We start from the raw sequence: 72,089 nt of genomic DNA, 5'->3' as shown, positions 1-72,089 counted from the left end.
CGTGTGGTTTGAGATGAAATGCTTTCCTTCCTAGTGACCCTTTTCTCACCCATCTCGGTAGGTAAACAGTCTGCTGGTGCTCTACCACGACCCCGATCAAAGTCAGGCGTCATCCTTCATGGACAGGCACGTTAAGGTCACAAAAGTGACCACATCTTTAACGTTAACTTTGTATCTAACATATGTCACACAAAAAAAAAAGTAAAAAAAAGAATTCTTGTTCACCTTCTTCAGCTACGTGAACACACAGTACCATACTTCCTCACTGGAGATCAGTATGTGATTCTGATGTGTGCATCACAGTCAAAGGTTCTTCCAGCACATTCCTTGGATTTGCAGTAATCTGATGATGATGATGATGCCCTTTTGTAGAGAAACCAACAAACAAACAAACATATAACTGCTTTTGTCGCACTGTCTCAGAAAGTGGTGTAAGAAGACTGCGATACAGTTGATATGATTGACCAAGGAAAATATTTGCTGTCTTTCTCATCATCATTTTCAATGAAAAAGAGATCAATTTCAACCTTTGGTGACCCGGTGGGCCACTGGTTAGCATGTCAACCTCACAGTGCAGAGGTACCGGGTTCAATTCCAGCTCCGGCCTCCCTGTGTGGAGTTTGCATGTTCTCCCCCGGTTTCTTCCCACATTCCCAAAACATGCATGGCAGGCTGATTGAACACTCAAAATTGTCCCTTGGTGTGAGTGTGAGTGCAGATAGATGTTTATCTCTGTGTGCCATGTGATTGGCTGGCAACCGGTTCAGGATGTCTTCCGCCTACTGCCCAAAAACGGCTGGGATAGGCTCCAGCACCCCCCGAGACCCTTGTGAGGATAAGCGAATTGGAAAATGGATGGATGGATTTCAACCTTTGCTCTCCTAGGTAGGCTTCATGCTTCATACACAAGTGAACAAAACAGTTGTCGGTACGTTTCTATTCAAAGAAAACAAAACCTCCACAATAGTTACTAAATAAAAACTAAGAAAAGTGTATTTAAAATTAACAAATAAAAAATGAAGTATAGCCTGTTTTAATGGATTCATTGTCCAACAAGTTCATGAAGTCAAAAATGACTTCATATTTTGTTGGTCAACCTTTTAGGGCAATCGCTGCAATCAAGCAATTTCTATAACTTTCACTGTGATTTGTATGCAACTGTTGAAGGGTATTTTGGGTCATTCCTCATGTAAAAACTGCTCCAGTTGTTCAGGTTTGAAGGATTTTTTTTTTCCAGACTGAATGTTTCAACTTCTTTCATTAATGTTCAATAGGATTTAGATCAGGTGTTTTGCTCTTTGCCATTCTTAAGATAAGGGGAATTCGGGTGTTAATTGTAATAGCCAAACACAATAATCACAGGAAGTAATTGTGCAGGCATGTGTGCAAATTTGCATTGCAATAGTTAAGGACACAAACGTATACATGGTTAGAACAGGAACTGTGTGTGAGTGTGTGTGCCACCTCAGCCAGCTAGTGTGTGCTGACACTAAGGCGAGGATCTCATCTACAAAGGATGAGTGTCTCCTGACAAACAGTAAAAACAACAAAAAAAGTAACACATTTTCGTTTGACCAGTGGTGTTCAGTCAGTGCCTTCAAAACTTGATCTGTTGGCTTAAATGCTATCAGAAGTATGGACTTATATTTCAAACTTCCATGAAATGGTCATCATTTATTTTGTATAGCCTTTTGTCTTCATTTCATAGCGTATGTATTGGATGTGCAGTTTCCAGTCTTCGTGGCTTTATTTTTTTAATTGAAGGCATTGGGCGGATTGCTCTGCAGGTTTAGGGTTAAGTGTGAAATTAGGTACATAACCATTAGAATCTGTGACCTCTGGATTCAAAGTAGGGTTAGGGTTTAAAAGGAGGGTTTGAAAGTAGGTTTTAAAAATAAGGTTAGGATTTTAACATAGTTATTTCAGAGTAGGTTTGGTCCGCAGGTGTCAAACTCAAGGCCTGCCGCATCGTTTTCGGTGGCCCGCGAGAGCAAACATGTCAACTACCATGATGCTTGCTAAAATCTGTACCAACATTTCGAATCTTTATTGTAATCAATAATAACCTTGAAATATTGCAAACATTTTCTTGTTACCAAACCCCTTATTACAGTCACTTAAACAATCGTTGAACAATTTAGCCAGGGGAGGTTCGGTCGTTGTTTAATCAATTGTTTTACATGGCAGTTTTGCATGGAACAACAACTCGGAGTGACAAATTGAAAAAGGTTGTCAAAGTGCACGAAACACTTCTAGTTGTCGAAACTAATGTAGGGATTTAAACTTCACAATGTAACAGCTATTGCAATGAAAAGGCGAAGCAGCCCGCCATGAAGTTCGACAGCATGAGATTGTGGGTGACTATTTTTAGCACAAAAGTGGAGCGCCTCGATACTCTTTGGGAGAGAAAATTTAAACTGTGACATCTCTGTCGTGAAGTAAGTAAAACAGTTCAACGTTACTCAAGAAGTATTCTTTGATTATAATAATAATGTGCTATGCTAATCTGAAAATACAGGAAGACAATAGATAAGGTTGACAACAAAAATGAGAGTGACAATTAGCAATACGGGCCTCTGGTTGTGTTCTCTCCCTAACAAACACACTGCTCTGCAGTGGTTATCTGCAAATGGAGAGGGAGGTGGGAGGTCCAACAAATGGAGGCGAGGGTGATAAAGGATTGAGGCCTTGTTGACAGGTTGTTGCCCAGTGGGGCAGACGTTGTCTCGGAGCCCAGTTCAAGAAATAGTGTTGACGTGTCTTGATCTTTGAAGAGACAGCTTGGTTCCTGTGTCGTTATTTCTCGCTACTTCCAAAGATGCCAAATGAACTCAGACTCTTTACCCTCTTAAAATTACGTTTTAAGAAAAAAACAACAACAACACCAAAATTCGAAATTGTATTTGCCATATTTTTCGAACCAAAAGTCACACTTTTTTTTCAGTTTATCTGTTGCTACGACTTATACTCATTTGCAACTTTCATATATTAAAATTAGAGCTCTGTCCGGCACCCAAAATCCCTGCTCGCTTAGGTGCGTCCGGAAATTCACTCTGGCGCCCGAACACCACTCTGAGATTGCATGTGCTTGGAGGACGCTCTCCTCCAATTAATTGTGGAGTGCAGCGCATGTTATAATTCAATTAGCAGTTTGTGCATGATCTGTTTCCATCTGTACTGCCTGACACACTGCATCTAGAGCGGCCTAAGGACTCTTTTTTTTTGGCACTTTGAATGACCGTGTGGCACATGTGCACAACGCTCTGACTATCAGAATGGTCCAAGTGAACCAGCGCGTGTTTAGAGCGTATTTACAAATGCATGCGGTTCTTTTGCTGAGTGACAAGTTTGGCATGCACATGACAAGACGTTGGAATTAATGCACCAAAAAGTACTGTCGAACCTCTTTACAAAGTACCTCGAGGAACATACCGAATCTGTACGTAAAATAAAATGCCCGTCAACTACAATGTATGATACAAGTTTATAGATGTACATTTATAGATGTAAAATAATCACCATGTAATAACACTATAAACATCCATCCATCCATTTTCCGATTCGCTTTATCCTCCAAGGGTCGCTGGAGCTTATCCCAGCCGTCCTCGGGCAGTAGGTGGGGGACACCCTGAACCGGTTGCCAGCCAATTGCAGGGTACACAAAGACAAACAAGCATCCACGGTTAGGTAATATTTAGAGTGTTCAATCAGCCATGCATAGTTTTGGAATGTGGGAGGAAACCGGAGTACCTGGAGAAAACCCACGCAGGCCCAGGGAAAACATGCAAACTCCTCAAAGGAAGGCCGTAGCCGGGATCGAACCCACGACCTCTGCACTGTGAGGTCGACGCACTAGCCACTGGACCACCGGGCCGCTCCACTATAATAAGCATGTCAATTATAGATATGTGTATCCAGTATGAAGACAACATTAAGTCAACAAATGAAAAGTGACTTCTCCAGTTCAGGATGTGTCGCGCCCCAAAACCGTTTACGATAATCGTTCAAACTGTCGAAGTCTGCCATGATTTTGTTGCTATTATGCATGATTGTAAAAATCGTTGACTTTGCCAATTCGTACTTTCGGCTGAGCTTTGGATCAGAGACTCCCTTTCAAAAGTGAGAGACAATTTCAGCCTTCACAGATGGCAATATTTGCTTCTGTTTACCAGACAGATCCCACAAACCTAGACAAATTGATTAAAGTAAAACGCAAAATCGACAAAGTACAAACAAGGTCACTGTCAATAATGAAGCAGGAAAAACGCAATAAACCATAACTGTTTGACAGCAAGCACGGTAATAAACAAGTTAAGTCCATTCACTGTTGATTCAAATATCAACTCACAACTGCCAGTAGAATAATATAAGACACTGAAAGAACAGCACATTACTGATGCTCCATCATAACACCTCTCGTATAATTTCACAGATACATACTGTACATACATCCTTTTAAATGGAAATGCAGAGCCCCCCGTCCCCCCCCCCCCCCCCTTTGATAGTCGTTACGCTATGGCATAAAAACCGAGGTTCCGTTTTTCAGTTCCGTGAACACCATCCATGGTGGGTATATGAAATTTTGATAAAATGGGGTCCAAGAACATTCAAAAGCACATACTTTGTTGCACAGCCACAAAAGTTGCACATTCACGAGTACCGTTCCGCTACGGTATCAGTTGACACAAAGGATATGTTCTTATTTCAGAACCCTTCGAGAACATTAATTGTAACATATTTTAACACGATGAGTGCTGTACCCTTTTGATAATTATAGATGGGAGGGTCAAACAGAGTACCCACACGCTTCTTCTGAAAAATTCTGAGAAACAATGAGTGACGTGTACAGTTGGCATATACTGTCGTCTTGAGTGAGTTTTGTCAGTGTTGGAGCACTCATGGATGAGTTCAATACCCCCTTGAGAATCCCTGTCTGGCAAACACACATATGTGCCATCTTTTATCAAGATGTCTTGACCTGTCATACCTGCCTGTCATCTCCAGCCACTGTCAAAGCAAGTTCACTGATAACACTGCTGGTTTATTAGGCTATGCCAGCCGCTCTGATGGAAGCAGTTGGAATGGACCTCACACTTTTCTCCGCGTCGCACTGTCTGGGAAACTATTCGAAACCTCACTTATGACTATTCAGCATCACGTTATTCAAAATATGTCAGTCACACTTGTAAGACAAAGGCGTTAAGTGTGAATCCAATGTCCATATTCATGTTGATAAAATTATTTCACTGAGGATCTCTCTCTCATAATTCCTTTCCAGTGGTGGCACTGTAATCCGAGTTTGTACATAAATCACGACGCTAACTTTCGCTAACACAGTCAAGTCATAAAGACGATAAATATTTGAATGTGAAATGTTTCTCGGCTAAAAATATAAGCATTTAAACGATAAGCATTAAGTTCTTTGAGCAGGAGTGTTACGTGATGACATTCTTTCACCGCTGCAAAACCCACCTCACTGCGTGTGTTCGGACCGTTTATGATGTGACTTCCATAAACCGAGGACCCGTGGGTATCAACAGATTGTTAAATAGAAGGTTGTTCACACAGTCATATTTATGATAGCAGTTTCCTGTTTGTAATTTGGTATGGGTTATATCCAAGGTTATGTTTATTTGCGAACAGTGACACTGATCATTTATGAACCTAAGAAAGATTCTATTCCCCTTACCTTAACTTTATGGTCATATGGACAGAAAGGAACACAAACAGGAGAGGAAGTGGAAGACACAGCTTGAAGGTGGGTGGCACTCCTCTGTGGCTCTACGTAATAAAAGTCGAGCCCGATTTGAAAAGGCCCTATTGTGGCTTCATTCTATTTTTTCACAAGGGTAACATTCCTCCCAAATTGGACAAAAGAATTTTAATGGGCCGACTAATGGACTGTGATTAGATAGTATGAGAGAGAGAGAGAGAGAGAGAGGGGGAGAGGGAGAAGGCAAGGGAGGGGGTGGAGAGAAAGAGAGAGAGACAGAGAGAGATCAGTGCATTTTGGGGAGCTGTGAGGAGTGTGGCGGTCTAAATGCTGCAATGGGGTGCTTGAGTTCTATTCATGCCGAATGGGGGGAGGGAGGACAGGCCAGGAGATTACCCCATTTACCTGCAACCTTTGAGAGGGAACTCACTCGAGAGAGAGAGTGCAAGGGGCGGTATGAAGCGGAGGTTCGATTGCAAGTGGGACACATGGGATTTTGCAATGGCATATCTGTATAAATGGGGACGGGGTAGAGAGAAAATTGCTTGCTTTTAGCTGTAAATTGATTCAGTATGCTTGAAGTGGTTTGGTCTGTCATTGGTGTTTGAAGGGGGGCAAGATAATTCAACACATGCTTAAAAGTAGACACATTTGTGCATTGATAACTTTTACGATAATTTCAGATATAAAAAAGGGAAAGTGTCTGATGTCACTTTGCTTTTGGTCCATATTTTAATATTGAATGGATATACTGCTGTGATAGTCTGAAAGAATACTGTATTTTCAGCACTATATGGCACACCTACTGTAAGAGCATTCCATTTTCTCAATACCCGACAGTATAATTTATAATCTGATGCACCTTATATATGGATCAATATTCTGATTTCTTGGACGTACTATTTTAGATATTCTGTGAAGCGCTTTAATACAGCTGCAGCAGTTGTGAAAATTCCATATAAATAAAATTGTATTGTATTGTATTCCCTTTAGCGTAGCTCCATCTAGTGAATGCAGCATAACGCAACCGCACCCACTATTGTAGCTTCTATTCGGTGCGCCTTATAATGTGGTAGGCCTGCCTTATATATGAAAACAGCTTTAAAATTGAATCACTGAATCACTTATACTCCCAAGCGCCTTATAGTGCGGAAAATACGGTAGGTTATTTTAGTCAGGACCTTTGGAATGGAATGGAAAAAATGAATTATTCAACAAAACCTTGAACTGGCTGGAAAAAAAGACCTTTAACTTCAGGGGTGGTCATTCCATCAGGACTGCTGGAAGGTCAGTCTGTCCATCACTGATGGATGCCCGTTTTGCTGATGAATGATGGGAAACATCAAACCAAAAAAAAAAAAAGACAAACTGTAAGCACTGACGCAAGTTGGTCAGTGTAATCGTCACTAACTGGGTCAAGCCTTAACAGACCTCTCAGTCTGTCACCAATGAATGTTGGTGACAGGACAAAGGTCCTGTTTTGCCGACGACTGACCGAAACATGCCCCGTTTGTCTCATGTGTTTGTTTGCGGGGCTGAAGACAGCAGGGTTGCTTTCATTGACCATAGACCCATTTCCAGTTTGAAAAAAAAGATGATGTAATCAGAATGCACATGTATTGTTGGCACAGAAAGAGCAGTGGCGTTCGTTATCTATACAAGTGGATTTAGTGTAAAGTCTGGTGAAAATGAGGAAAGCAACTTTCGAATGCATATGGGATGACAGAGTAGGAGGAAAATGTTACAAAGTGGGCAAATGTCCGACGGCCAGGTATTAATCTATATATTGTGGAGAAACCCAGTGTTTACACTAGGGAGACAACTCTGAGCCCTGCTTGGGACCATTGTCAACGTAGGCAATACCTACAATCGAACAGTTTGCAACTTTCACTGAGACTCGTGTACTTGATCACAAGTATTTTTGCCCACTCTACATGAGGTAACTCCACCATTTGTCTCAGGTACTTATTTCGGATGCTTTCCACATACGTCTAATATGATTTCGATGAGGGTTATTCAGAATACTTTTGTCCAAATTTTTGTTCTCATTGACTCTTGGAAATCCTAAACCTACAATACACACAATTATCTCCCTAATATGGTCTTTTTACTCGTATTTATTATGATCTTTTGCTTCACGTATGTATTCATATTCCTGTATCAGTGCAATGGATGTCAACACGGACCTGAGAAGAATGTATTTCTCTTTCGACTAAGACAGAACCCATTTCTATTCAAAACGGCTTGATGACATGGTATTTTCAATCCCATCTTATCTATTTTACCTGTCTGCCAATTTTGCAAGACAAAAAAAAAAAACTTAAAAATTATTTAGTACACAAAACACATCCTGGCACAAGAGAACACACACTCTACTCGTATCTTCATCTCCAGCGCAGATAAATTTCCCAGCCCACAAATACATGATGCCATTCTTTTCCAAATTGGATCGAGACACCGCAATGCGATTACACCTTACTACAGTAATAGCAAGAGACTGCTCCAGGGGGCAGCTGCTTCTATCGCACAGTGTGGCATGGTAATTGCTATTTTGGCACACTGTTGCTACTTGAGTGTGTGTAAAATGTGTATAAATACGATATGTGTACATGAGTGAAGTGGAGCCGTGAGAATGGGAATAGCAGTAAAATTTGTGAAAGTTTTACTTCTGCTCTCTCCCTCACCGGCTGCACATGTAGATGAAGGTTGAGATGAATTCGGGTCCCTTGGGAGTAGCACACAGCATCTGTGGCCCACGGCTTGATGTTTGGTGTGAGTCTGCCACAGTTTGGGATCAACACATGCAAGTTTTTTGCTGTGTGTTTTTGATGGTTGGTGCAAGTGGATTTTTGTCATTGTTCTCTTCTTATCCACCATCTGTGTATTTGTTTATTGCATGTCAATATGTGAACAGATGTCAGATGGATTGTGTGCTTCAATGAGTGTGCTTGGTTTTGCCAAAAATTAACCCTTATAATGCCCAGTTACTCTCTCCCAGTTCTCACTCTAAAAAGGATAAGTGGTATTGAAATGTATGGATCCATAGTTTTCTTATATATCTATACACACACACACACACACACACACTTCTTCTGCGGGTCTGCCCGACCTTGGCTTAACGATTCTGGCTGTTGCTGGTTTGTTTATGCTGCCCGGCGTTCAAAGAGAGCATTTTGCTTATTTGGCCAATAGCCATGAATCATCTCAGATCACTGAGGGTGGGCATTGTTAACCTAATTTAGCATTTAATTTTTTCATTTTTTTTAATGTCGCATTCGTTTTATATGTCTAGATATCTCTCATGCTAATACAGCTCCACTTAAAGCCCTTTTTAAAAAGTTATTGATGATTTACAGTGTAGTAGAATTTCTCCACTGCGAGACTAATAAAGGTTTTCTTATCTTTAAAAGAGTGCAAGTATTAGACTGCACTGTCAGTAGTCCAGTCTCCTTTTGAAAATCCATCCATCCATCCATAAATCCATTTTCTACCACTTATCCAGGGTCGGGTCACGGGGGCAGCAGCTTTAGCAGGGAAGCCCAGACTTCCTTCTCCCCAGCCACTTCTTCCAGCTCTTACCGGGGGATCCCGAGGCGTTCTCGGGCCAGCTGGGTGATATAGTCTCTCCAGTGCATCCTGGGTCATCCCTGGGACCTCCTGCCATTGCGACATGCCCGAAGCACCTCACCAGGGAGGCATCCAGGAGTCATCCTAATCACATGCCCGAGCCACCTCATCTGGCTCCTCTTGACGTGGAGGAGAAGCGGCTCGGCTCTGAGCCCCTCCTGGATGACCTAGCTTCTCACCTTATCTCTAAGGGAGAGCCCGGACACCCTGCGGAGAAAACTCATTTCGGCCGATTGTACCCGGGATCTCGTTCTTTCGGTCATGACCCATAGCTTGTGACCATAGATGAGCGTTGGAACGTAGATTGACCGGTAAATTGAGGGCTTCGCCTTTTGGCTCAGCTTCTTCTTCATCACGACAGACCGATACAAAGTGTCCACCATTATCCTTTTGAAAAAGTGTGGTGCATTATAAAGTGCAAAATACAACAATCGGGACTGTTGAGTACCTGAAGTGTGAAGTGTATCCAATTGAATTTAGGAAGAAAATAATTTGCAAATCATTATACATTGTATTCACTTGGTATTCACATTTTATACAAAGTCTCAACTTCATTAGAATTGGGATTTGAATATACAGACGTTAAGTTTCATGTTGCACAAGAAAAATCTGGGTTTATGGATGTGGTCGATTTAAGGAGCTGAGGTTTGGATAAAATGTCATGCGAGGACTAATAAAACTGAAAGAATCCTTTGCCAGGAAGTCATAGTGTGTTATGCTTCCCGTGTGTAATTGCCAGTGCCCTCGACAGCTTGACAGCTCTCTCCCTGGATGTGCAACTCAATAAGGTCACGCTGGTGTCACCGTGCAGCAATGGGAGGCCATAGCAACCATCCCACCTGTAGATGATTACCATACTCAGCCCTACCTTAGTCAGTCCATCTATCAAAAAAAAAAAAAAAAACTGGTGGTGAACTGTAATTTAGCGATGATGGAAGAGTGGTTAAAATGACAATGACGGTCTGACCATGACGGACTGGCTGATGGTCTTAAAATAGTGGTGCCAAACTGTCATTTAAAAGATTTCTTTTCTTTCTACTTGCACTGACCAAACTGGTCCTGACAAGACTTGTTTTCAGCTGCTTACTTGTGTTTTGGGCACATGCATATTTTGATTGATCGGATACGGACTGACTTCCACTGAAATATCAACGTGAATGACTGAACAAAATTGGATACACAGTAGAAATTAAATCAGAACTGGCGATTAAGTCCTGTTGAATGACCACAATTATCACAACCACTGCTCTTCTTTTGTTTGGACAATTCCGTGTGCGTAACAACTGAAAGACTAAATGTTCATGTTCACTGCCTTCTGTGCTTCTTGGTACTCATGAAGCCAGAATATGACATCACGTTTTTTTAATACACACAATAGCACCTTGATCTTACCAATTGCGTGTGCAGTATGTACTGTTTGTGAAACTATAATTTATGTCGAGTGACAGCTCCAACTTGAATTGATGAACAAATACAATGAAGACATTTATACTTCGCTGATATCTTCTCCATACTAGCGTCTGTGCACTTCCTTGTGTCTCCTTGTATAAACGTGACAATTAGGAAGTGTGCCAAAGTGCCTCGTGCCATGCCATAAAAATATATAGCTTCACATTTTTTCCCCTCCTGATGAAGCTGCCAAATGACCTCAGTGCACAATCTTTTACGGGGAAATGCTAGTTGCACAGAGATAGCTGGTGTGTACTTTGAATTGATCCTTTAGCGATAACGGACAATTCATCTTACAAAACCCAACTTTAAATGGAGTAATTGGGTACATATGACTTCTATAATGAGAATCCCCTTCAGACATCACAGAACCAACACAAAACAAACCAAAATATGAACTGTATATCTGACATTTTATGTTGATGTTTTATTGTTGTATATGTTAATTGCTCCATGTACAGCACTTTGTATGCAGCGATGGCTGTTTGAAAGTGCTCTAGGAATACAGTTGATTTGAGAGTTGAGTTGATCCCAGCTCATGCAGTCGAGTGCCCAGCCTAACGAAATACACTTTTTGTGTATAAGTAGCAAAAAATAAATAAATAAATGAATAAAATAAAAAAACACAAACTTAAAGGGACACTTCAGTGGGCCGGACCACATTGGCAATTATAGCACATAATAGGTCTGTATGTAAAAATGATATCAGCACTAAAATTCACCCCCTCTAAAAGAATCTGCAGTGATTTAATTACCGTACATATTTTTTTCCTGATTTGATTTGTGACATTTTGTTGTCACCTCGTGTTTGAAATGGTGACCACTCGCCGCCAAAATTCAAATGCACATTCGTACTGTTATCCACGTCAACCCGTGAATATATCAAAGCGATTGGCACAACATTTTGGAATTCTTGACATCAAATGTGAGCTCCTATGAGGAAAAGCCCTTACATCACCTGTACACAATCCAGCGATGAGGCAGACCCTTCAGTGGAGTGTGGCTGGTTAAAGTTGTAAGAACAAAAAGTCAGACGATGGTGAAAGTGTAATAAGTGAAACCTGGGAGCAATAGTCGATATTGAGGTAAAAGGGTCCCGGAAGACAAATAGAATGTAAAAGGTGAATGGCATACCCATATTTTCTGACCAGTCCCCCTGCCTTTGTCTTTGTTTTATTTATGACCGTATGGACTTATTTACTAAAGCTCAACGGATTATGGTTGCATGCGCATGCTTTACTGGTACTGGATATGATTTGGAAGGTTCTAAGAATAAAAATGTGAAAGGGATCATGACACAGACATTTTTTTTCAGTTGTTAAATTTATCGGCCCAGTGAACAAAAGTTTATAGGATTGTTAAAGTAAGGCGATTTGGATGATTACATGCAGCGACTGGGCCCCCTGTTATACTCGAAACAAGTAGAAGCCTTTGTTAGCCCGTGTACTTATTTGTGTCTATGTCCAGTCCAGTAGATCTGATTTCATCTTAGACATTCTGGTGACTCCACTGACTCCCACTTACTTTGACCTCTGGGCACCACCTTCCTCCTGTGGTTTCAGGAACTCTATGTCATGCTGTCAATGCAACGGTGATGGGCAGGGCAAGTAGCCCGGGGGTCTTAGACCAGGATGGGGGAGTTAGGGATTAGAGAAAACAATGACTAAAACTTGATGAAGACGACAGAGCAGGCATGAAATGGATCATCCATAGCTGGAATGCAATCAATACGTGACGCCATGTGATTGACGTGCGTCTTTATTCTTGTGACATTATAGTGACTTTTTTTTTTGCCTTTGGCGCTTATGTTCTGATCAATATCAACAGCTGAACACAAAAATATTCAACTTCAATATCCTAATCATTAAGAACAACATTCAACCTTACTCAATTTAGAGGAGATGGCACATGAATTCCCTTTCCATGATCTGATTCATACTAATCGTTTTATAGCACCTTATTCAATATGGAGGAAAACCTCTCCAGTTGTCTGCCCCTGGCTCTAAAAATTCTGCATTACACCAAAATATTCGGACAATCTGCCACTAATTCACACAAAAGTTCAGAGGTTTAACCAGCACTGGGTGTGACATTCAAGACCTTAGAATACCCCAGGAGGCCTCAACCCTGAAAGCATCAAAGTATGCATGCTTATCTTCATCTTTGGGTTTTGTTGTACTTTTTAAAATGTATTTATTTATTTTTTTGCAATTTCCACTGAATGATGAGCCTGAATGCCTGAATAAGGTCAAAACAAAAAGTACCGAAGAGAAGAACAACAATATATACGGGCAGTTGTGTGCAGTAAAAACTTAAATTGTTCCTCAAAATTACATGTGTAGACAATGAAGGTTTTATAACGGTGACAGAGTGACTCTGAATCAGGAAATTGCCTATTGTCCTGGAATATTCGAATCACACAACAACGAGTTGATTATAGGTCTGCGTTGCAGTTATGTTGTCAGTGGGGGATTAGTTGCGGTGCCGTGTCAGTTTGTGTTAGTATGAAGCTGTCCACACAATTCGATCGTGATTTTCTACAGATTCATTTCAACTGTTAAATTTTTCGATATTTTTCTTTAAATGATGTCATCACATATAGCATCCAAAGTGAAAAAAAATATTCCCAGCATCAGTTTGATGTATTGCAAAACTGTCCTGGAATTTGTGAGCTAATTTGAGGGAGCGTGTGTGCATGTGCTGGTCCCAAAACAAAGGATTGGGAGACAGCGTGTGTGATTGGCACACAATGCAGATGTGTGGGCAGCAGATTCCAGCTGGAGAAAGCTAAGTGGGTTTGTGGAAGGAGGAAAAGATGACTGTGTGCTCTTCCTACCCCCATCCTCCAGTGAAAAAAAAGATGCTTTGGTTGACAGGGAAATAAAGGAAATGATGGGAGTGTCATCAATCAAAACCACTGACACAAACAACGGAAGACAAAAGGCATAAACCTGCCCACTCTCGCTCCGTTAGGACCACCGCAAAGGCCCCACCCAGACTTCCACTATTACTGCCGAAGAAAAGATAAAACATCTTGCTACTCGACCACTGTCCAACTTTTTGACTGAAGTTGCTGTTTTTCACCATGTCACGACACACGACGAAACATTGCTGAACTATATTGGGATAAAGAGACCAAAAAATAAAAAATAAAAATGCCAGAGACAGTGTTTCCCATTCACAATTATATCTCGTCACAAAAGACTTTCAGACACCTGTTCAGTTTCGGCAAGTCTTACAGCCGCAGTCGCCTGTTCTGTCTCACTATCATTACACAAGTTGGACACACCAAACGAATAGTCGGTACAGATGTATTCGCATATGAAAATTCCCACAAAGGAAATACAAGGATCGGATCCATGTGATAAAATTCAATTTTGGCTAACGAGAGAGGCTCGAAGACCTTGGAGATGTTATCCAATGACTTGCTCAAGGATACTCAGGCAAGGTGAATCTTTTCCAGCTGAATAAGTGTCTCTGTCATCTATAAAAGCTACACAATGTGTTAAAAAGACACAATCCAGATTCCCATTAATGTGATATTGGGGGAAATTATCTGTAGTTTGAAGTCTATAGCCTTGAAAAGCCTTGTAATCCTACGCATACAGTGACAGTACCACCCCCTTGGTGCAACGGGAATTTTTCCAGGGAGCGACAGACAACCTGAGTAACACAACCTCAATATGTCAGCGCATGCTCGGTCAAAATTCTCAAACTGGCTTTTTGAAAGTATGTTATTACGTGTAGCTTTCTGTGTAAAGACAGAAAGAAAGAAAGAATCAACCTCTGGACATTATGTCTATTTAATTTGTAACTCTATACTCTTACCAATAGATTCATGAGGAGGAGGAGCCTAATTATGTCGTTCAAGAGCTGCAATAAGTACATCAACGTGACTCATACACCTAATTATTGTGCTGCGGTTATTTATGATTACAGTTTATACAATACTTAACACATTTATTAGACAACCATCACCTATTGGACAGACAACAGTGGCATCAACGGCAGCAACAATGACGCCCATCCATCCATTTTCCAAGTCGCTTATCGATTGTGAACTTCATTGTCGATGATTTTGATCATTGATGAGTAGTCAGCCAAACTTGGCATCGATTCTGGCACAGTACCATTGTGGGAGTTAAACTGCCTTTTGTGTGTTGGTGGGTGTTTTTTTAGTTTTTTCCTTGCCCTCCTGGAGGTTAAGATCAGGGGATGTTGTTAATATTCGTCAACTGTGGGCATTTGAAGAGCTTTGAGACTTTTTGTTATGAAGGGTTATATAAATACATTTGATTTGCCCACTCACAAGTGCTTGGTCCAACATTAAAACTAAAGCAAGAGAGAGTCATCCAATGTGGGCTCGTCTTCGATCCCAAAATAGAAAGAGTCAATTCCACAAAGTGCAATTCTGTGTCTTATTAAGAAGGTCACACTTGATGCTTGTTGTTTAATTCAATTTTGCAGGCGGAACAGGCGTCAATATCGCCCGCTAGGTGGCGACCTTGATCTAATGCGACTCACCTTGGACCGGCGTCTGAGCTTGACTGGTGCCAGACAACAAGCTGGATCAGCATCATGAACTGCTGCATTGCATATTAAGCGTTTGGCTTCAATTGGACAAGAGTTATAAAGGCCATTATATGTGCTATAGTTAACAGACTAATGGCTGCACACTTTCACTTTCCACCATCAGCCTGACAGTGACCTGATGGCTGACCGGAGATGGCCGAATTGACTGTCAATGCTTTGTTGACCCCCGGGATAAGACTCGGCGCAGTTTATCCTTAAATGTCACTCAGTGACCCGTCGAATTTGATGGTTGTGTGGCAAATGTCGCGTGGAAATGTCACGTCACTCCATCTCTGTCTCGTCTCTGCAAGCTACTGAGAAGACCGTGACTTGTGCGGGGTGTTCACGCGGGTGGGGCCAAGTTATTTGCCCCCCCCCACCCCCACCCCCCGCGCCCCATACCTCCACCCTCTCTGTCCATTTCCCATTTGGATTGACGGGGGTTCTAGTCAGTGAAGACCCGCCTTCCAGCCTCTGGTGCGCCGGGTGGTGCGTCTCTGTGCTGGTGTCCGCTTCTATCCCTTATTCCACTGGGCAAGAGGGAAAGGGAGGGAGAGAAAGAGAGCGAGCGAGAGAAAGCTGGACCCGAGAGAAGAAGAGAAAACAATTCAAAGATAAAACATAAGAGAGGAGAAACCGGCACAATGGCATCAAAAATGGCACTCATGGCGGGGATTTTGTTCACGGTTGCCTTTCTTGTTTCTGGGATTTCTACACTTGTTTCCCCGTCTAGGACATACCCGCCTAATGAAGGTAAGAGTGACGGGAGCTTTACGTCTGAATTTCGCTTATCTTCTCACTATGTGTGAACCTTTGCGTCCAGCTGCGAAGAATTTAATTGATGAAAATTCACTGACACGCTTAGTTTGCAACTTTCACACTGCTTTGTTGGAGCAAAAGTAGGCACTCGGAGAGGTCTGGCATCGGCTCGGACCTTCTAACGAGAACCAAAGACCTAAAGGCGGGGGGGGGGGGGGTATCCTGAAAACAACTCGTTTTCCGAATTGTTGGACAGATCAGACAACGAGGACTTTACGCGTCATTTGCGCATCGGTATCCGACCGAACGGGGTCTTCTTCGGCGTCAGTCGCGTTCCATTTTCTGGTTAGCGACGGACATTTGATAAACTAGCCATTTAATATTTAATTAGTTTGGACAAATTGTAACAGGATGTGAGGTGGACAAGTGCGCGCACTATAAGCGCCATATGAAGCATCTAAGATAAAACCAAGCACAGCTCCGTAGGTTTTCAGGTCCTCGACTGGTCCGCTGCCTCCTTGCGCGTGTCCCGGCTGCTTTACACGTCGGCTACTTTTAAAATTTTTAAATAAAGCGTATGCGTCATGCTGCAAAGATGAAATATCCCAAATAAATTGTCGTTAAGAATATTGGGGAATGTTTTCCAGCTGTCCATTGACACGTGCATTTAAAGCAATGTATGCTGTTATTTGTATGCATTTTAAAATACATGCGCGTGCATGACAATAATACCTGTTTTGCTTATTTTAGGTATAAAAAACGTCAGTAAAAAAAATCAGTTTTTCTTGGCCATTTGCTTGGCACATATTTAATGATTCTGGTTCACTCAAATCAATTTGTCGAGTGAAACGTGTGCGTTCAAGTTTAAATAGACGTTTTCGTCATTGATTCCGATTATATCTAACACTGTTGAAACAGGTATTCAATACAATTGCGTGTGTGTGTGTGGGGGGGGGTTAATTTACAGATTCAAAGAAAGGGTGGGTAACATTATAGTTACTTTGAGTGATTTTTTTAAATAAAAAAAGGAAAAAAATCCAACGTTTAAATTAATAAATGTAATTGTAACATATATATATATTTAAATAAATAAATATATATATATATACAAATTGCTTTCTTGTAAGGTTTTTTTTTCAAAAAACTTTTTTTTTCCTTGACCGCATGCACGTTAAAATCCCCCCCCCCCCCCCCCAAAAAAAAGATCACGTTTCTTTCCCAAGAGGGCTGGATTGTCTTCTTCTTTCTCACTTTGTTGGAGTTCAGTTGGACAACCTTACATGCCAGTGCTGATGTGTATGACCAGACTCAGAATGAATGTACCTTTCTCCTATTCCTGCTTTCTAGTCACGTTATTGGACTCCAGAGCAGCACAGGGGGAGCTAGGATGGGTCGCCAATCCAACAGAAGGAGGGGTAAGTGTCTCTTGTCAGGATTTTTTTTACTTCTCTCCCGAAAGAAAATGGAAGCGATATTCTCTTTGAAAAGTTGTTATCCAGGTGAACCCAATCGAGGATTAGGGTTTAGGATCTTCATTTATGCTAAAATGAAGATCAAGGGACATTCTTCATAATCCTGAAAACAAAATGATTAAAAACAGTCCGTATGCTTCATGAAAACTCCCTGGAACACCCCCTGTAGTTATCCCCTCAAACATGCTCCCCTTTCTTCTCGCTGCCTTTCTCTGTAATGGTCAGAGGGGCAATACTGCAGCAGGCGTCAGGTTTCCTGAATAGACGATGAATTGAATCGCCCTTTGTGGAGAAACTTTATATCCTTTTCTACCAGAGAGTGGAAGGAAGAGGGGGTGGGTTGGCTTGTTGGTAGAGAGGGGGTCCTCTGGATCGAATGAGTACGGGAGAGAGTACAGTGGGGTTCACCTATAGGCACTGAATGAAACCACTGCTTTTCCTTAATAGGGAGCAGGGTCAACCAAATGCATGATCCATGGTTGAATGAGATGTCACAGTAAATTTGTTGAGGGGAAAAAATAAGACATGTACGGTAACTTTAAGGATACTGGAAAAAAATAGCGAAGATATAGTGCTTGACCTCTGATTGGAAATCCTCCTGCTCAATAGAATGCGTTCTAGACACGTGTCAAGTTTAACCATGGCCTCAAACGAACCCGTTAATGTTTTCTAAAAATTAATACAGGTTAGTATCTACTATGTGATTTAATAAATATGAACCCAGGGAAAACTGAATTACATATGGTGCAGTTGTCGCAGGGTCTGCTTAGAAGCTGTTTTCAATGAACTTGGCCAGTGCTGTGCTCATATTCCCCCTTCTGCAATTGAATCACAAACAAGTGACTGACAGAGCCTTGGCAGCCTCAGCAAGCCTGCATTCATCCTCTCATTAGAGCCAATTGGTCTTATTCTGCCTCCTCCGTAAGATTAGGGAAAGGTGCTTGATTTCCACAACACAAGCGCACACAATGACGTGAGCGGGAAAGCCCAGAGCCGTGGGGAATGCGGGAGATTTTCTGAAATCATAGTCACAAGCTCTAAATAACGTTGTTTATGTTAAGGTACCACACAACTCTGACAGCGTAATGTTTATCGTACACTCCTTTGTTGTGGTTATTGTTATCTTGGTTTTTCAATGATGTAGATACAGCAGCAGGCCACCACGTTCACATTTCCCAACCAAACTCACAGCAAAAAATGTCCCTGAGTAGCGCTCTGTCAAGAAGGGACACTTGTACCTAAAAAGACCCCCTTCCCTGCTCAGAAGAAATAAGACTAGTCACGCAAGATAACGTAATCCAAGCAGCCCTTGTCCACGTCTCCTCCTACAATGAGTCCAGACCAACAGAAGCAGTGGACACGTGTTTTGTCTCTTCATGTCTTAAAATGGGCATACATTGAAGTATTACTAGTATGTCACACACCAACCATAAAGTGTATCTTTTTTTTCTTGCGTGTGTTATGAGTTCATGAAGCATCGCATACGTATTTGATATGAAGATGCAAATTTCCTCTCTCTCAGCCAAGCAAATCCCTTTCATATACAGTAAATATCTGCATGAGCGTCGATTGGAAACTAACAAGTAGATTAGATGCAATTCATAAAATATGCATAAAGTTTGGCCATCAATTAATAGCACTGCTGAGATATATTGACTTGTATTCCCTGCGTGTTTTTTTTTTAATTTGCAAGGTATCCATAATTATGAGCATTCAGCAGCTTATAGTTATGAACGATGTGCACTTTCTAAATTCAATTGGTTGAACTGTCATTCATTAAGGTTCTAAAATGAGCAAAAACTTGATCAAATTTTATGGCAGTGTTAATGTAAATGACCGCAGTGTATTGCTCAAAGATATGTTGAAAGCCTTTTTGTAACATGAATTGGTTGCGCGCTTTCACCAGTGGGAGGAGGTGAGCATCATGGATGAGAAGAACATTCCCATTCGGACGTACCAGGTGTGCAATGTCATGGAGCCAAACCAGAACAACTGGCTTCGCACTGACTGGATTTCTCGTGGAGGCGCCCAGCGCGTCTACATCGAGATCAAGTTCACCCTACGAGACTGCAACAGCCTTCCTGGCCTTATGGGAACTTGCAAGGAAACCTTCAATCTGTACTACTATGAGTCCAACAACGACAAAGAGCGCTACATTCGTGAAAACCAGTTTGCCAAAATTGATACGATCGCCGCTGATGAGAGTTTCACTCAGGTGGACATCGGCGACCGCATCATGAAGCTCAATACAGAGGTGCGCGATGTAGGTGCCCTGACGCGCAAGGGCTTCTATTTGGCCTTCCAGGATGTCGGAGCCTGCATTGCACTTGTGTCAGTCAGGGTCTTCTACAAGAAATGTCCATTGGCGGTGCGTAACTTGGCCCAGTTTCCTGATACAATCACTGGAGCCGATACCTCCTCGCTGGTGGAGGTTCGTGGATCCTGCGTGGATAATTCAGAGGAGAAAGAGATCCCAAAAATGTACTGCGGAGCCGATGGAGAGTGGTTGGTGCCCATTGGAAACTGCCTATGCAACCCTGGGTACGAGGAGCGAAATGCAGACTGCCAAGGTAAGAAACTGAAACATTCTCTGTTTGTTGATCCAACATTTTAAAATATTCCGCTCTCGCGCTCCCTCCATTGTGTTTATACTTGATGCTCTCTTTGTTTGATCCAAACCAATTCCTCGACCTTTCCCTGTCTTTTGTCTCTAATGTTCTCACTGCAGTTTTCTTTTCAGCTTGGGCAATAGATATAATAATGAGAGTAGATGAAGTCATTAGTAGGCCCGTTGTGTTGTGCGGTGGGATTTATCCCTTGAGAATTGGTGACTCCAGGATGAGGGTAGGTGGCTCTAATGCAGGAGTGCCTAACCAGTCCATCGTGGTTGACCGATAGACTGACGACTGGTCCCAAGTAGACCGCATGAGGGGTATGGAGCAAAAAAAAAAAATGTGTGTGTGTGTGTGTGTGTGTGTGTGTGTGTGTTTGTGCATGTTGCTGTTGTTTTATATCTATCCCTTTTCTGATCCGCTTATTGTCACAAGGGTCACGGGGCATGCGGGAGCCTACCACAGATGTCTTTGGGCAGTAGGCGGGGGACACCCTGAATAAGCAATCGCAAGGCACACGTGGTTATTCGTCTATATGTGCCCTGCGACTGGCTGCCAAAAAAAGGTTGGGCACCCCTGCTCGAATGGGACTGCAGAGCTTTCGACAATAATGTGTTTTAGAGTTAATCATTTTGAGCAGGTATAAGAGGAGTGAAAATCTTCAGGTCTGCGATGGGAGCGCGAAAGTAATTGTGTGGGCGGGGTCTTTGGTTGTGGGGACTAGCCCTTCGAGGATACTTGTTCTTGAGCAAGCTGTGATCCTGTAATGGTTTGTATGATGGGTGTCAAAGGTCAGAGGAGAGATTCTCCTTCCAGGTTTTTTATCAGAAGGCATGAACTGCGGGGCGGCACGGTGGTAGTCTAGTTAGCACATCCGCCTCACAGTGCAGAGGTGCAGGGTTTGATTCCGGCTTTCCTATGTGGAGTTTGCATGTTCTCCCTGTGCCTGCGTGGGTTTTCTACGGGTACTCCGGGTTCCTCCCACATTCCAAAAGCATGCATGGCAGGCAAATGGAACACTAATTATTACCCCTGCTTCTGTTGGATTGTCAGTGCGAATGGTTGTTTGTCTATGAGTGCCCTGTGAGTGGCTGGCAACCAGTTCAGGGTGTCTCCTCGCCTACTGCCCGAAGACAGCTGGGATAGGCTTCAGCACGCCCCTTGACCCTTGTGAGGATAAGGATCAGAAAATGGATGGATGGATGGATGGATGGATGGAAAGCATTGCCAGCATGACCATAAATTTTATTTCTCTGTTTTATATTTTTGGGTTTTTTTTTAGATTGAATTAGGATTGCTTTGCAGATTGAGTGCAGTATGTGAGCAAGTTGAGGCATATTTTTCATCTGACCAAACAAATGACTGCGGGTTCTCTCAGGGTATTTTACCGGTGCGGCCTACACAACATCCACTAACCGTTGGGGACCAACACTCAATAAGCACAGAGCCTCAGCAGTGAGGGGTCATAGGCTGAGCACGGGTGATTAACAAGGGGGCAGACAAGGACGCCTCTCTTTATTTATGGGGAGCCTTTATCTCGGACTAATTGCATGACAAACAGGACTAGTGATTTAGTGGTAGCGCTAGCTGCTTGGGGAGCCCAGGAAAAGCTGTCCAAGTGGTCACAGATGGTTCTGGATGACAACATGTGCTTGTGCTCCCGTACAAAAACGAACCGATTTGAGTTGCCAAAAAAGCTAAGTTTTTTTTTTTCTCAGAGTGATGGATAGATGGACGGTTTAAAAAGGAGACCGTGACTGGTATTTAGTTACAGACTTTAATAGAATCTTCAATCGCGTTTACGAAAATGTGTTCACTTCAAATCAAAATGACAGCCTCGGCCAGTTTGTGAGTGCCCCACTTTGGGCAGACCTCAAAATGCTACTGTAAATTTTTTACATTTCAGAAGAAAAAAAAATACCATCCAGTTCAAAAGACAAAAAAAGGATTTGGAAACCATGATCATATGAAGCATGCAATCTCTTTTCAAGCCATCATGTCCATCACGTTCAGTATACCGGTACTTCAGTTAGCCGCGTCATTCTTGCTTTGATCGCCTAATAACAATGGAAGAACATCTTAACATTTTAATGAGGTAACTTAATGCTGTTTGTGTGCTTGCTTGTGCTCAGGTGACCAAAAGGTAAAAAAACGTGCATTGATTAGCTGTGTAATAGCGTCCAATCTGACAAGTTTTATGAGAGTCATTTAACTTCTATTTGACAGAGGCATTCTGAAGGGTATGAATTTAATGTGATGTAAATCTTGATTATGGTTCTATATCAATCATCTATTTGTGAATGTGTATGTATAATGTACGTTTTCTTTGGCTATTTTTGTGTGCCGGGTTAGCGGTTCTTTAGCTTCTTGTTCCCAGCGCAGGATGAATGGGCTTTCCTCCGTCATTGTTTGGGGCACCATCAGAGCTCAGTGTGGCTGGTGGGACTTAGGGTCTGTGTGTGTGTGTGTGTGAGAGAGAGAGAGAGGAGGGGGCAGGGGGGTTGAGCATGTAGGAGTTGCATTCTCCACCACTGGCAGAGGTCAGAGGTGAGCCCCTCGTGCATCCATCTTAGCACTGTGTCTGACAGGGTTGCGGATCCAGGATTGATTAAGGCATCAGGGTTTTGACAGCTGTGTAGAGTGTGCGTCTGTGCTCAAGGTGGGCCGAGAGTGCTGAGGGTGTCGCCTATAGGCTAAAGCGAGAGGGGCAACCGGGGCACGGAGGTCCAAGGGGCCCCTGATTAAAAAAGAGAGGACTCTGTATGTTTGCATTTGGGATCCCTTTCGCTGCTCTGTTGTTGAAGGGTGGGGGTCAGGGTGTCCTCTCGCTCTTCATCTGGTGACGGGGTTCATGCTTTAGGACGGATGTTGATGTGCTGGTGGGGTGAGAGGAGATTAGTGAACTACATGTGTCACTCTGGGCCGATGGTAATTACAATTTGTCTCGTCAGGCGGGGAGAGGAGAATGAAGTGCACTGGCAGCAATTTGCTTTCTGCACTATCATCATCATCATCGTCATCATATTCTGTTTGTTTTTAGGAAAATGTGTCGGCTTTCTGTGTTTAGATCAGATGTTTATATACACGCTGCATTGGTCAGTCTGTGTGTTTGTTGTGGACAATGTGTTGTTAACGTGTGAAGCTGGCAGACACTTTAGGCAAAACAAATCCCCATCTCCCCACCCCCTCCCACTAACACATACATTCCCCTCACCTCCAAACAACACGTACGTTTGTGATAGTTTGGTCCTGAACACGACCTTAAATGCACAGATGAAAGCTAATAGCTAAATGTTTTGTTTTGTTGAATATGTTTGTTAAAAGGAATGCCAAGAAACATCTCTCTGTTGTTCAGCGTTTCGGTGCAGAAAACAATGTCATACCACCACAAAATATATCAAAGTATGACGGGTTTATTTTCACTTGAGACATCTGTGAAGAGATTTTTAGGGATGGAGTTGCTCCCCAGTGTGTGGGGATTTACCCCCCATTCCCGCACTCGCCCTGTTGACAGTGCGAAATATGCATTTGGGAGTATCAATCCAAATTCAACTCAGATTCTCTTAAGACTAATAGTCGCTGGAGCTTTATGCAAATAAGAATCTCAATTCATCAATTTCCGTCCTACATTCTTCATTCACACAAGCTAACAATTACTGTCCTTGTTTGTGTGGGTGTTTGTCTTAATTTGGTCTCATATCGCATTTTCTCTTTTCATGCGTTTCCACCTCCAACCTCCTTTCAGTTTCAGTTCCTGATAGCCATTAAGGTCCCTTTTTTCCGTACGCTGCTTTTATTTTACAAACATTCTATTGTGGCTGTCCAGGTGGTTCATGTTTGTAAAATGGAAGTGGTCTGAATAATGAGATTACCTTCATTGTAGGAAGAAAGATAACCCAATGGAACATCATCATCTGACATTGTTTGCACAAACACAATGTGGGAGTGTGCCCCAAAAACCTGCGCAGTGGTCCAAATGCCAGCCAAGTCATGCTCAAAACATTTTTGTACAAACTGACGTCCATCCTCTCAAACCTAAAAAAAATGCATATTGCATCATGTAGTCACGTAGACACATATTTGCAAATTTGCACTGCAGATGCTCATATTAGTATGCATTAGCACACCGGCGTCAACACTCAGAGCGGAATGGAGCCCAGCAGAGTGGAGGTGAATGTACTCATCACTCACCCTGTCACCAGAGAGGGTCGGGTTGTGCTGCTCAAAAGACACAAGGGATCAACCAAACAAGAGCAGGAAATAACAAATGTTGAATGGAAGACAAAATGTTTCACATATTTTCATCCTAAAATAAGAAGAAATAGAAGTTTGGAAATGTGTTCCCAAAAAGAAAAAGAAAAAGTCCATACCCCTAATACACATTTCCTCGACGAGTCGAAACGGGGAGGGGCGGGTCGAGTGCTGATGGTAATTCGCTATCATTAGCTGAGGTGCTGAAATGTTTTTCCTGCATGGGATGCTGTCCTGCCGCATTTGTTTCCTTCACAGTTCCTGACACTCACCACCCCTCTCTTTCTGCTCGCGGTGCCCTGTTAAGGGCAGGAAGCCAACGGTGATGGAGTGTGACCCGAGTTGATGGCTTTGCAGCTCCCACAGCGTCTGCTGCATTGCCTATCAGTATATGCATCCAAGTCGAAACATATTTAGCTTACTTTATGCCAATAGTACAAAAAAAAAAGGAATTCCACTCAAATGGCTGTCTTTGAAAGGCTTTGTCTAGATTCGGCATTCCGCCTGCCATTCTAAGCACTCTGGTGGAAATAAATGTTTCTTAAAATAAAGCTGAACCTCCAAAGAGGAATAACATCCATATTGTTCCATTCCAAATAAAAAGCCATATGAGCGCAAAATAATCCAATGGCAAAATAATACAATACATCTTTATTTATATAGCACAGTTGTGCCTGTAACAAAGCACTTTACAGAATATTTTAACAAAAAAAAAAAACAATCATACAACAGAACATGTCACATAAAACTTTGACAATGATACAAACTGAACAACCATTCCAACATTTACAGTGCTATTTGAAGTGTTATACAGTAATCCCTCGTTTATCGCGGTTAATGGCGACCAAAACCACCCGCGATAAACGAAAATCCGCGAAGTAGCGACCAATAAACATTTTTTTTTTAAGTCCACAAAAAGTCCGCAAACAGTCTGCGAGAAGCTGCAAAACAACAGCGAGTCACATAGAGCAACATACTGTACTCCATGTATATGAAAAAAAATTGAAAATAATTTTTTCTTTTGAAGAAAAAACAAATTTTTTTCAATTTTATTTTCAAATTGAAATTGAAAATAATTAATTTTTTCTTTTGAAGAAAAAACAATTTTTTTTCAATTTTATTTTCATATACATGGAGTACAGTACTGTATATGTTGCTCTATGTGACTCGCTGTTGTTTTGCAGCTTCTCGCAGACTGTTTGCGGACTTTTTGTGGGCTTGAAAAAAAAATATATAAATATGTTTGAAAAAATCCGCGATGCACTGAAGCCGCGATAAACGAACCGCGAAATAGTGAGGGATCACTGTAGATGAAAGAGGAGAGAATCATAGATCAAATATCTCTAACTTAGAGCAACCTGTTTCACTTAAGATGCTAGATTGACCCCAGACAGAATGGAAAACCATATTCTTTAAAAAAATGGATATTGTTTTACACTTAAATCACCAAAACTCCATTTGCTAATAAGGCCTTTGGGTCCTGGACAAAAACACATCCACATCTAACACAATACATCATGGATTATGCTTTTGTTATCCTTATCCGCTGTCCTTAAATGCGATGTCAAAGTAAAATGAAATCTACAATCACATTAAGGAGAGTGATGAGACTCCTGAGTCACCCCCCACCCAAACAAAAAACCAAAAAGTATTGAATGATGATATAATCATCCCCTAATAATAAGTTACTCTATCACTGTCATTAATTTGCGTTTGTGCTTGCATAATTTCCTGTCAGTCAACTCGACTAATTGGCACAATTGCATTTTTATGCAAAACAGTTCAGCCTTAGCACACCAAAAATGTGTCAACTAACATGATGGATGTATTTACTCGGGCGCTTGCTCCACATTTGCTCCGGAAACATCAGAATGTGGAAGAAATACGTCACAATTTCTGTCTCATCTCCTCTCCTCTCGGCCATCTTTTTGAAAAGCATCCTCTTTGAAGCTCATGATGGGAAGGGGGAGCGATTAAAGCAGTCAGCAAGCAAATTAGCATGTCAAAAGCCCCCCGAATCAATACCCCTGGCTGGAGCATCACAACCCTGCAGTTCTTTCAATCCCCCTTCAATGCCGTTTCCCTCATTCCTCCGGCTGTTTTCCTCCTCTCTCCATTTCAACCCGCACTTGTGCACACTCTCCTTCTTGCTCTCTTGCCCTTCTCTTTCTTTTTAGCTCACATTAAATTTGCCTAGCTCCCCCCCTCCGCCTTGAAACACTTTTCTCCCTCAGTTGAGAGATGGCAGGCGTAAGAGGTGTTTCTAAAGTGAGATGGACTGATGTATAGGCAGAGGAAGAAGTGGCTGGCCGTCAAATGGGCACAGCCTATTTTAGAGAGAGGGTTTTTTCTGCCATCGTCTTTGTTGCCAAAAGAGGAAGAAGAGTCCTTTCTTGCCGGGTAGAGCTGAGACGATGGATGAGGGAGATGGAGAGGTGCAGGGGGTGGTAGAGAGACAAAGAGAAACAAAAATCACAAGAGGAAGTGAAGTGGAGAGAGATTTAGTTGCAGTCTGCAAACTGTGCTTTTTCTGTACTTGAGATGTTAGTTCACGATTACACCTCCATTCCCTCCCATCTGGGTCAAGCTGTTGCCTAAAGATGGGCATACACAGTGTCGCGCCTTCAAGATGCGGCATGAATGACGACACAAAGTCCACGATGAAAATACAGGCAGGGTTTTATTCCTGGCAACCCGTGAGAACAGGTCCCACGAACATGAAACATACAAACAAGTGGCATTACGTACCAAATAAAAGACAAAACCATGAAGACAATTGATTTAACATAAAACACACAAACCTCGTGGGCTCACACCCATAAGGCGCGAAACCTTGGCCGAAATCCTGCCCGTCGTCGTCTTGCCTCGTACGGTAGGTTCTCAGCCCTCTCGTCTTCTTACAAAATGGCTACACAGAACTTACAAACGTATCTTTTAACGTGCGCCAGTAAATGTGCACGGCAACTAGGGTCGGGTGGACCTTTAATCGCGATAATTGGTTCGGGCCAACAATCGCCACTAGATGGCATAAGAACACAAATTATCAAACTGCTTAACGCGAAATATAGGCAGAGAAAACATTTTTCGACATGCGCCAGTGCTTCGCAAAATAGAATTTCTGTATCATGTTCATCCAATTTCATACTTAACTTGCCAAGCGCATGTCCAAGCCTTTATCCTCTCTATATTTTCTCTGTGCTTTTGTATTGGGCATATATGACAAGTTCCATCATCGACTTTTACTAGTGTCACAGTCACAGTGAGATCCGAGGCACGACACTAAATAAGCAGCCCAACAGCTCATCAGACTCATGGCCAAGTTTCACTCTGAGTCAGACAATAGGAGGGTGATTGCAAACACTTTGAAACATTTAGACCCCCTAATGTCTCTTTCTGGTGTGGATTTTTATCTTCAGATTCCCATCCTGATAGAAGGTGGTCTTTGCGACTCCTCCGTTGTCATCTGTTTCCCTGCGGGGCATACATTCGTAGCCAAATCAAAGACTGCTCTGTGGAAATCAGTTAGGTCTTATGACCACACAAAAAAAAAAACAGTTACAATAAAGGGCTGCTCTGTAATCTACCCTGGCACAGGACGCAGGATCCATTTTAATGAACTCAGACCCCATGTATAATCATGGCAGTGGTTGCAAATGGTACAGTGGTTAATTATCCTTGGATCTGAATGCAAGGCTGTTTTAGGATGCATTTCATAACCTAATCCAATCACCTTGTTATAACAGTACAAAGTGCATTTTGTGTGATTCCTGCTTTTAATCTTTTATCAGGCAAGATACATTCATTTTGTAATATTTGTGGACGTTCCAAATGGAGCTTACCAATCGTTGAGGAACTATATGAGTAATATCATTAGAAAATAAATATCAATCCATCAACTTTCCGATCCGCTTATCCTCACAAGGGTCGCTGGGGGGTGCTGGAGCCTATCCCAGCTGTCTTCGGGGCAGTAGGCGGGGGACACCCTGAACAGGTTGCCAGCCAATCGCAGGGCACACAGAGACGAACAACCATTCACGCTCACAGCCATAGCTTGGGACAATTTAGAGTGTTCAATCAGCCTGCCATGTATGTTTTTGGAATGTGGGAGGAAACCGCAGCACCTGGAGAAAACCCACGCAGGCCCAGTGTCATGATTCGGTTTAGGGACCAACAGGTGGCACTGTAGGGCTCCCCCGGCAGCTGCACACCTGTTGGTCATTTGGTAATTAGTTGTATAAAAGGACTCCTGCCCGAACACTCGGTGTCAGGTCATTGTTGCTTCTTGCTACTGTCATGTGTGTTGCTGTTGCTTCTTGCTACTGTCATGTGTGTTGCTGTTTGCTCCTAGTTTCTGTCATGTTTAGTTCATTGTTATGTTTTAGCTTTAGTCATGGTTTTTGTTTGATACTTTGGACTTTGTGTGTTTGGGATTTAGTTTTCTTTGTTTTAAATACAATTCTTCAAATACACCCTGCTCCTCCATCCTGCCTGCTTTTTGGGGTCCACCACCACCTTGCTACGTGACAGAATGACCCGACCACCTGGACCCCGCAGGCACTAAGGACTGGTCCCTGTTCCACCATGTGCCTGGCGGAGCGCGTCTGCGGCCGACACCCCTTTCCCCTTTCAGGCAGCGCTGGGGATGCGGCTGTCCTGTTTTCGTCTCGTCAAGCCGCGTCTACGGTGGGCCGAGCCCCGTCCGCGTCTACGTTGAGCCGAGGCTCGTCACGTGTCTGTTGGAGCTGAGTCGCATTCACGTCGACGACGAGCCGTGCCACGTCCACGCCCACGTCAGGCCGAGCCCCTGTTCACGTCCGGCTGTTCCATGTCCCCCGTTACGTCGAGCTCCGTCCACGTCAGGCCACGCCCAGCCAAAAGGATTGCTGTCGCTTTTGTTCCTGTTCCCTGGCGAGGTGAAGGTCACCGTCGCTTATAGTTCCTGTATTTCGGCGAGGCAAAGGTCGCCGTCGCGTGTGTTCCTGTTTTGCGGCGAGGCAAGGATTGCCGTCGCTTTTAGTTCCTGTTCCCCGGCGAGGCAAGCTTTTGGACAACTTTGGAACGTCTGGGATCCGTCCCTTGAGGGAGGGGTACTGTCATGATTCGTTTTAGGGACCAACGGGTGGCACTGTAGGGCTCGCCCGGCAGCTGCACACCTGTTGGCCATTTGGTAATTAGTTGTATAAAAGGACTCCTGCCCGAACACTCGGTGTCGGGTCATTGTTGCTTCTTGCTACTGTCATGTGTGTTGCTGTTTGCTCTTAGTTTCTGTCATGTTTAGTTCATTGTTATGTTTTAGCTTTAATCGTGGTTTTTGTTTGGTACTTTGGACTTTGTTTGTTTTGGATGTAGTTTTCTTTGTTTTAAATACAATTCTTCAAATACACCCTGCTCCTCCCTCCTGCCTGCTTTTTGGGGTCCACCACCACCTCGCAACGTGACAGAATGACCCGACCACCTGGACCCCGCAGGTACTACGGATTGGTCCCTGTTCCACCATGTGCCTGGCGGAGCGCGTCTGCGGCCGACACCCCTTTCCCCTTTCAGGCAGCGCTGGTGATGCGGCTGTCCTGTTTCGTCTCGTCAAGCAGCGTCTACGGTGGGCCGAGCCCCGTCCGCGTCTACATTGAGCCGAGGCTCGTCACGTGTCTGTTGGAGTTGAGTCACATTCACGTCGACGACGAGCCGTGCCACGTCCACGCCCACGTCAAGCCGAGCCCCTGTTCACGTCCGGCTGTCCCATGTCCCCCGTTTCGTCGAGCTCCGTCCACGTCAGGCCACGCCCAGCCAAAGGATTGCCGTCGCTTTTGTTCCTGTTCCCTGGCGAGGTGAAGGTCACCGTCGCTTTTGTTCCTGTTCTCCGGCGAGGCAAGGGTTGTCGTCGCTTCTTGTTCCTGTATTTCGGCGAGGCGAAGGTCGCTGTCGCTTTTGTTCCTGTTCTCCGGCAAGGCAAGGGTTGCCGTCGCTTTTAGTTCCTGTTCCCCGGCGAGGCAAGCCTTTTGGACAACTTTGGGACGTCTGGGATCCGTCCCTTGAGGGAGGGGTACTGTCATGATTCAGTTTAGGGACCAACAGGTGGCACTGTAGGGCTCCCCCGGCAGCTGCACACCTGTTGGCCATTTGGTAATTAGTCGTATAAAAGGACTCCTGCCCGAACACTCGGTGTCGGGTCATTGTTGCTTCTTGCTACTGTCATGTGTGTTGCTGTTTGCTCTTAGTTTCTGTCATGTTTAGTTCATTGTTATGTTTTAGCTTTAATCATGGTTTTGTTTGATACTTTGGACTTTGTGTGTCAAGGATTTCGTTTTCTTCGTTTTAAATACAATTCTTCAAATACACCCTGCTTCTGCCTGCTTTTTGGGGTCCACCACCACCTTGCTACGTGACACCCAGGGAGAACATGCAAACTCCACACAGGGAGCCCCGAGCTGGAATTGAACCCGGACCTCTGCACTGTGAGGTCGACGCGCTAACCACTAGGCCACCGAAAATAAATATACATTTTCAAATATAAACTACATTTAATACAAATATATGCAGTAACTATAGGATGTCTGCTTGAGAGACCAGTCGCTATTCTCGGTCCTAACACCAAAACGATCACCTTGCACAGTGCACAAGCAATGTAACACATCGATCTAATTATGTAACACTGAGAAAAAAACCCAACAAAAAACAATCCTTTGTTCTTTTTCCTAAATAAATACACTGAAAGAACTCTGTTGTTTGTAAAAACCCCTCGATTACATGAAACACTGAAACCCTGGAATCCTGCTGAAGTTCACTGAGTGACTGGTAATGATTGTGTTTACATACATACATACATACATCCCTGTACATACATACATACATAGGTTCCTAGAGATGCTTAATGTGCCCTGTCCATTGCATCCTCTCAACGGGAAAGCGGAGAATGTAATTTGGGAATGTGAAGGGCTCTCAGCACTGGGGAGCCAAAGCTGCGGATCAGTGACCGAGGCAGAGGTGTGTCCATGCAGGGGCACGTCTCTGGGATTATAAACCATGATCCCTCCTGATCCACAGTGAGCTGTCAAATTCTGCTGGAAGGGGAAGAGGAAAACCACAATCCCTCACAGGCACACACTATGTCGAGCGTAAGGGATGTTGCGAAGGGAAAGAAAAACTGATTGTGAATGAGAGTCAAGAAAGGAGAAAGCGGTTGAAAATAGAAGAAATGCACGTTGAAGAAAAGAAATGCACGTTGCATTTCGATGTATTCAAGAAGAAGCATAAATGTGTTCAATGGAGGAAGTGCGTGAAAGGAAGACGAGACAATGATGAATGGACTTCTGTCTAGTTGGCGTGATAAATGGCTGGAGATGTGAAAGGTGAAGTGGGAGGTTATGCGTATTGATGGTGATTGCTCTCTGAACAGGCCTGCTGGAGTTGGGTCATGACCTGTGGTGGCTGCGGACGATATTACTGTCACTGCTGCTGACTGTACCTCATAGAGTACAGAGCACACGCTGCAGATTATCTCAAGTATTCTTATTTCAATGTTAGCAATGTCGTTTAACTGCCTAATTGTCTGATTTTAATCAAATAAGAAAAAAAAATTCTAACTAAAGGGAGATGCTGAAGCATGGGTATACGTTTTGTGGCTTTGGTCCTGACAATTTACGTGACATTTTGGCTGCTGTTTATATAGGAAGAAACACATAGCGGTAGCAAGAAGGTGCTTTTAGAAGCTGTGCAAACTAGATGGTGGACTGCAACATGAATATTGAGAGAGCATATTTTACATGAACTTATACAAAACATAATTGATTGATTCAATTTATATATTTTATATAATCTTAAAAAAACGGGGGGGGGGGGGGAAATGCATGATGTCGATTGGAATCAATCAATTACGTTTTGTCTAAGTTCATCTAAAATATGCTCTCTAAATATTCATGTTGCACTCCACCGTCTAGTTTGCACAGCTTCTAAAAGCATTTCAATTTTGAGAATACTGATAGGATGGGAGACCGTGCCATGAGATGATGTCATGTGAGAGTTTCTCTCTGCCACAACTCAATTGGCTGACAGTCAACAAAAGTGATGGACAGATTGCTGATCAAGATTTCTTGGTTTGGAAGAACTCTTGGTCGTCCGAACTCTTTGCTGCATCAGCATTCACTGCATACCGAGCTGTCATGTAAAGGAGACGGCAAAGAATGTGAAGATTATTGTCCGAGATAAGGCCACCACCACGTCATATTCCGTCTGTATGGGAGCACAGGCGCGTTCCCCCAAACAAACTTAACTTTATTGCCATTTTTTGTGACTACAAAATGGACGCGCGGCATGATTTCTGGTCCTGTCATCGTATATTTGCAAAACCTGTTTCCATCGTCAAATTTTGCACATACCTTTTATTGACACAGTGAAAAATCCACCTCCTTCATGTACCAAAGCTTCTTTGCAAATTTTAGGCCTTTTTCCCCCATTTCTAGCGTTCCCATCAGGTTTACTTTTGCACTTTTTGAATTTTCGATTAAAACTAGGTGAATGCAAACCCACTTAGTTACACCTTTGCGTTTCTCATTTTAAAGCTAAAGGCCAACACATTGTAGCCCAAGAGAAATAAGTTATAAGTAACTCAGTATAACCACAAGCGGTCAACCTTTCTCAGCTGCAAGGACAGGTTAGTTAGACTAACCAGTGGGGCAAAAAATACCCATAGGCAAGTTAAAGGCGGCATGCAAAGATTGGAATGCACACACACACACACGCGCACACACACACACACACACACACACACACGCACACACACACACACACACACACACACACACACACACACACACACACACACACACACACACACACACACACACACACACACACACACACAGGAGAAGTACCGGTAGGTTAAAGCCATGACAGTGAACAGTCATTTGGGTTGTCATAAAGTTTGGAGGAAGTAGATAGCCAGGACAGATTTAATGGACAATGGGTAACACACACATGGACACATGTAGACCGAAAGGATGTCAATCCGTGGAGACGCACACGTCACTGAGCCACAATGCATTCTGAAGTGTACACACATGCTCAAACACACATGCGCGTGCACAATAGAAAGTGTTCAAGTCCCCGGACAGGTTGTCGTCTGGGAGCTTCACATAGATTACCTTCACAAATAGCTTCAAAATAGATATTTTCATGCGGAAGTCAACCTGTGATTAGACCTCCCCAAAAACCCCTCGCTGTGTCTGAAACAGTGATGTTGTTAAAGTTGTCCCTTAGACAACCGTTGACACAGACACTTTGAATTTTGCGAGGTTTTAATTGTGACAGATGTTTTTGCTTTGAAGTTTTTTGTTTTCAAACGGATGTACTGCTCTATAACATTGATTATTTGGAAGGTTATTAGGTTGCCAATTTTGCTCTTTGTTTTAGTATTGATAAATCTGATGATAGATAATGATGTGATGCTCTCTTTTTTCTGCTTAGCGAACACTGGGGGAAAGTAGGTCAAAGGTTGAACAAGTTAGGCATCCACATTATTGTACTTCTTTGACCATACAGTAGGTCCCATACATCAATCATGCAGTATATCGATCGTGTTTTATATGACAAACCCATGTCAAGGGCATTCGATGTTTGTGTGCAGTTTGTTTTTATGTACATGGCCAAGAGGTCTGTCACATGATTTAGAATTAGTAAAAGTAGAAAGGAAACCAGTCAAAAGTTTGGACACATAAATTATATGAATTGTTAGCTGATAAATTGTAAATTAAAACAAAGCATTTTTGAAAAAATAAAAAATGACAAACCCATTCCAAAAACTAATAAAAACCAATTGAATTGTTAAAAAAATCTAACAAAAAATATCTATATATAATATCCCAAACCTAATTTATCCTGCTCATTTGTGTCCTATTTGCCGACTGCAGTGATTTGTTGTGTTATTTGTGCTGCCGTTCAACATGTGGCTTACATTTGTTTACAGAAGTGGATATGAGGCCCCTTTGAAAGTGGCTTCCTATCACTTCCTTTTGCTGTTCCCTATTCTTAGGGTGCGTTTGTGTGTGTTCTCACACATCCTCCCTTTTCCTGCCCCATTCTACTTGACATGCTGCGAGCTGAGCAGTTTGGCTGTCTCCATTGTTTAGCGGTGTGTCCCTACGTGTGTGTCCCTGAGCGTAGCCACATTTGCATACTCATCTACCCCCCACCTCTCTGTTTCGTTTGTTTACGATGAATTAAAATCCAGCTTTTCTTCATTGTAAACAATGTCAGGAAGGCATTCAGCTCCGCCGCCTAATCAAACACACATGTACATATGTGCAAGTCTTTCACTCCCCTGGCGATCCTGCTGCAGATAAATTACGTAAAGACAATACTATGGTAAGTTTCTGTGTCCCCCAATGCCCTTGCCAAACTTACTGTAAATGACTTGCACACTCTCTGATAATTATCAGATGTGGCTGAAAAACGACATCAAATACGCTCCATAAAATTAGCCTGAAGAGCTGTGTAGACACCGTTTGTCTACCTGGCCTTACCTTTGCCTTGAATTATAGGCCATGAAGGTACCCCCCCCCCCCCCCCCACATCTTCTTACAAAGTCTGGCATGGCTGCAAATGTGAAATGAGCCAATTAATCCTTCTGTTTGCTAGCTGATTATGTCCCCGAACGACATGGCTGCTCTTAAACCATGTCTCTCCCCTCCTCTGTTTCTTTTCATTTACTTTCTGTGCCCCATGCCTCAGAATTTAAGGTGCGGTCCCCCTTTACCATTCTTAAGAAGTTGGGCGGAATACTTTAGATTGTTATGATAAGGCTATTGTACGAGTTTTCTTTCTTGGGCCAGGCTATAATGGAATTGAGGAAGAGGTTAAGAGCTACGTGTCCACGCGAAGGTGGAGTGCTTGGTACACAGGAAGTCGTCCGGAATCTTTTTCAATTTTTTTCAGCTTTATGGAATCCAAAGAATATGCTGTGAGTTGCCCCCCCCCCCCCCCAGTGCATTAGTGATCAAAATTCTGAAATGTAAATGTTTTGGAGAAGGTTAAGAAAACATTACACAACTCAGAATGTCAAACCACAAAGTACTCTATGCACTTCATATTAAATTTGAATACCATACGGTTAATGCAGCAGCTTGAGGGTTCACCTTTGTTTGCAAATTGTATTCGAACATGCTCAATGGGTTTTGTGATTCACATTTAAGCAGACATTTTTAATCAGGGTCATTGGTGGCACTTGTGTGATAAATGGGTCCTGCTGCAAACACTTATAAATCATTTGACTGACAAAAATTAAATAAATAAAATTACTGGCACTTCCTGGTGCGAGCCAATATCAGCACAACTTTGGCAATTACCAAGAGAAAGTTATTAACATTATTAACCTTACAGTCTGTTGTTGTTGGCCTTCATTAGCACTGGTATTAACATCATCCACGTTAATGACTCATTAATTTTGTATCTTTTAAGATATGCGACATTTTCTGCCGCCGGGTCAAGGTTAAGACGTCTGTAGAAAGTATCATCAGTCACGGTGATCAGTTTCGGTGACCGTGTGTCCCTCATTCATCAAACTGATAGGTTTCGCTGGCCCCGTGGCTGCAAGTCGCCGTCAAGGCCGGAGGCAATTAATAACCCCTTGTGACAGAATTAATGAGTTGACCTGCTCCATTCTCCTGCTGTTCCTGTGACAGATGCTAACATTCAGCAGCTAGTCATCCTCACTAATGCCCGCTACCAACCAGTGGCTCAGGTTGCTGGGTGTGATTGTTGTATGTCATCTGACTGTGTTGCAATAGACACACATACTATCAAGATTTAGTACAGTTTGCAGGGCTGAGGATTTCAGAATTGAACAGAAACTGTTTTGCAGTTCCGTTAGATTACCCAATGGGAAACCACCGTAACTAATTTTGGGTTCCATAAACATCATGGAAACCCATTTTTCTGTTTCGAATGATATTCATAATCAAGAATTCTGATATTCAAAAGTATAATATTTAAAGGGTAAATGTGTGAAAATGATGCATTAACCATGAACATAATTACATCAGCAGCTGTGTAATCCAGGTTCATTCAATAGAATAAATGGATCAAAATATGTTGGATAACACTTTTATTGTACTCATCATGAATACAAAAAAAATGGCCTTATTACTATATATAGATTTATCGTATTGATATGGCTTGATGTCCTCTTTTCAACCCCAAGATGATGCACTGTGTAATCTACTGTCAATTTGACCAAAGAATCTACCACACGTCATCGTTAGGCCTACCGACAGTTAACATTAGTATTACTACACCTTGTGACGAATGTTTTATTCAGAAAGTTACCATGTCTACAACTAGTAAATTCTAGAATAATTAAGACTGTTTCCTAATATTTTTTTATTGTGATTAGTCTTTTGATCGAATGACCAACTTCAAATACTTGCCTCGGAATTGTGCCTCCCGTCGTATTTCTCTTTCGTGTTTTGTGAATACATCACACGTCAGTTTGGTAATACGCCCTTCTTCCGATGATTCGAAAGAAAAATCCGACTGGCATTTCCCATTTCTTAAATGTCGTAAGTAATACACTATTCTGTGGGGGGGTTTCGCCGCCATCTCACTCCGTCATCCACACGCTTTCTCAGCGTGCAGACTAAACTAGCAACCCGCACACACATAACGTTATCTGTTCTGCCCGCCCACCACTAAAAAAACCCCACAAAAGTAGATTAGAAGAAAAACACTCACACTCACACACCACACCACAAACACACATACAGGCACAGTGAAATCGCCTTGATCACACAGGAGAGATTCTATCGCATACAGTCAACTAGTGTGGGGTGATTTTTTTATGGGAAACAATTTTTCGGTACCGTACAAATGATCCCACGGGAACGACACGCTACCGGAAACGATCGTTACTGTGAAATCCTCAGGCATGGGTTTGCTCAACCCAGACAAGATATGCTGCCAAAGGGTAAACAAACCAATTTTGGAACACAATTTTCACCTGCTCTCCACCTGTAGAAGAGTCGCAAAGAAAGAGGGTTATGGCATAAAGTCATCTTGACTAGAAAGTGGAGGCTTCTCGAAAGCAGAGGCTGTCCTTGCCCTTGGGTCCTGAAAACTGATCGCTGCATTTCTTTTTTTAAAAGCGCAGCTTTGTGGAAAGATGCTTCTAACTGCCCTCCTGAAGAGTGCTCAATGTCTTGTTATGACTAAAACAGTTTAGCGGGTTTTCAATCCCCAAAAAGAAGATGACACACAGGCACGAAAAAGAATGACTACGCTGCAGTTTCAACTTAATTCTCTTGTTGTCATAAGCGAGGCAGTTGCTGTGCTTTGGCACGCAAGGTTCTATCGTGCTGTGTGCTGGGTGTTATATTCCTGAGTTCTATTGTTGCAAAAGCTTTTTGTCAAGCTTTCAGTCCCTGGTGGTTTGAATACTTTGTTGTGGAGGCAGAAAGAAAAGTTTATCTATACTTTGTATGCGGGTCACTCATCGTGGGCTTCCTTGGGCGAGTGTGTAGGTTGATGTTTTATTTGGTACGCATCACTGTTCAAAGCCTGCTGTGTAGGCTGCCGCCACACAGGAAAACTTAGCTGGGTTATAGGTGACTACTTGCTTGTCTCTCGTGATCCATGTCTTTTTCTTTGTTGTTCTTGTCCGTGAACCATTAGCATAAAATTGTCCTTGCACTCACGCAGTGCAACTAATTACCAGCAGACACCACCCCCAATCACATGAAGAAAACTACTCATTAAATACCACAAACCATGGCCTCCTTTCTTTCAGATGAGCTTAATTTTACAAACAACTGGGTTGTGGATGTGGTGGGAGGAAGCTTGACAAAAGAGAAAAGATGAGGAGTGAAAAGGCTTCTAGGGGAGAAAGGGGGAAGAATGTGATGTCCCACACTATGTTGGATTCCAGCTTTTGCCTTTTCAGAATAGCATAAGTCACGAGTCTTTTGTCTGCCTTTGATCTCTTAGTTTAGGGATTTGGCAACTGACAAACCAACTCTATCTCGAAAGAATCCTGCAGAGAGAAAGGCGAAAAGAGAAAAAAAATACATTGAGAAAGTTAGACAATGACTGAGAGGGGGAAAAAAAAACAAATGTGTTTTTGATTTTGAGAGCTATTTGACAGATTTACGATAAGATTAGAAAAAAAAACAAGATGTTTGTTGAACATTTGTATTTGTGCTTGTGGATTGGTTTGCCACGTTGGCCCGGACAGTAATAAATCCATCGGCTCTTAAGGGAGAGTCTTCTCTTCTCTGAGACCACGGTTTCTTAGACCACCCACTGCTGTGGTTTTCTTCCCTCACATACGCTCCCTCTCCTAATAAGAAGCAAATTCCCCATCTTTGCTTAGACATCAGCCTCTCTCTTCCTTCCCATGTTCCTTTCTGCGGGGCAGCCAGTGCTGTAAACAAACCTGCAAATGTTGACGTCACATTTTTAAACATATTTCAAAATATATGCAGCATTTCAAAACCACAGAAAAATTATGCCAAACCATGACTGATGGCAAACAGACTTGGTTGGTGAGCAAAGTATTCTCAAACAGCCACAGGGGGCTCAAGGAACAGCTTAATCATTGAAGAGCAAAAAAAAAAAAAAAAAAAAACCTCATCAACCATGCACAGTTTGAGGTATCCTGCCCTAAAACTGTGTCTTTTTAAGAGGCTCAGACCTGAAGGCTGTGAAGCATGCAGCTCAATTAACTCTCTCTACAGCGTTTAGCTGAGGGGCACCAACTCAAACAGCTGGGTGACCTGACGCCCAACTCAAGACACTTTTCTGGTCAGCGCACATGTACAAACTCTGAAAGCAGCGATGGCTTTTGTCACCCTGAAGCAGTCACAACCCCGGAAACAAACCGCAAATCCAAAGTGCCTTTATAGCTAATTTGAGTGTTGGAGCCCAGGCGTTAAGATAGATAGAGATCACAGCACCTCCTTACTAATCTCTCCTCTTTGTTGCAAATGTTGAACCAAGAAATATAGGCTTCACGTACCCCTGCAGGCCACAATCAAAGAGGCCCTTGGCTTAGGGTTTGCGGGGATTTACTCCTGATGAACCGAGTGGGAGTGGGCAAAGAATGCCTCAGCAGGTAGCAGCTAGCCCAACTCAACACGCTACGCTAATCCAGCATCTGAAGAGGACACGCAGCCGAATAGAGACTTTATTACGTCTTCAAGAGAGGGATTTTCCAGCATTTTATTGGGTTAGTGGATTTCCTCTGCTGTTTGTGTCCACGAGGATGTCAGTTGGTTGATGGAATGCGTGTTAAAAGTCTACTGCAAGAGAATAGGAACCATTTCCAAGGTGACTATTCTCTTGTATGTGGGGGGCGACCACTGTTCCCATTTGATTTCATTTGTTCCGCAAGTGGGGCTGTATTTTCTTCATTTGTTCATCAGTTGGATTCTGCACAATTTTGTAAAGCGGAACTCATCTCAGTTTGGTGTAGATCCCGATGTGGATTTAGGGCAGCAATGGCTCAGTCTGTAAGTACTTGGCTTTACGACCGCAGGATCACGAGTCAAATCTCACTGCGGGTGAAAAGAAATTGCAATTACCTGTAGGTGTTGGAGAGATGCTAGTCAACAAACCACCCCAAGACAGATGTACACTCACTGAGCAATTTCCCTAAATCTAAACCAGTAATCTTCCGTTGCACATGGCAGCCTCCTGGATCGACAGGTTATATGGTCCACTCGCTGTTGTGACCGTCTGTGCCGCACCTTTCAGAGAATTGTTCCTTTGTCCACCTACTCTGGTGCAGCACCCGGGGTGAAATATAAGCTCGACGGCCTCCTTCGGCCTTTATACAAACTAAAAGAGAGAAACTCCTTGAAAGAACAGCCCCCTCCACCCACCTCGCCCCCAATCAAAATGTCACTGAAGAGAAAGGGGTGCACTGTCGCTAAAGGAGAGTCAGGAGGCTGACTATTTCAGATGGAGGTGTGTGTTGTGTGTGTGTGTGTGTGTGTGTGTGTGTGTGTGTGTGTGTGTGTGTGTGTGAGAGTGTATGTGTTACCATATACTGAATAATATCCTGCGATTGGCTGGCAACCGGTTCAGGGTGTCCCCCCCGCCTACTACCCGAAGACGGCTGGGATAGGGTCCAGCACCCCCCGCGACCCTAGTTAAGCGGTTCGGAAAATGGATGAATGTATAATATCAGTTGTGAGGTCATAGGAACTGTTGCTTCACAGTCATCTCGTTACCTCTGCGTCCCGCGTCCTTGACGCATTATTTTCCCGCGGGACGCACACTTCCAAATAATGTGCGTTTTTGGGACGTAAGGAAATTTCTCAGTAAAAAAAAAACAAAAAAACAACAACGGTACATCTTTTTTTCCAGCAACGCAGTGTCGCAGTTTGACAATTGCCGCCATTGGTGTTTTGATCTCGCGTGACGAGATTTCCGTTCTCGCGAGATGAGATTGGCAGGATCGGCCTTCAACCTCGCGGAAAGCAGACGATTGCCAAGTTGTGTAACCTTAAAACAAGTGTTGCGAAAGTTTATTGCGGCGATATCACAGATGAAGCAGCTAAAGTTGGATAGTTTTTTGCGATAATAAGTTGACTTTGAGAAAGCCTTGCATCATTGGAAGCAGAGTAAAGAGAGGAGAATTTATGAACTCCAAGCATGAACCATGGGATGAAATAAGAGCCTTTTTCTCAGCAAATCTTGTTTGCCTGAATTAATTACATTTTTGCAGCATTTGTTTAAAAGAAATAAAGCGATTATCAATGTATATTGTTGTTGTTTGTGTTATTATCATACGCAATTGAATAAGTAGACCATTTCAGAATTCGAAATTTGGGACTCTAAATGCATAATGGGACTCATACTTTTCTGATCGACTCGCTGGGGTTAAACTGTAAAATGATCACTGCTTCACTGATCACCCTGAATCTCTGTCGCAAAAATGTAATCCTCGCCTTGCTGATTCTCTCACTTGAGCGATAGCTTCTTGGTTGCGTAGATTTGCACTGAACTGTATCATCCCTCTGGCTTTTTGATGATGTTTGCTCTTTTCCAAGGCAAAACTACAGCATAGCATTGATCATATCGAACCGTAAACATTCTGCTCTTTCTCTTTTAGCCTGCAAGATTGGTTACTACCGTGCCTTGGCGACTGATGGTGCCTGTTCCAAGTGTCCACTCCATAGCTACTCTGTCAGGGAGGGCTCCACATCCTGCGCCTGCGACAAGGGATATTTCCGCTCCGAAACAGACCCGGCATCCATGCCCTGCACCCGTAAGTGCATACCATATTGCATGTAATATATAGTGCAAAGTTTTGTGTTAAAACCTGCAATATCTCAACATAAAGCTACGAAATAAGTACAGTGGCTATAAAGCGCAACACACAAATACCGCTTTTGCGCCAGTCATAAATTATTCACTGCATTGTTAACCTGGGCTAGCCAGTCACATCGTGGCTGTTTTTGAAGATGTGTTTTGATTTCAGGTTGTAGTGATCAGTCACAGTATTCAACCTCCAAACTGGGTACAAAGAGATACAGTCCAGATTTGTTTTTCCACAGACATTGCAAAACATGGAGATGAGCGTGAGAGAGAAAGACGAACAGAGAGCAAAGTAAAACAAATCCTTTTTTGTCCCTGTCTTGGTCTTCATTTTTCTTAACCCAGCAGCATGAGTCAGTTATTATTCCATGCCAAACTCGCAGTGATTGGTGAAACAAATACCACTGAGAATCATGCATTCTCCTGATACTCCTTCCTTTTGGGACTTCATCCACCCTCTGAGTCATGGTACTTGGAGTTCATCTGGGTAGAAATGTACACTCAGAAAAAGTCCTTTCTCTTGCCGCACAGGAAATAACAGCAATTTTGCTTCCATATGACAGATGTTTATGTCGAACTGAGTATGTGTCATAAAGCAATTTCTACCAACCAAAACATCTGTTAAGTCGCTTTGCTCATAGCTGGCTCACCATAAGGCCCGAGTGACCTGTCAAGTTCCTCTGGATTCATCAGTCAGCTCAACGGTTTATTGGATCAGACAAGAGGCGGATTCCTAAACTCCCCGAACTGAAACAAATCCAAATAGTGAAATGTTTTCAGTGGAATTTGATAAATATGCAATCAAATGCTGCTTGATTTGTGAAATATTTTTACAATGAAGCAGTGTTGCTAATTTCTCCGATGGCCAGATTTGCAGTTTTTAATTGCTCCATTCGTTATTTGAATAACAGAGAACATATGGCCAAAATAATTCATCCCCTTGCCAAATTTCTTCATCAATATATCTAACCACATTAGTATGTACCATTTAACCAGCACCGATAAATTTGTTGTTTTATTACATTTATCAATGCCGTCATGTTCTGAGGCCGTTCAATAAAATCATAAATTTTCCAAAGCCAATTAGTATTTGGTCTCACTTGCGCAAAGCTGCTGGCTGACATCATCTCCGTTGTCTGTCCCGTTAGTCAGTGTGGCATTCAACCGTGTGGCTGCTGCAAGCAACAGCTGCCATAGCTCATTACTTGGCTGCTTTTATTGGACCGTGCATCGCAATCTTCTGCGTTCCAAACTGCAACCGACCTTTGGCCTCTGCTTCGTCAGCCGCTCAACATTTGATCTTTGAACTATCCATCCACAGTTTGTCATCTGCTCTTTTCCTTGTGCATTTTGTTTTTGCTTCTCACCCTGATGTGTAATTACAGCTGTCAATCACACTTTCCTCTACATCCCCACAATTTTGTGCCTTCCACGCAACCTCCGCTCAAAAACATTTTACATACCGGTATTTTTTTTTCTTTCTTTCTGGCTGAATTGGGTGGTGGGGGTGGGGAATCTGTGGACTAAGGGTCTGTCAACAAAAAAATGGTGACACGAAGCTTTGTGAGGTCAATCTTCTTCTTTAACAAGAACAATAATATTTCATTGTTGTATCTTTCATCCCTCCAAAAACAAGATCAGGTTACTACGCAAATTCTTGTAGTAGGTAGGGGACATCTCTCAAGTGAAATGTGCAGCTAAGTCAGGAGTGAAACATGTTCCAGGGAGACTAGTCGGTGGTAGCAATGCTGATATATACAGTACACACAGCATAAAACTACACATACACTCAGCGCAGAGCAGTCATGAAGGCCGTGGTCAGACACCCGTGGGAGTTGGTTGCTCTGCTGCCTGATGGTTACAAGAAAGGGCTGTTCTACAATTTGGGGTTTCTTTTGGCCCCTTGATGTGTTTCTCAGATTTTTCCCAGTTTTCTTAGTGGTGGTTTCGCTTCCAGCAATGAGGATGGAATGGGGAAGCCCCAAGGGGGGCATTGAATATATCCCAGATGGATTTCAGTGGTGGAGTTTGATGCTAAGGCCAATTTTGCCTGCCCTCCACCTTGGACCTGCACAACACTCTGCTAACACATACTGATAGGAAGAGACAGCAGGGAAAAAAGGCAGACGACGACGAGAGGATGGGGCATGTGAAGGGAGACATTTTAGAGTAAAAATGAAAAAGACAGATGAAGCATAGGCTGAGAGGAAAGAAAAGAACTAATGCTCGGAGTAAATTGCCTGCCCATGAATGGATCGAAAAGTTAGGGATGGGGAGGTCTTGTTTTGGACAAACTCTTGGATATGTGACTATATACGTAAAGGCCTTATTGATTTAATGTTCGTCCACAAATCCATTTCCCTCTCCACAAACTCTCTTGGGATTAATTATAAAGTGTCACTCACAGCCAACAGCTCTCCCACTCTCCCTCGCTGTCATTGGTGCATTCTGGGAGAGCGACAGGTGTAGCTAACATTGGTTGAAATAGCATCGAGAAGCAGTGACGTGCGAACAAGAAACCCAACACATCTGTCCACTTGAAAAGCAGGACAGCTGTAATGATCCGTTGGGACTACAGTCGTATTAAACCAAAATATTATTCCTTGGTAGAGCACTTAAAACACAGATGGGTAGTGAAATGACCGCACATTGTTCAATACAGAATTGGGCAGGGAATTTAGTTGAGCCTAACAAGCTGAAAAGCGCTCTATTATAATCACAGTTGGGTGTCGGCGCCTTAATTTAGCAACCCCATCTTTCACTCCAACAAATGAAAAGTGGGCAAGGAAGACAAAATATAAAGGAGGTATGTGTGTGGCGGTGCTTCAATCGTCGTTTTTAATGAGCTTTGCGAATATATTTGTGATAATAACATCATCGACGCATTTCTATCCCTTCCCTCCAGGCATGGTCTGATCATACTAATCAATTTCCAAACAATTACTTCTCAGCATCACCCTTTCCTCTACATTTGCTCAACTTTTCAAGTTTCAAGTGCAAGTGCGCGCCCACACTGCCCGCAGACTTTCCCAAATGCACAATGGGTATATCTGCTTTTCGCAGTCTCGTTAATTGAGCAATATTTGTCCACACAGAGTACGCCCCTCAAGGCATTGAGAGTTCCGCCCTCTCTGTGTCTCAGCGACATATTTCACTGTCATTGTGCTACTCTAAAAATAACAGTGATAATTAATTTCCTTTGCAAATGATTAGTCTGCCAACTGACAAGATTTCATATTTCAGCGTGCATCGATCCCCCCAGGCGCTTCATTAGTCAGATGGAGATGGAGAGAGGGCAGGGAGAGTTAAGTCGATTACTGAATCTTATGTTTGAAAGCAACACGCAAAAAAACACATTTATTCAAGTAGAGCTGACATGTAAATTGAAATTGATGATGAGGGGAGTCTGTGTCACAACTGCATTGCGGCTTGCATATAAACGCACAGTTTGTAGACTCAAGATCAAAGTAGTTGTGGTGGTGGTGGCGGTGGGCTGGGGTGGCGGTGCTCGAGAACGAGGTCCAACACAAACACGGTCTGCAGTTATTGTTGGCAGCCATAAAGGCAGTCTGTTAGATACCGACTGGCATTTTGCTGTCTGCCGCGGATCCGACACATGAAAAAAATCTTTTGGTTGATTGAATTTCAGTTAAGATGCACAGGCGAAATCGTAACCTCCCATGTTTTGATGGACGGGGCATTAAAGAGGAATTCAAGGAGCTTGAGCTTTTCGTTTTAAATGACACGCCAATCGAATATAAACTCACTCACAATATTAAGTACACCTGGATGCCATCTAACACAGGCGTGTCAACTGTGATTCAAATTTGCAATTTGAATTTACTGAAAGTAATTCAATGTTTTTTCTTTTACAAGACATCCAAAACACCTCTTGGTGTGATACCAAACAACCTCAATGAAAAACATCTCTCTCACGAAGTCCGTGAAATAATATTGTTTCATGTATAGCATAAATTTAGAATGTAGTTCTATTCAGATTGTGTAGCTGTGCCTTAAGCATATGTACCCACATCACAAATAGGCACCCTGGTTTATTACAAAATAGGTTTCCCCAACTGTTAGCAACGAGCAATTTATTGTAAATATACACCATAATGTCGTCTTCTCCACTTCAGCAGTGACCACAGGAACATTTTGCTGTAACTCAGTACCTGCTTAGCATTTAATCCAGCACTGTTTGTTCTAACCGTCAACTTTTTCATGAATCTCTGTAGGGCCTCCGACAGCGCCTCTCCACCTCATTTCCAACGTGAACGAGACTTCTGTCAACCTTGAATGGAGTGCGCCAAGGAACGCAGGAGGACGGCAGGATCTGACCTACAACGTAGTGTGTAAACGCTGTGGGCCCGATGGGCGACGCTGTCAACCTTGCGGCAATGCGATCCACTTTAGCCCCCAGCAGCTGAGTCTGAAGGGGACAAGAGTGTCCATCAACGAACTGCAGGCCCATACCAACTACACGTTCGAAGTGTGGGCGGTAAATGGCGTCTCGCCACAGAGCCCCGGGCCAGAACAGGCAGTGTCTGTGACCGTCACTACCAACCAAGCCGGTAAGCTAATCAGACATGGTTTGATTGTGTTTGTGGGAGGAGAATGTCATTAAAGAGCCTGAGGGAAGTGTTCAGGTCCAACTAGTATAAATGGAAGTAAGATCTGCCTGCTGCTTTTGGACAATGCATCTACAATATGTCGATTCAATGGAAAGTTAACATTGTAATGAAAAGGTTTTCCATACAACTGGGTATCTCGACTACTTTTCTGAATCGATTGGATTTCGATTAAATATCTATATACAGTATCTAAATATATATCTGTATCTATCTATCTATCTATCTATCTATCTATCTATCTATCTATCTATCTATCTATCTATCTATCTATCTATCTATCTATCTATAAAAATTCCTCGTCTCACCCCCCCTCGGGTGGTGTCCGTCCCTCATTCAGCTCAGGTCCTCTACCAGAGGCCAGGAAGCTTGAGGGTTCTGCGCAGTATCCTTGCTGTTCCCAGCACTGCACATTTCTGGACTGAGATGTCCGATGTTGTTCCCGGGATCTGTTGCAACCACTCATCTAGTTTGGGGGTCACTGCCCCGAGTGCTCCGACCACCACAGGCACGACTGTCACCTTTACCTTCCAGGCTCTCTCCAGCTCCTCTCTGAGCCCTTGGTATTTCTCGAGTTTCTCGTGTTCCTTCTTTCTGATATTTCCATCACTTGGGACCGCTACATCCACTACAACGGCTTTCCTCTGCCCTTTATCTATGATCACGATATCTGGTTGGTTCGCCATTACCATCTTGTCAGTCTGGATCTGGAAGTCCCACAGGATCTTCGCTCTGTCATTCTCCACCACCACTGGAGGTGTTTCCTATTTTGACCTTGGGGATTCCAGTCCATACTCCGCACAGATGTTTCGGTTGACTATGCCAGCCACCTGGTTATGGCGTTCCATGTAGGCTTTCCCTGCCAGCATCTTACAGCCTGCAGTTATGTGTTGGATCGTCTCAGGTGCGTCTTTGCACAACCTACACCTTGGGTCTTGTCTGGTGTGGTATATCTGGGCCTCAATGGCTCTGATGCTCAGGGCCTGTCTTTTCCATGGTGGGTAACATATCTCATGGCTTCCATGGTTGCTCTTATAGCCAAGCATCTCAAGGATCACTGATGCTAAAGCGTATATCAGCTCATTGGTTTCCGTGATCGTTACGGTAGGGATCGCCCTCAGTGCTGCATTCACACTTTCCATGGGACTTTCAGGTGGTACTTCACATAGCCGTTGTAATCGGTTTCTAGGTTGCCCAGCTTTCATTCTCGCCATGATCTTAGCTTTCAGGGCAGTTGCTGCCTCGCTCAGCATTATATTCATTGGGGCTGGCCTCCCAATCTCATCATCTGCATTCATTGGGGCTTGCATCCCAATCTCTGGTATGACCTCCTCCTCTGATCTGGCAGCCTGGGGCCTTTCACCATGGAACCTGCGTTGTACCTCATCAATCTCAAGTTGTGACAGCAGTTGCCGTTTGTGGATGTTGTAACACTGAGCTACTAGTTGTTTCGTGGTCAACCGTGACTGTGGGTTTCGAAGTAACCATTTAGCCCACATTCTCTGCATGTAACCCCTCTGACTAGGGTTGCTTGAGTAGTAGCATTCCAAAAGAGCCATGTTATCGCATCTCGCCCATCTCCGCTTTGTTCCAGTAGCCCATTTTCTATATTCTATATATATATACCGGTATATATACAGTACAGTATATAGATATAGTTATATATCATTATATCTATATCTATATCTATCTATCCACTGACTCTTAATGTAGTGAGGATATAAAAAACGTTGTCAGCAACAACGGAGGGTCGCATGTTTTGCTACTTTCTGAAATCTTATCACTTGAGACAGTGAGGCGATGAGCAATCTGAAAAGCGCTGACACCGATAGTACCTGTTCGTAAAGTTGGTTGCGTTTTGTTATCACACCCACGAATGTTTAATATATATTTTTATGTACGAACAAAAGCAATCAAATAGTACAAAAAGAGCACCACAGAGGCGAGTGTGTGTGCATGGGTGCTTGTAAGTCAGTTGAAAGACAGGAGAGAGAAGCAGCGCAAGTGAATGTTGATGTATTTCAACAAACACACATGCAAATAACCCTTTCTCGTGCCCGATAAAAACAATCACGTCCATTTTTTCTCATTGAACGATAAGTTGATATAGTAACAGGCCTATGTCAAAACATTTAACAAGCCTGCACTTTGACAAGCCGTGGCCATATGTATTTCACACAGTGCAGTTTCATACCATTTGCTATCCATCCATCCATTTACCTTACTGTTAGCATTTAGCTGAGCAATATAGCTCAGCTGCCCCGCTTTTCTTTACGTTGCCTCTGCCGCCTATCAGACCAAACAACAACCACAGACGTCCCGCTATCTCATCTGGGAGAAGTGCAGCGAAGCTCGACTGGCCAGCTTTTGTTTACGTTGCCTCCGCTGGCGATGACGCTTGCCAGATCCGACAAAAAATAATGCAGCCCTCCGCTCGCCTGCGATGTTGAAAGTGCAATGAATAGGTGCTGGGACTCGTCAGTTTGTACTGTAATCCAATTACGATTAAGTCCACACGATTATAGTATCCAGCCTTAAAGGTAAAAATACAGCTAAAAAGAAAAAGGCACAGCTTGGTTGTCATCACTCTCCGACGGCTGCCAAAAGCAGGCTGCCTCCGAGGCGGTGCCAAGGCCGTGCGCCGTGTTCCTGGAGGAACCCTTGGCTGCGGCTCCCATTCAAGTGAATGGGAACATGTGCTTGTTAAAATATTTTCCCAAGTTTGAATATTTATGATAAATATTGTTGAGGAGATTTCGGGTGGTTCTGTGTTCGTGTCTTTTAATGTGGCTTTCAATATTAGCCTAAATAATTTTGCAGTTTTGGAACAGTAAAAGTGACATTGTTTTTTCCAATAGCAGGCAGATAATTATCGGTCTGATAAATATCATCCATCCCAAGTGTCCATAGCATGTGAGAAACTCTGGCCGCTTAGGAAGAGACCATTAGCAGTGCACTGACCTATGTGCACCTGAAGGAGATTGGTAAATTTGTAGTGTGCACCATATGTGATCGTTCTGCCTTTTGGGGGTGGTAATAATCCGCATGACAAAACATGATTCTTCAAGATGGGAATAATTTTTGTGACAGCTGGATGATGTGTAGCATGATGGATTCCTTTCGGTGTGAAATTATTTTCTGCAATATTCCTCTTGAGGTTTGCATAATTGTGCACATGAATCCCGGGATAGTGCAAACGGCAAGGTGCTAAATTTAGAGCTGCAAATAAGGTATAAGATAGTGATGTTGATACACCGGTATCGAAGGTGTCCTTAAAATGCTGCTGGAAACCGTTTGTGTTTTTCCCGCACAATCTGTCCATCAATGCGACATCTTCTCATGAGCCCCTGGAAGCTCCGGGATGCATTCAGAGCCACCGCTGGTTTTGTCATTTAGCCATTTTGTGACTGGTTGTTGTGCAAATGGCTTTTACAACCCTAGTTTGTTCTCGTCATCCCTCCCTGCTCCCCACCACTTAAAACTGATCATTACTTTGGTCTCGTTTACTGTTCTGCTCTTGGGTGGCAAGCTAAGTGCCCCTTTTGTGTCACTTTTTATCACTAATTTCCATCCCTGGCAAAAGTGAATGTCTTGGATGCAGTTCGGACTAGCAATTTGAGGACACAGTGGCTTGATTTATCAGCTGGGGTCAGGAAAATAGAGATGAATGACTGTGCTGCCTGTGGGAGAGCTGAGAGCACTGCCAGACGGCCTTGTGTAGGAGCTGTAATAGAGTGCACCTCTGAGTCAAGGCCGAGGTTTTTCACTAATGTGACAGGGTGGTCGCATTGGCGCACATTTGCGCAAAACAATCCAAAAAGAGCGTTCTCCCACACATGGACTGACACGCACTCTGCGACGTCCCTCTGCGATTAAAGTAGACCAATCTGCGGCCTCCAGGCTTTATGGTCGACGTTGCCTTTGGCTTGTCACTGCTACATGTTTCACAACGGTTCCATTGGATTAGTCAGAAGGCACTCGTAACTTGAAGTGTGTGTATGTCTATATGGATGTGGAAAGCGAGATATTGAGTGTTCATGCATTTCGAGACCATCACCATTTGCCCCTCAAACAATGTTGCCTATGTGTCCACGTTTCTTTTAGTATGTGTTTGTGTGTGCGTGTGTTTGTGTGTGTTTTAAAGAGGATACCGCCTGAATGATTGGATTTCTTTCTGCTAATGCTCACTAGAGGATTTGGAATCTCTGGTTTCAGCCTCTGGTAATACAGCTCGTCATCTGCGGCTGTCCCTTTCCCCGTGCTGCCTCCCTTCATCCAGACACGGTGGATTACTCATTTATTATGATAGATTTATTAGGATTTATAACTAGCTGTGGAAAAGACGGCGCAGCCTCCACCGGCTCCCCATTAAAGTTCGAATTTCAGGCGAAAAGGAAGAGGTTAGGGGGGGCCAGCTTGGAATGAAGGAACACTCGTGGATTTTTAACTATGAGGAAAATGAATGGAGGGTTTTAAGAGAACCACGCCAAAGGAAAATTAACACATTAACACTGTTGATTGAATGTGCATGGATGTGTAACTAAACGTGTGTGTGTGTGTGTGTGTGTGTGTGTGTGTGTGTGTGTGTGTGTGTGTGTGCGCGTGTGTGTGTGTGTGTGTGCGTGTGTGTGTGTGTGTGTGTGTGTGTGTGCGTGTGTGTGTGCACGCACGTGTATGATGGAGTCAGATTCTTTGCCTCGATGAGAAATAAAATCCAGTGGCATAAATCAGTGGGAGTGTAACTCCATCACCGGGACTGCAAGAGGAGTAAAAAAGGGTGGGAGGGGGTTTGGTTGGTGGGTGGGGGCCAGCTTTGAACTGACCCCTGGCCGTAAAAGAAAGTGTTTTTCCCTAGCATGGGATCAAATACTTTGTGTTTGAGTGTGTGTGTTTTGTGATAAAGACAAAAAAAAATCATCTAAAATGAAAGTGTTTATGTCTCGATAATAAATTCTTGGCAACCTGAGGTGACAAAATGTGAATTAGAGCATGAGAAAGTGTATGCGTGGGGAGCTTGTCTGTCAGCAAACTTGTGTGTGTGAGTTTCCATCTCGCTGGCAAAACGGACATGTGCAAATGTGTTTGGGGAGATGGAAGCACCCGTTACATGGGTTGGGAAAGGATCATGGAAGCAGAAGCCATTTTCTTGACACTGTGAAATCCGGCTCCCTCCCCAGTTTTTTTTTCCCCCTTGGTGACAGCAAAACTGAGGGACTCAAATCTGGCAACTGCGATTCAATCTGGCAACCACATGTGCTCCCCTGCATCTCGCTCTCTCTCTCTCTCCCTCTGTGAAATGGACCACATACTGTATTTGCGCAAGCACATACAGTTTGCGCCTCGCTGTACATACAGTGAAAGCTCAACATGGTTGCAAAGTAAAACCCCAAACAAACTGTGTTTTATGTGGAGATAATTGATGACAAATGCAAGCCCAATGAGAATATCACATGTAATGTCGGTGAGTCCATATATGGGGTTTACTTTTGCTTTTTTTCCAATACATCATAAAACACAACCTTTATGGATCACTTCATTCCAGCCAGGGTTGATTGTAAACCTTGCGGTCTCATGTAAGGAATTCTCAGGAGGGCCCACTCAAAAGTCCACTCATCTTCATCCTCACATTAGTTGAGGGAGAAATAAAAATGCAACAAGAGAAGCAGAACACGATTAAATCGCAATATCTGTCATCTTTGGAGAAAAGATGGATGTGTGGATTACATGAGTGGAATGAAGGTCAGTGAACCTTTTGTTGTGTTTTTTTTTTTTTTTTTGCTTTCGTAGCTGGAGTGTCCTCGCTCAATCCCAAGGGGGGCCTCAAATTGGCTCTCCCCGGCTGGGTAAGATTGATCGAGGGATACAAATGGCCGCCGTCTAATTGTTTAACAGAGATGCAACACATTAGGCCGACACAACCTTGGGTTAATCCATTTACCAGGAGATGTCTGCAATCCCAAACCTCTTCATCTCCATCTCAGCTCCCACCAGTACCACTGAAATGCCCCCTCCTGATTTTGCATCGCAGACTTGAAATTCAATCTACGGCTGGTGCTTAAATTCCAGGCCTGTTTGAACTCAATACGCAGCTAAAAGCGGGGTTTTGTTCACATAAGCTTAAATACTCAGTTCCCTGGAGCCCCGGGGCAAACTGATGAGAATGTATATAATGTCAGAGATAATCCAATCGTGATCTGTGGATGACGAACCCCTCATTAATCACTCCACTGTAATGTTTTCAAAGACAGATTGTCTGAAATTAGGAAGTGTCGTAAAAGTGTTTGATGTAAACCTTTAAGGTCCAATAAAATTCTGCCTCAGCAAAGTAGAGGAGGGTAAGGTTGGTTGGTCAGGAGTGTTAAAATGTGTTTTTAGAGTGCTTTTAGTTTGTAATCTATTTTTATTTTTTTATCAGCATTTTTGAATATCAATGAGAAAGATTTTTCTTCAGTATAGTTTGTACCCTACTGATGTTTTTTTCTTTGTGCTATTGGTTATGCCATGTTTTTGTGATTTAAAAAAATGAGATAAAGAAAAATTATTTTAAAAAAACAGTACTGTGATGTGGAACTTGTTCAGCTTAAATAAGAAAAAAAGTGGGTTTTTTAAAAATGTTTCTTTCCACTTCTCCTCTTAAAGAGACTTATTTTTGTTTTCAATTGATATGTAAAGGCTAATTAACAAAAGAAAACCACAAAAATATGAAATGATTTATCTTGGTCTATTTTTTTTTTTTTATATCACAAAACCCACCTGGGGTGTGTAGACTTTTTATTTAGCGGACCCTCCCTGAAGATAGAAGTTTGATTTGTGCCTCGGTGACACACTGAAGCCTGGGTTCAACAGTGAGCCATTATCTGCGTTTTAACCTTCGCGTGTTAAAGGCGCCCAAATGCAGATAGCTCTGTTGCTTGAATTATGGCCTTATTATCAGCTGCTGCAGAAATGGCTCAGGATAAGATCGCTCTGTGGTGCTTTAATGAAAACCAATTGATTTGCTCTCTTGAAGACGAAAAAAGGCAAAGGCCGCGAGTCAATTTTTCGTGCTTTTTCCGGGGTGCACTTTGGAGCCTCGTAGGCTTTCCCAAGGTGACTTGCAGATATGCAGAAAATCAAGGTTGTTATTACTTTGCCACCTTGTAGGATTGCGTGTCAGCTAAGGGAACATTGGATCAGTTGAATGCATTCCAACCATCAACGCTGTAATATATTATATTTTTCATCTAGCTATGTGGTTTTGCAGCATCACTTTTTCAATAAAGGCCAAAACCAAACACAAGTGAATGCCTCGTGGTGTCGAGGATAAAAGAGCAGAAGATTTAAGAGGGCAACAGAAACAGACTTATTGTCTCCAAGGCTGCAGCATGAAAGACAAGTTGAAAACAGCAGGCCCTAAATTGCTTTTTCTCTCGTGTAGCTCCCTCCCCGGTAACATCTGTCCAAGCGAAGAACATCACAAGACACACCATCTCGCTGGTGTGGCAACCTCCAGAACGAGCCAATGGGGTGATCCTTGAGTACGAGGTCAAGTACTACGAAAAGGTAAGTCGTTGCCCGGTATTGTTTTACGTTTTTTTCTCTTGTCTTATTCCATTTTTTATTTCCTGCAGGACCAAAATGAAAAAAGCTACAGGATCATCAAAACCTCATCCAGAAACGCAGACATCAAGGGCCTCACGCCCCTCACCTCTTATGTGTTCCACGTGCGTGCACGCACAGCGGCCGGCTACGGTGAATGCAGCGGCCCCTTTGAGTTCATGACAAACTCCAGTGAGTCGAGCCACATATGACTTGCTCTTTGCAAGAACGTGACTTTTTTTTTTTTCATGGCGAAAGCACCGTTGCAAAATCCTGCAATGATAGCATCTTTTACGAGTGACTTTTTCACAGGGCCATTTATCAAAATAGATGTTGTGTGTAAAAGATAAATGATTTCAGTACTGCAGCACCTGACTTGCATCTTTGGGGAGTCACCATTCTTCACGCAGCAATGAGTCTTAGTAGGCATACAAGTAAAGGTTCAACCTTTATGAATTTTTGAAGAATTATATCATTTGGACTCAATTGCTGTTGGTCACTGAGCTTTGATTTCTTTCAGCGGGCTCAAAATGTCATAAGCTAAGACGAGTGATACATCACACTTCGGTGAAAAACAATTTCAGGTCCAGAAATTTTGAACGATAGCAAATACTGATGTTTTGGGAGGTGAAAAGTATCCATAGCAATTCTTGATCGAGCCATGCAAGAAAAAGGGGACAAACGGAAAGCCGCATTATGGCGTGAACGGTTTCCAGAACTGATCGAGGGACCAGGTGTCTCCTTTGTGATGCAGATCCAAACAGCGGTGCATGATAATGACACGGACAAGCACACAACCAAATGGGCTGTCATTGTCTTTCAATGAGGGCCAACGGGAGTAGACTTTATGGTTGAATCGTAAAACAAAGTGATGTGTGCATATGCGTGGGTGTATACAGAGAGTTTGGGAGATATCTAGAGGGTGCATGAGGGGTCAATGTCCGACATAGAATATATTGCTCTTTTTTTACTCGTTATTTCATTCTTCCCTCTCTTAGTGCCAGCTCCCATAATCGGTGATGGAACAAACTCGACAGTGTTACTGGTGTCTGTGGTCGGCAGCGTGGTGCTTCTCCTTCTCCTCATCAGCGCTTTTGTCATCAGCCGAAGGTGGGCTTCATCCCTCCGGCTCTTTTATTCTCTGTCAGTCTGTGTGATGAGCGATGTCTTGCTTAGCACCAGGAAAAGTAGCTGTCAGAAAGCCGAGCAGGAAAGCTATTGCGCCATACTCACGCCTGTTGAGTGATGGCTCCCCACATCGGAGACGTGATTGACAGCTCCGACAGCTGAAGAGATGCAATCGGCGACCCCGCAATCCCTGTCCTCTGCATCCATCCTCACTTCTTATCCTCTCTCCTCTACTTATCCCGTAGCGACTCCAATCTGGGCCGCTGGTTATTGTCTCCTGCTGTGCCTTGCTAACCGGCATGAAGAAAATGAGAGAAAGGCAAACGGTTTAAGAAAAGGAAGAGGGAGGATCGCAGTGGACATTGAGTTAAGCAAGAAATGAAAAGTAGCAGGCAAAATTGAAACCGGGGCAGACAGAGAGGCATCAGGTGGATTTACGGTGACCCAATCATAGGGTGTTAACCAGCGAGCAGGACAAAGCTCCGTCACACAGATGGGATTACATGCAGATGGGGCTGCTTCACTTCAGGGTCCTAACCACGCTCTGTGTGTATGTGTGTGTGTGTGCAAATTTGATGCCATTAATAGGTTTTGACATTATAAATTTGTGTGCACTTTACTTTCACTTGTTAATTGGTATGTGAACGTTTTTATGTCACACCAAATATTTGTTGCCATAGGTTCATGTGTCTTTGGGCAATAAATTTGATCCGTTGTGTGCATTTGTTGTATGTCCTGTATTTCCATGTGATTGTCTCGCTTTACAACCAAGCAGGTGGTTGCCTTTGCCTTCTTTATCCAGTGTGCCTGTGATGAACACAGTCATTGTGTTGCTGCGGCCATGCGCTGATTGTGGGGAGGGACTGCAATCATGTTGCTGTTAACCCTCATTACGCAACTGCAGAGGAGGACAATGTCTCACACATGTGGTCACAGACATCAGCCCATCAAGATAATCCTGGGGGATTTGAGCATATTGTCCTATAAAATTGATTTCCAGCTAGAATTCCCTCCTCAGTCGTCCTCAAGTTCCTGTTTTTGCCCTCAGAGGGAGGAGATATTGTCCATCCATCCATTTTCCGAACCGCTTGATCCTCACTAGGGTCGCGGGGGGTGCTGGAGCCCTTCCCAGCCGTCTTCGGGCAGTAGGCGGGGACACCCTGAATCAGTTGCCAGCCAATCGCAGGGCACACAGAGACGAACAACCATTCACGCCCACACTCACACCTAGGGACAATTTAGAGCGTCCAATCAGCCTGCCATGCATGTTTTTGGAATGTGGGAGGAAACCGGAGCACCCGGAGAAAACCCACGCAGGCCCGGGGAGAACATGCAAACTCCACACAGGGAGGCCGGAGCTGGAATTGAACCCGGTACCTCTGCACTGTGAAGCCGACGTGCTAACCACTGCACTACCGGGCCGCCCGAGGAGATATTGTAAATGACAAAACTGTAAAAATACATCACACAACAAGAAAACCCCAATTTAAGGGACATAATGTATGTTTAATTTTGCCTTTTGGAGATTTTATTTTTTATTTTTATTTTTTTTAGCATGACACGTAACTAACTGTCCTGGTGTTTTTATCTCTCCCTAGAAGGAGTAAGTACAGCAAAGCCAAGCAGGAGTCAGATGAAGAGAAGCATTTACATCAAGGTAATTTCAAGTGCACACTAATTCTGTTATTGAGCAACATTGGTGTTTTTGGGGATGTGCATGCATTATAAACCACAACTGGAGCCCATAAATGAGAAGGACGGTAAAAACAATTTGGAAGCCTGCCTTACTCTAAAAAGCTCATCATCAAGCCATTAGCATTGGTACTGATGTCCCACAAATGTTTTAAGTTAATGAGCTCTGTCTTTCTCAGTCAGCCATAGTGACATTAGCAGCATTAGTGTAAATCAAGGTATTGGGGGACAGAGAGGAGCGTGGATAAGTGTGGTCTAGCCTGCAGCAAAATAAAAATCAAAGAAGAGATGAGTTCTTTCCAGACTGAATTTTTGATTTTCTTTCAAAAGGAGTGAGAACATACGTTGACCCCTTTACCTATGAAGACCCAAACCAAGCTGTACGTGAGTTTGCCAAAGAGATTGATGCATCCTGTATCAAGATTGAGAAAGTAATTGGTGTCGGTAAGTGGATGTATTTTCAAACTATTCATCTCTCACCAATTCACATTACGTGTATTTCTTTGCTGAGATATTGCCGAGAAAGACTATTTGGATGGAATTGTGTTATTTTTTTTATTTTCATGCAAATCCTGCCTTTCTTCAAGAGAAACACTTTTTTTTGTTCCCTGATCTTAACTTATTGTCTGTCTTTGAGGACAACATAGCTAAATATGTTGTGCTGTATTTTCCACACAAAAAGGTGCATTGGATGATGAGGCGCACCTTCAATGAATGGCTTATTTTGTATTTTTTTTTTATATATTGGACGCACCGCACTTAAAGATGCAATCTGCAAGGCATCCACTAGATGGAGCTACGATTAAGGAAATGCCAACAGAACTGTAGCAACGCCACTCGACACTCGAGTGAAGCGTGCCTCAGCAGTCCATAATCCACTGATGTATACTGTGCGCGCGTGAGCGCGAGCACGTACGCACGTGGTTCAACCAATCAGCACTGACGCAACCCACGTCACAGATCAAAGATCTTTGAACAAACGACAACAGCTAAGATAGCTTAGCTGTTGTGTGGCGTTGCTACAGAACGATCAAATGTCAGTAAAACGTATTTAATAAAGCAGCAACACAGTTCACTTAACCAACAGCAAGTTATAACATTGACTCGTTAACATTGAACTCTCTTGCCGCTGCTCTATTTCCGTGTTCAACTGCGTAACCCGATCGCCTTAAGTTTGAACTCTGCGTTGTTAGCATGTCTCTAGCAAGGAGCCATTTTGGGGTCGACATATTACCGTACACAAGGCGCATCGGATTTTAAGGCGCGCTGTGAGCTTTTAAGAAAATGGAAGGCTTTTAGGTGAGCCTTTTAGTACGGAAAATACGGTACTACTCTAGCTGAAGAAAAGTCATCCAATGACAAAACAATAAAGAGAAAGATCAATATCCATTTCTTGTCCCTCTCGCTCACCGCACAACCGGCTGCATGAAGGGAGCAAGCAGGGAGTAGAGACCTTGATCAATGTTTAAAGAGGACCCCTTCCAACATACACATAAAAAAACAAACACTGGCACTTTAAACGGAACTACGTTTGTTTCAGGGGAGTTTGGTGAGGTCTGCAGTGGCCGTTTGAAAATGCCCGGGAAGAGAGAGATCTGTGTGGCCATAAAGACGCTGAAGGCCGGATACACCGACCAGCAGAGGAGGGACTTCTTGGCTGAGGCCAGCATTATGGGCCAATTTGACCATCCCAACATCATCCACCTGGAAGGTGTAGTCACCAAATGTATGTGATTATTTTTCTTTCCTGCTGCTGTTCGAAGTCACAAATCAGTCATTAATAACCTTGACTTACAGGATCCCAATTATTCAGAACTTCCTCAAACACACAAATGTGTGCACGTGTTTAATATGTGCAATACACTGTATATTTAATACACTAAAAAGGACATATCCATCTCCATCGCACCCCAACCCTCCCAGAACCACCCACACCCACCCCATAAAAATGTAACAATAAATCATTCCAGCCTACATTGTGGGTGACATTGGTAGAAGGTTGATTCAGACAAATGTTTTCTTTGAGTGATAGTATTCCCATATGGAAGGACTTTGCTTTGGATTGTTTCAGAAGGTTGTAGGATATGTAAACGATTCTATTTACAGTATGTAATTAATTGAACATGACTAGACTTATGTGTGAGTTGGTAGCAGTATGTGCTGATTATGTCTGAAGTACATCCGTAAAAGCTGTAGCATCCCACCATGATGAGTGTGTTGGAAGTACAAACCCAATTCCAATGACGTTGGGACATGATGTTAAACATAAACAAAAACAGAAAGCAATGATTTGCAAATCATGTTCAACCTTTATTTAATTGAATACACGACAAAGACAAGATATTTAATGTTCTGTTGTTTTTAGCAAATCATCATTAACTTTGAATTTTATGGCTGCATATGTTTCTCCAAAACCTGTGTGTAACTTTCAGCATTAATGGTGAATTCACACATATATAAGTTAACCACTAACAAAGCCCCACGCCATCACAGATGCTGGCTTTTGAACAGATTGAATGGTTCTTTTCCTCTATGGCCCAGAGGACACGACGTCCACAAATTCCAAAAGCAATTTGAAATGTGGACTCGTCAGACCACAGAACACTTTTCCACTTGCCATCACTCCATCATAGACAAGCTCGGTTCGAGAGAGGCCGGTGGCATTTCTCTGTGTCATTGATATACCTTTGCTTTGCATAGTCGAGTTTGAAGTTGCACTTAAGGATGTAGTGCCAAACTTTATTTACTAAAGTGTTCCCGAGCCCATGTGGTCCTTTACACGGGGATGTCAGTTTTTGATGCAGTGCCTCCTGAGGGATCAAAGGCCACAAGCATTCAATGCCGATTTTCGGCATTGCCGCTTCCATGCAGTGATTTCTCCAGATTCTGTAACCTTTTGATGATATTATGGAGTTTTAGATGCTGAAATCCCGAAATTCCTTGGAGGTGTACATTGAGGAACATTGTCCTTTAACTGTTCAATTATTTTCTCAAGCAGTTGTTCACAAAGAGATGAATCTTGCCCCATTTTTGTTTGTGAATGTCTGAGCAATTCAGGGAAACTCCTTTTATACCCAAACATGGCATCCACCTGTTCCCAGTTAGGCTGTTCACCTAATGGATGTTCCAAACAATGAAGTTTGTCTGTTTGAACATGAAATATATTGTATTTTGAGTGCATTCAATTAAATACAGGTTGAAAATGATTTGCAAATCAGTTTTATTCCATTTTTATTTATGTTTAACACAACGTCCCAACTGCACTGGAAAAGGGTTTGTATTTCACAGTCAGGCTGTCACCGGGTGGCCTTTTTCCAGATGGACGGGCTACGTCGTCAGTGGGAAGGTTAAAGGGAAATAGACCAAGGTGGGCAAATGGTGAGGTGCGGGGGGTGGGGTGGGGGTGCTAATGGCCCAGGAACAGTCCCTGTAGTGCGGCACTGGGCTCATTAATCATCGTGTCAGTTCTAAATGTGTTTGGGGTTAGGGAGTGATACCCTATCCCTGCTCTATCTGCTGCCGCACGGTCACAAAATCCTGGTCACATCTCCCTCCCTCTGCCCTTGGTGTTATCTTCTTTACGTCCCCCCCCCCCCAACTTCGCTCTACCATTTACTCCTTGTCCCAGTTCTGTTTGGCAGGACTGAGGTCCTTGTGTGTTTGTGTAAATCTCTTGTCAACACGTCTGTGCACTTCGCGTTCTATGCATGTGTTCGGGAGGGCCGATAACTGTTGGCCAGCCTCAGCTTTGGTTAGACGGATGAAGTGCCTTAATGTGTCATGACATAGCAGCAGCCTGGTCCTATCTCTGCTCGATAACACCGTCTCTGACCCTTTTACACACACAAGACAAGACAGATGCATGCACGGCCTAGACCGGCCTGAAAGTGAACAGCGGCTCTGGCAGAATTACTTATCTGTTCCAACACCTATCACCCCTTATATGACCCCTCAGACCTCAGCGAGAAGCCGTGAGAAAGGCACAGGAAATGCAGATGGAAGGACGGGCGCAAGGAAAAGAAATCTGAGACAAGCCATGGAAGGTGCAAATAGAGATGCACAGAGGAAAAGACAGCCGGGCGTTTAGAAGGTGATGGATTGAAGGAGCTACAGAGGACAACAGCGGGAATGACAACAAAAGAAAAAAAACAAAAAAACAGAGAGGCTAAGAAAGCGAATGAACCAGAAGTTGAAAATGATAAAGCATTTGAGGGTTAGATGAGGGAGACAGATGAACCATGCCGCAGTGATAGCCGCCAACATGAAAGGCTGATGTGCCTTAGCAAGAAGGGCATCTGATAACTAACTCGCCTCCTTCCACTCTGCCTTCTGAGAACACAACTCAACATTTGGGCAAATGAGTCCTTTACTTTAGCGTGTCTTGTGGAATCTATTTAAAAATTAAAAAAAAGCCATTATTTGAATTGCCCTCTCCTCTCTCTTTCAATAAAGTTAAAAGGAATTCTTAATGTGGCATGAACTTGTTGGCATGTCCAACAGAGTCAGTTAAGGCATATTAATTATGAATACACCTCGAAGGTCTTCTAAAATACATAATTTTAGAAAATCCTCTTCACTGAGGACTGCCGGAGTGCAATTGGATGCCTTCAGCCTTAAATCCAGTCTCCATTAAAATGTCTAATTTACATAAAGCAAGCCTCTAAATTAAAAACCGATGAGTTATTAAAAGCGTGTCTTTGTGTTTGAGTGGGCCTCTGAGGAGCGTTTGTCTTTTGAGTTCCCAATATTGTCCCTTTGTTGCCTGATTCTCCCTACCCGCTTTCATTGGCAGGTGATAATCAGCCGTCTTTCGAGAGTCCCTGCCTAGGGTTCATTGCCAAAGGCGGCGGGGCGTATTCAGTAAACACGGAATTAGCATGCAAATAAGCCGTGAGGAATAGGGCGGGGCTGAAAAGGCGAGAGTTTCGGGTCGCAGGTCAGATGCTCTTCAGACTGGATTGGGGAGCTGTCAATCACTGGTGCCTCGAGGGCAGAGGTGCTCAACAAAGGGAACAAAGATGGCTGACAGACAGGGCCCCCGCTCTCCTCCAGCTTTAAATCCACTTCCTCTTTTGGGGGCATCGTCCGAGCGCCCCATGATTAATGGCGTGCCAGTCACACAGCGGGTGAGGGAGTGAATGACAGCCCCTTGGCAAGGCGAGCAGTCTTGCTGTGGAGGGGAACGTCACCTCTAGGATCTCAGCTGCCAGCGGCTCAGCTCTCTCCTACTCTGAGTTCTCTACAAGAATGCATGAGAGATTTTGCATTTCAAGCAAAAGCCTTAACTCAGCACTTCTCATTGCAATCGGCCTTGAACTTGAAATTTATTGCTATCAACACTTCTGTCACGGGTCGACAGTTGGGGATAAAGACAAGCCATCGTTACTCTTTCTTCTGTTCGTGTCTTGCTCCTCCTGCCTGCTATCCCCCCTCATCCATTGGGAAAAAAACCCAAACAGAGACCCACCAGGGAACAGCCACCCTACCCGTCGCATGTCTCGCTCAGATAAAGACACAGATGCTCCCCAAAGAGAAGAGTGGCCAAGATAGAGGGATGAGGTGAAAAAGGCCAAAGCGGAATGGGCGGGGTCAAGGGAATGATTCAGCGTATGGGAAGGAGATGGAACTATGCAACACAGACGAGGGTGACAGATGTGTCAGAAGTTGGTCAGGGGAAAGATCTCCAAGGAACAGTCAGGGGCATAAATCGTGAGTCGAATAGACTCTGGCTGGGTGATTGTGATGAGATCTCACATAACATATCCAAAGTCTGTCATATTTGCATGAAGACCAGATGGGTGCGTCGTCTAGTTTTGTTTCAGACGAGATGCCTTTGCTTGTGCAACCAAAGAAAGAGGATTTCTGGGCAACCGTTACATTGAGCTCATTAAATCACTGTGGGACAGAGAGAGATGGCCAAACACACACACACACACACACGCACGCACGCACGCACGCACACACACACACGCACGCACACACACACACACACACACTTAAATTCCACTGAGACTGCTGGGCTGTCATGTGCATCATTTAGCTCTATAATCATCTGTCTTTCATTCTCTCTCTCTCTCTCTCTCTCTCTCTCTCTCTCTGTCTTTCTCTCTCTTTCTCTCTAGGTAAGCCAGTGATGATTATCACAGAGTACATGGAAAACAGATCGCTGGATGCATTCCTGAGGGTCAGTCATGCGTTTCTGTGTGTGTGTGTGTGTGTGTGTGTGTGTGAGAGAGAGAAAGAGAGAGAGAGAGCAAGAGAGCTACACCTGTAGTATACTGATCCCATCTTATCACTTTAATGTCATCCACCCAAATTACAAGCACTTGTTCACAAACATTCATTCTAATCTTTATCCCTCCTCCTTTATCGACTTCGCATCTTTGCGACAAGAATTTTACTCAGGTTTCACTTCTGTGTCGGTAAGGTTCACTAAACTTGAAGCTTTGGAGGATCTTTATTAGTATCAAGCATCCTGCCTAAAGTCTCGAGCAGGGGTCACCAACCTTTTTGAAACAAAGAGCTACTTCTTGTGTCTGCAAGAGCACAGATGTCTCGTTCAACCGACGAAATTTGTAGCAAATGCTCAACCCATATAGAACGGTAAAAAGTCACATGCGTTTGTTGAATGCATTTCACAAAAGACATCTGTTTTTTAACTCATTCAGTACCAGCCAATTCTAGACCAAGTCTGAAAAGACGTTTAGAAACGTCTTTGGGAGTGAATGAGTTAATGGTAACGCAGTTGACTTGATCAACAACTTGTTTCTCATGTGTGCAGAAGAATGACGGCCACTTCACTGTGATCCAGCTAGTCGGCATCCTACGTGGTATCGCATCAGGCATGAAGTACCTGTCAGACATGAGCTACGTCCACCGTGATCTTGCAGCTCGCAACATCCTGGTCAACTGTAACTTGGTTTGCAAAGTGTCCGACTTTGGCATGTCTCGTGTGCTGGAGGACGACCCTGAGGCTGCATACACTACCAGAGTGAGTGTGTGGGCATGTGTGGGAGGTGACAGTAACTGACGACGTGTCATTGCTCCTATGCGATTTGTCAGCCTTGATTTATCAGGTCATTTTTTTGATCAATATAGGGAGGGAAGATCCCTATCCGCTGGACGGCTCCTGAGGCCATCGCTTACAGGAAGTTCACTTCATCCAGTGATGTGTGGAGCTACGGCATCGTCATGTGGGAGGTGATGTCATATGGCGAGCGGCCATATTGGGACATGAGTAACCAAGATGTAAGTCACAATGACATACGCTCACTGCTATTTTAATATGACCACAGATGTGGCGCACGCGCATTGATCAGTCACAACGTTGAATGATTAAAATGAACCCTAATCGTTCGGAATATTGTTATTGAAAGGTATCAGAAACATGGTGGCTTCAGATATCGCTTCATTTCTTTTAATAGGTCATCAAAGCCATTGACGAGGGTTATCGGCTGCCCCCACCAATGGACTGTCCCGTGGCTCTCCACCAGCTCATGCTGGACTGCTGGCAGAGAGAGAGGGCAGAGCGACCAAAGTTTGGCCAGATTGTCAACATGTTGGATAAGCTGATTCGTAACCCCAACAGTCTGAAGAGAACTGGTGGAGACGGTGCTCTCAGGTGAGGAGGGCTACTAACAGTAGTATGGTCCTGTCAGTAATGACGACTCCAACGGTATTGATCGGCTGACATTATTCTGACTGATGAATTGGTTCATATTGAAGCGTATCACAATTCCCATAGCACATTGCAATGTGAACCTCAATAACAAATGTACGCCATATGACACCAAAGTGAAATGTTCTGCCAAGATCTGGCTGACAATCTATAAATGTCGTCAAAATATCGTAACTTTCCACAGGTTTTATAGCGTGTGTGTTCTGCCCTTTCATCCACAAAAAATATTTGCGAGGTCAAAGGTGACGGGAGTGGAACTGGGCGACTTATAGCTCACATATCCCAAAGGTGTTTGATGGTCAGGGCTCTCAAAGTCACCCAACCATGGCTTTATGGGCTTTGGTTGTTTTGGTGAAGACAATGATTAATGAACTAGGAGGGTGTCTGTACATTTGTACTTACTGTTTATGATGTGTTAAAAGAAAAATAAAGTAGAAACATCAGGCCAGAGTCGACAGTTTTGTTTCTGTGTCATTTTATTATCGCACGCCATGTAACATAACCCTCCCATTAGTTCCCTTTTTACTAAGCATTAAATGTTTCCACCAGCAACATGTGGCCGATTGCAGCACAAAGAGCCTGGCTAATAGATTCCTCTTCAAATTATCATCAATGCTTCTATACACTCTGGAATTTTGACTGTCTGGAGAACTCTGATGTAGCGCTTGGGTTCAAAGTCAAAAACAAATATGACCCGACAGCTTCTACGCTATTACTCTTGAGTGGCTAAAATGTGTCAAGAATGACCTACATGTGTTTACAGACTCGGTGCCGCCCAGTGGATGTCTGTTTGAGTTTAATGAGTGTTTGAGCACACATTCCCATGCTCACCCAATGTTACACAACGAGAGTGGAAGAGGTTCCTTGTGGAGTAATTAGCACAACGGAACTCTATAAATACAGCTTGTAAGGATAAATGACTGAAAGAGAAAGTGTGTGTGTGTATGCATATATGATAGATGGGTGTTTTGTAGGTGATACATTTGATGGGATTAGTACACATACCAGAGTGAAGAATATTTCGAAAAAGAGCCATTCCACCATTCAAATCGTCACACCGAAGAGGATCTTATCGTTGATTTAGCTTGGCTTTTGTTGAGTTTCATACAATGGTGATATGGATTAGCCAAGAAGAGATGGTGGAAAGAAATGTTGCATGCCAAGGTGTGTGGTCATGCATTGTTTACAATTATCGCATTAGAGGCAAAAATCTGTTTATTTTGCTCAAAATGAGTTAAATCTAATAAAATAATAATTCTTCACTTTTTAAAAAAAAATGTAATTCCTCTCTCCTGACCTCTCGCCACTCATCAGGCCTACCACCACCCTGCTGGAGCCCGGCAGCCCCGAGGGGTCCTCAGCCGTGGGCACAGTAGAGGACTGGCTTCAGGCCATTGGCATGGAAAGATACATCGACAACTTTACAGCCGCCAGCTACACGGCTCCAGAGGCGGTGATCCACATGACGCAAGAGTGAGTAGGACATTTTACTTCTCATTGCGGTGTACTCTGCTTTCAAAAGGATTTTGAAGTGCTTGTTTGTGCACAACTGTTGCATTCTTAAAGTTACAGTTCTGTAGACATGCAACCGTGCGTGCACACGCACACAGACACACATTTGTGGCTTTCTTATAATCTTAGTGAGGAAGTATTTATGGCATGCATGTATTCCAGTTATTCATCTAATCCCTTAAAATGACAGGATTGGGATTGCCGTGTTGGCATCTGAAATTGCTTATTCAGCAGTTTAACATGTCAGCCCACTGGAAAACTGCAAAACCCATTCTGTGGATCATTTGTCTGTTCTGTTTTTATTGTTCTGAAGAGTGTGCGTCCTCTCCTTGCAGGGACCTGACTCGCATTGGAATCTCCTCAGCAGCACATCAGAGCAAGATCCTGACAAGTGTCCAGGGAATGCTCTCCCAGATGCAACAGATGCAAGGCAGAATGGTTCCTGTCTGAGAGATTCGAAATGGAGAATGAAAAGGGTGCAAAAGGACTTCATTTCCAATGAAGAAAAAAAAAAAAGAAAAAAAAGACTACCTTTGATAAGAGACAAACTATGAAGAAATAGTTTACCTCATCTGTGCACTTTAAATTTGGTCTGAAAGAAAAGAAGAAGCAAAAAGTGGGGACAATAGCACTTTTTCAGAAATTCAGACCTTTATTCTGCTCTTTTTTTTGGGGGGGGGTGTTATTTTGGAGAAAAAAAGGCATTTGTGGATCAATGGAGGCTGGAAGTGCTTCCAAGAGGCCAATCTGGAGTGCCTTTATTGGATGGAAAAGACAAGCAAGACAGATGGGAAATCTTTTGTGTTATTTTGGGAACTTTCTTTGTGAAATGATACGTAGACCAGATCTTTCTTCTTGTGACTGTTTATCATTCATGCATTGCCACCGTGGGACTCGCAGGTTGCCCCAGCCGCCACTGTTCTGTCTCAGCTGGATCTGTTTGATAGCTCACACACAAATTTGAGGATCTCAGCTGTCAGAGAAGTCCAGCGTTGGCTTTGTCAGAAAGATGGTGGTGCGAGGGTGTTTACGGTGATACATGTTCCTTTGGTTCTTTGGTCTATCATGGACTTTTTCTTTTTGTAGCAGTTTTTTGTTTTTGTTTTTTTCCCCCCTCAGGACATTGCAGAGAATGTTTTTTTTTTGATCTTCCAGAGCAAATGGCCTGTCTTCCCAAAAATGTCCTCCCTCCCCTCTGACAAACACACAGCGTGAATCATCTCATGTATCTCTGAGAATCAGAGCCCTGGCGGCCGCCGCATCTTGCTACAGGACTTCCTTACCGTTCCTCCCCAGTCTCAGTGGACAATTGTTTCGCTGGATTTAATAAGGTTTATTCACGCAGCAAGACAAAGGTCCAGATGCCAGGATTTAATCAAAAGGATGTATGCAACAAACCCAATACGGATACAGAGTGAATCACAATCATGAAACTCCACAGAGGATTACTCAAGCTGTTATCGAGGTGAGAATTCGTATTTGTTTTTCTTCCTTTTGCTGTAATTGCAATGTGATAATCTAATATCGCATACACTGTGTGCACAAATGTATTTGCCCATCTTACATGGACAAGAAGAGAAAGTAGAAGAAAAGGGAGTTTCCGGTATTTTGAATTATATACTGTATATATACAGTATAAAATTACACAATATACACTGCCCGGCATAATTATTGGCACCCCAGGTTAAGATGTGCTCTTTAGCTTCGAATAAATTCATTTTTTGCCTGAAATAATACATGATAAAAATGGGAAGAGGAAAATCCAACCTTCGATTCAAGTGCATTTATTCAGTGGGAAAAAAAAAATCCAACATTCAGAAATAATTGTTTTTCATCAAATCATGTGTGCCGCAATTAGTAGCACCCCGTGATGGTAATACTTTGAACAAGCTTCTTTGGCCAACAAAAAAAGAAAAAAAACCACCTCATCTACCTCTATCATATTTGACAAGATGGGAGAACACACCATTCCCCTTTGCACAATCTTACGGATTCATCCAGCAACCAGGGTCCTCTCCTCTTTGGCTCACTCTACAGGTTTTCAATGGGGTTGAGGTCTGGGGACTGAGATGGCCAAGGGACCAGCTTCATTTTGTGTGGGGTGGACCATTTCTACAATTTTCAGCATGAGAGTATAAAAATGGAATTTATTTTAAGGCTTAAAGCAACCAGTGGGGCTGTTAATTAGAGAGGGCACCGTATTTATGTCATAATAAAGAACTGTCCAGAGCCCAAATAATGAGGCTGGAAATGTAAGTAATGTCCATGTATGGCCGCAAATATATGGAATCGATCACAAGGACATCTGGAATGTTTTGAGTTTTGACACAACCAGTGGCTTGATTTCTCAAAGGTTGTGATTAGAAATACCGTATCAAGAAATAGAATATGGGTATCATCACATAGATTTGAGAGTCCATTGAATGAGTCAATCCGTTCAAGAAGACTTGAATACAAAACACACTTTTTTTATGCCTCTGGCGCCTAAAAAAAGAATGAGGCCACTCATCAACCCCCGAATGCTCGCGTTTTGCTTTCAGATGAGCGGAATGTTTGATGAAGTCATCTGGGAATGAATGGCCAGCAGAAATCATTGATATTGACAAACACAAAGACTGATGCGGCCTATCTCTTTCTCTTTTGCTCCCCAGCTGCTGTCGTCCGTCCTCAGGATCCTGTCTCCACTCGATAGCCCCAGAATTCCTTTCCCTCCCCATTGTCTGACTCCTCTTCCTATGCCCTCCTCTTCTTACAGCAGTCTCTCCTGACACTGAGATGACGTTTTTCTTCCCACCGTGGACTTTGGAACATCCAGCTCTGTACTGGAGACATTTGAATGATTACAAGAATCGAAAAAGACTATATGAAGAATGTAATATAATCTAGAAAGTCCAGTGGATGCTGGGCTGGTTTTTTTTTTTTTTTTTAACGTTTCAGGATGTATTATTGTTGTTTTCTTCTTTGCTTGCATGTAAAATAAGAGGAGTTTGGTTTGAATGTGTGAATGAATGCGTAAGGGTGTGTGATGTATGGTTTACGTACTTGAGAAACACTAACCTTGTCCATTCACTGGCCACTGTGAAGCCTGTGGAAAACAACAACAACAACAACAACATGCGTTTGCTTGCTAAAGAAAACCTGATGTACAATATGTTGCTCCTGTCTTTGTGAGCCGGACTCGAGAACAGTTTTCCCGGAAAGCAACCTGTTTGCGCTTTGGATACAGGATCACCGCCAAGTGTGACTAAAAGCCTCTGACTTCAGTTTGGACTCGTCAAGCTTGTGATAATAAAACAGTCTCTGGATATGAGAAGGCCCTATGCCAGTACACAACCATGACTTATAGGACAAGGTGACAAAGAAGGGAAGACTGCTATTTTTCTGTTTGGGTTCCAGAATACATCATACATATATTGGTATAACCCAACGGGCTTCGTTTGTTCTATTCCTTTATCTCTTGAAACTCTACTTATGTGAATGTTTTGAACTTAAATAAGTAACACTTCACAAAAACACCTCCGTCCTTAATACAGCGCTGTGGCTCTTTCTTCTTGGCGATGTGTAACATTTGGGTTTTAGTGATTGAAATATAAGGACCTGCTTGGAAATATGCAAGACATGTTGGGAAGAAAACTAGAATGTACTGTAAAAGATTTGATTTTCCCTTTTACTTCAATGTCTGATGATTTGGAAGAAAAAAAACAGAAAAATGAACAAAAATAACAGACCACAGATGTTAATGTTTGTAACTGTATACCTTCCAATGCCATAAGATTTAGTCATGTCGAATCTAACATTGACTTTTTTTTTCTCTGTTTTGATGTGATCATATTTTTGTTTGTTTTGTTTGTCAAGGAGACACAGTATAGGTACATGTAAGTTATGACATTTATTTATGTCCTTTTATATCTAGTTTGTAAAATAATAGCCTCAAGTGAACAAAATAAAGGAGTGCCAAAGCGCACTTAATACAGTAGAAACCAACTGATGTACCCGCTGACTCTTAATCATACACGCACATCCGTGCACACATGATTGCGTTGGGCTACCACAGGGGTGACAGTTTTAGTTTTGTTCTGGGCCACTGTATAGTTCTGGCCATTAAACCAGTGAAACTATCCATCCTTCCATCCATCCATTCCGATCCGCTTTATCCTCATAAGGCTTGCAGTGGGTGCTGTAGCCTATCCCAGCCATCTTTGGGCACTAGGCGGGGGACACCCTGAACCGGTTGCCAGCCAATCGCAGGGCACACAGAGACGAACAACCATCCCCGCTCACACTCACACCTAGGGAAAATTTAACCCTGGAGAACCCAACCACCTTTTTCTTCTTTGGAAAATGTTGAATTATACATTAAATGACTGCTATATGTTCACTGAACACCAAACTATATGTTTTACCAAATATTTCATGCTTTAATCCTAAGCCAAATTTGACCCTTTCGGATTTAAGGGTAGCATTTGAGTAGCAGAATTTTAAGGGGCCAAATTTGACCCCGTGGGTTCCCCAGGGTTTAAAGCGTTCAATCAGCCTGCCATGCATGTTTTTGGAATGTGGAAGGAAACCGGAGTACCCGGAGAAAACCCACGCAGGCACAGGGAGGCTGGAGTCGGGATTGAACTGACAACCTCTGCACTGTGAGGTCGACGCGCTCCAGTGAAACTATATAAATGTAAATTTGCCCCATCGTACTACTGTATCATTAACGTATAAACAATAAAATGATTTTTAGCTCGTTTTGATATCAGACGTCAAGGAAAAAAAGTTTGGAAAAACTATTGTTGAATTTATTTTTTAAAAGGGGTTTGGTAACGATATCGCTTCGTATGATGTGGTGAGCAGAATCTGTCCCCCAGGCCTTTATTTGAAACCTGTGCCTGACTGCATTAAATTAACAATTTAGGCTGGGTCATGCAACAAAAAAAAATCTACGTCAAAGTAGCACTGCACAGCTTGAGTCTTTAGGTGCACCGTTGTCCAACATTGGGGGAGAAAAAAGACCCTTCTTGAGGATTTGTTTTTTTTAATTTAGAATGTTTTTATGACTAGTCACTGAGATTTGGCGCTCAGTCCAACTTGTTAGTGCATGTGTGATGTGTGTTTAATCAGAATAACACCTGCTTCCTGTGCTCCTTCCCAGCCGGGACAAACCACTGATTGTGCAGTCTTTTGATATTATAAAAAACAGACGAGAAGGGATAGAGAAAGGAGGTAATGGGGAAATGTCTGCCAAATTGTGTTTTGCAAATTTATTGCGAAAACACGAACGCAAGACTGCATAAATTAATCATTTGAAGTTTGCAGCAGTAGATGATTATTTGGAAACGTTTGTCCTCTGCAGAGATTTGGCAAGCTGAGATGGGATGAGGTGGTGCTATTTGTATGACATAACGTGGTGGAGAATTTCTTCCTTAGTTTGAGAAACATGGCAGAGCAGCATTTAAAAATAAATAAATAAACGCAACAGCCAGCAACAGGGTTTACTATTTATTGTCTGTACAAACATTGGCAGGAACGTATTTCTTGTCTACATGTATTATTACTCCTGAAGATAGCATACACGACAATAGCCTTCAAATAATCAATTTACGAGACCAGTGATTCCCAACCAGTGCCCTCCATCCATCCATCCATCCATCCATTTTCTACTGCTTATCCGGGGCGAGGTTGCGGGGACAGCAGCTTTAGCAGGGAAGCCCAGACTTCCCTCTCCCCATCCACTTCTTCCAGCTCTTCCTGGGGAATCCCGAGGCGTTTCCATGCCAGCTGGGAGACATAGTCTCTCCAGCGTGTCCTGGGTCATCCCCAGGGCCTCCTGCCGGTGGGACACCTCACCAGGGAGGCATCCAGGAGTCATCCTAATCAGATGCCCGAGCCACCTCATCTGGCTCCTCTCGACGTGGAAGAGAAGCGGCTCGACTCTGAGCCCCTCCGGGATGACCAAGCTTCTCACCTTATCTTTAAGGGAGAGCTTGGACACCCTGCGGAGAAAAATCATTTCGGGATCTTATATCCAGAATCTTGTTCTTTCGGTCATGACCCATAGCTCGTGACCATAGGTGAGGGTTGGTACGAAGATAGCAGATGCTGCACCAGTGCCCTGGTGTGACA

General features: G+C 43.2%; 1 protein-coding gene across 1 annotated transcript; it reads left to right on the top strand.

Moving 5' to 3' along the window:
- The first annotated feature begins 15,911 nt into the window (after nucleotides 1-15,911).
- epha4l (eph receptor A4, like) lies at nucleotides 15,912-69,955 on the top strand. The gene is made up of 18 exons (XM_086124885.1): nucleotides 15,912-16,114; nucleotides 17,468-17,535; nucleotides 19,499-20,162; nucleotides 41,554-41,709; nucleotides 45,995-46,330; nucleotides 53,805-53,929; nucleotides 53,998-54,157; nucleotides 54,964-55,075; nucleotides 56,692-56,750; nucleotides 57,116-57,229; nucleotides 58,326-58,511; nucleotides 62,908-62,969; nucleotides 63,567-63,776; nucleotides 63,884-64,033; nucleotides 64,210-64,406; nucleotides 65,778-65,936; nucleotides 66,311-67,440; nucleotides 68,627-69,955. Exons 1-17 carry the CDS (start codon nucleotides 16,006-16,008, stop codon nucleotides 66,423-66,425), a joined length of 2,982 nt encoding a protein of 993 aa, XP_085981011.1. The 5' UTR covers nucleotides 15,912-16,005; the 3' UTR covers nucleotides 66,426-67,440; nucleotides 68,627-69,955.
- Nucleotides 69,956-72,089: the final 2,134 nt, after the last annotated feature.

This window comes from Hippocampus guttulatus, chromosome 12 (assembly GCF_054856545.1).
Source record: "Hippocampus guttulatus isolate MCC_2025c chromosome 12, RoL_Hgut_1.0, whole genome shotgun sequence".
Classification (NCBI taxonomy): Eukaryota; Metazoa; Chordata; class Actinopteri; order Syngnathiformes; family Syngnathidae; genus Hippocampus; species Hippocampus guttulatus.
This window is presented reverse-complemented; position numbering and strand designations above follow the sequence as displayed.

Coding starts and splice junctions, on each gene's coding strand:
- epha4l (XM_086124885.1), top strand. CDS start 16,006: ATGGCATCAAAAATGGCACTCATGGCGGGGATTTTGTTCACGGTTGCC. Junction 58,512..62,907: donor GGAAGGTGTAGTCACCAAAT/GTATGTGATTAT, acceptor CTTTCTCTCTAG/GTAAGCCAGTGATGATTATC. Junction 63,777..63,883: donor AGGCTGCATACACTACCAGA/GTGAGTGTGTGG, acceptor TGATCAATATAG/GGAGGGAAGATCCCTATCCG.